At 39.1% G+C, this 72089-nt stretch overlaps 5 protein-coding genes across 9 annotated transcripts in view; 2 read left to right on the forward strand and 3 right to left on the reverse strand.

Moving 5' to 3' along the window:
* Positions 1–3649: 3649 nt before the first annotated feature.
* Positions 3650–22732, reverse strand: zbtb7a (zinc finger and BTB domain containing 7a). 5 transcript variants are annotated; one of them, XM_082139779.1, is made up of 4 exons: positions 22513–22732; positions 13680–14216; positions 12743–13596; positions 3650–10610 (listed from the first exon to the last, which is right to left on the reverse strand). In XM_082139779.1, the coding sequence occupies exons 1-4, from the start codon at positions 22519–22521 to the stop codon at positions 10163–10165; spliced, it is 1848 nt and encodes a 615-aa protein (XP_081995905.1). In that variant the 5' UTR covers positions 22522–22732; the 3' UTR covers positions 3650–10162. The 5 variants fall into 5 exon arrangements, with proteins under 5 accessions (XP_081995905.1, XP_081995906.1, XP_081995904.1 ...); XM_082139780.1 differs by lacking the exon at positions 22513–22732 and adding an exon at positions 21737–21897; XM_082139778.1 differs by lacking the exon at positions 22513–22732 and adding an exon at positions 20387–21710.
* A 153-nt stretch (positions 22733–22885) lies between these two features.
* Positions 22886–31290, reverse strand: map2k2a (mitogen-activated protein kinase kinase 2a). The gene is made up of 11 exons (XM_082139782.1): positions 30733–31290; positions 30429–30639; positions 30192–30338; positions 29845–29922; positions 27618–27669; positions 26533–26657; positions 26126–26339; positions 25866–25930; positions 25675–25736; positions 24765–24810; positions 22886–24356 (listed from the first exon to the last, which is right to left on the reverse strand). The coding sequence occupies exons 1-11, from the start codon at positions 30813–30815 to the stop codon at positions 24246–24248; spliced, it is 1194 nt and encodes a 397-aa protein (XP_081995908.1). The 5' UTR covers positions 30816–31290; the 3' UTR covers positions 22886–24245.
* Positions 31291–32902: 1612 nt separating this feature from the next.
* On the reverse strand, positions 32903–43647 carry pias4a (protein inhibitor of activated STAT, 4a). The gene is made up of 11 exons (XM_082139953.1): positions 43529–43647; positions 41701–42082; positions 41510–41594; positions 40693–40734; positions 40521–40611; positions 40258–40386; positions 40027–40132; positions 38283–38356; positions 38042–38202; positions 37814–37965; positions 32903–35692 (listed from the first exon to the last, which is right to left on the reverse strand). The coding sequence occupies exons 1-11, from the start codon at positions 43553–43555 to the stop codon at positions 35424–35426; spliced, it is 1518 nt and encodes a 505-aa protein (XP_081996079.1). The 5' UTR covers positions 43556–43647; the 3' UTR covers positions 32903–35423.
* A 467-nt stretch (positions 43648–44114) lies between these two features.
* foxq2 (forkhead box Q2) lies at positions 44115–49429 on the forward strand. Its single transcript, XM_082138673.1, has 2 exons — positions 44115–47758; positions 48541–49429. Exons 1-2 carry the CDS (start codon positions 47363–47365, stop codon positions 48895–48897), a joined length of 753 nt encoding a protein of 250 aa, XP_081994799.1. The 5' UTR covers positions 44115–47362; the 3' UTR covers positions 48898–49429.
* A 20249-nt stretch (positions 49430–69678) lies between these two features.
* onecut3a (one cut homeobox 3a) overlaps positions 69679–72089 on the forward strand; it is a 13860-nt gene continuing 11449 nt past the window's right edge. Inside the window, exon 1 of the mRNA XM_082139642.1 lies at positions 69679–70869. Within this exon, the coding sequence (XP_081995768.1) occupies positions 69810–70869 (1060 nt within the window). The 5' untranslated portion in view covers positions 69679–69809. The remainder of the gene's footprint in view (positions 70870–72089) is intronic.

Genomic DNA, 72089 nt, shown 5'->3' on the forward strand with positions numbered 1-72089 from the left:
CAGTAACAATAACAGCATGTTTGTGTGTGCCTGTGAGAGAGAGAGAGAGAGAGAGTGAGCGAGGGAGTGTGAGTGGGGGTGTTTTCGCTCGCAAAAGTGATGAAATAACATCTCCTCTCTACAACACAGCTGGTGCTGCCATGCAGACAGTCATGCTACCTGACCTCTCCGACATTCTCTCTGTCACTGTCTTTCTCAGGAACTCACCTTCACCACCATTTACCGTAAAACAAGATCTCTGTTACGAGGGTGTACAGCACAGCTTTGCAGTATCCTGTTTATTGTTTAGAAAGTCTTTCAAAGGGCCTTTGGAATGTCAGGGTTTTTGGAGACGCTCATCATTTCACCCAGGGCCAATTGTTAGCATTTCTAGCGAATGTTTGTCTCTGGTCATCGGACGACCCGTACGGGTTAAAGTGTCGTGTACATGGCTGCAGATGGCAAATGAGATCTTTGTAGCTTCCATAAGGGATTATATGATTACATATAGGAGCGACTTTTTAATATTTCCCTCTTTTTGTCTGATTCTTTCATCCTTTTCTCCTCGTTCCCCTCCCCCCTTTTTTGCAGATTAGAATTCATTAGCAATCAAAGAGCCTCCAGAGAGCTCCAGCTCTTAATTACCCACTCATTTGCATTTTTGCATATTAATGACTGCAGAGTTTTGGTGGGGATTTTTGCCGCAGTGGTTTAAAGGTACCTCGCTTCTCAGTCTCCGGGGACAGAGAGATGTCCAGAGGCGAGGCTTCGGGGCGGCGGTGCGCCCCTGAAAGCATTTTGTGAGTGGGACAGGGTTGGGGGGCACTGGCAATACGGGGATGTGAGGTTCAGGGGTTAAAGGTCAAGGTCCCTAATTAACATATCAAAGGGGGGGTTGTATTGAGTGGCACCAAATTATTGACATATGGAATAGTTACCAACAAATCCGTACTTGAAAAGAGACTAGAGTGATACAATTCCCTTTTTTCATCATTTAAATAAGCAGTGTGGTGGGGTTATTTAAGTGTACCTGACGCTTGATTTCAACCAATCCAAGTGTGATTTTAATGTCATTTGACTCTCAGAAATAATAGGCTGTCAATGAGACCGATTAAGACATATTTTTCTCTTTGAAATATACCTCCTGGAGTTCATTGTTGGGAAACCTGCAGGGGTTTTATCTAGCCCTGTCATAGCGTGAAATCTCTCTCTCACTGACTCGCACACACACTGCAAGAAAAGAGAGAGAGAATACAGAGAGTGGGCCTGCAGATATCTAAAAAAAAAACACAAAAAAAACTCAACGGGCTGCTTCAGGGTTTTCTTTGATCCCTGTGACCCTGTTTCCAAACTCAATCTGTTCGGACAGAAAAAACACCCCTGAGTGAGAAAAACAATGTAACCCCTTCGCCTGCTCTGTTCTGCTTAATTATTAATCACCCCTTAATTCTCTGTTTTCATCCTGTTTCTGTTGTGTCTGGGACATTTGGAGGAGGAGGACAATACCCATAGCCTCAAATAGAGAGGGCGAACATTTATTCACATATTTTACATACGAAAGCCCTAATAAAGTCTGGGGGAAAAATCTTTTAAGACTCGTGATTCATTCCCCCAATACTGAAGTCAATTTTTATCAATTGTTTTTAAGTGTCTTTTGAAATTATTACATCAAACTGATTTCTCTAATGTTTTAAAGTGAGACAAACCAAGTAATACCACAAAACATCACATAAATCACAGATAATACTTACTGATGTTTCTGTTGTTTTCCTGCCACAAATACACTTTTCCACACTTTGTTGAAGATGAAGTCTGAACTGGCTTTTGTTAAATGGGATATTAAAGGACAGAATGGTAAGTGAATCTGAAATGGTAAGTGACAAAGAAATACATATAAATTGATGACCAATTTAATAGTAATTCGAAGAAAGAAAATGTTTGAATAATTTCAGTTAGGCAAAAGAAATTGAGAAACATCTCAAATATTTCTTAATAAATTACCAGTTTTTAATTTTAGAAATTTGCGAATAGCACCAAGTGACGACAAAATGTCCACTCAAATCAGTGTAATGAAATTACTGAAAATGTTATTAATTTTTAATTGTGGATATTGTGATAAAAAAGTAAGATGATTTCATCTTTAAGAATTGTCAAATTTTATCCCAAATATTAAGACATATGAGGAGACATGGAAATGTGCTGTATAACAAGAATCACCCTTAGCAGGTAATAAAAGACAGTTCATAATTATAAATAAGTAAATAACTATAGATTAAAATAAATTATATTTGAAGCAACCTTATAGTAAATGACATTCACTATAGCCTACACAAAGAACAATGCAGGTCGTTTGGATATAAACCCATCACATGTGATATGTTGAAGAGTTTGTACCGGAAGAACAGTTAAGGTATAGTGACATCTTGTGGTGATGTAATGAACTGAATTAACTTGCTTTTTTAGTGGCTTTACTGCGCGCGGTCCATTGACCTGCAAGTTCACACGAAATATGCAATGGCGAAAATGTAGGCCTAAGTCTTGTTGGATAAGCTACTTGATGTCACGTAAGTGCGTATTTTCAAAGAAAATCCTACATTACAAGTATTACTAATAGTCTAAAAGTCTCAAATTATCGTTTTTTTCCACGAATTTATGTCATCATACCTCTGCCTTAATTGGCGCGAACTGACCGTTAATTTGTTTACAGTAGCAGGCGCTCACTAATTCAGTTTTGAGTTTTTTTTTGTTTGTTTTTTGTAAGCATGCAGGCCCATTCAATTGACTAAAAGGTTAGAAATAATGAATAGCTGTCACACAAGTCATGTTAGAGACGGTCTTAAACTGGTAGCTGTATTTTGGCGCTACCATTATCTGGTCTGAGTTGATAATTAAGTGGTTATTAGCTGGTTGACCAGCTACCATCTTCTAAAAACTAGCCTGACATCTTAAGCTTGTTGGATTAGCTCATACGTTGCTGGACCAAGATGGTCTACCAGTTAATGCCAACTTTAATCCAGCTACCAGCTTACATGGCTATGATTCGGCAGTAGCCAAACTGTATTCATTACAACAGCTCGTTTGCAAGTGTGATATTTCTTTTGTACAGTATTTTGAGTTCTATAAACAAGTTCTAGTGAGAAACTATACTCTGTGAAAAACATGTCTGGAAAATGTTTCAAATGATGGAGGCTCATGTGAAAAGAAAGTTTTTACTCTGCATAAACAGAAAACTTAAATTTTGTGTAGTGCTACATCCACGCCGATAGGTGTCAGTATTAAGATCAAGGCCACTGGTGCATATGTAAACATTCTAGATAAAAGGAAAAAGATAAGTACAATTTAGTTTACTCTGAAAGTGCAAACTCCTTACATTTCCTGGTGGAAAAAAAACACACAGAAAATCTTCAACGTAAACTGGTCTCTGAGCCTTTTAAGGCTGGTCTGTTGGCTGGTTTTAGAGGGGTTTTGGGCACTTTTCAGCTAGCCTCCTTGCTAAACCCCAGCTTTGGAGACCATCTTAAATCAGCAGGTTTTAAGAAGGTTTTTTTTTTTCCCCCAGCGGGATTAAAACAGCTTTCTTTTCATTTCATTCATACATATTAATAGATACAGACATGCCTGTATTACACACTTGTAATTTTTAAAATTATAACATACACAAAGACAGGGAGATCGTAAACATTCTGTTTTTAATAGAAATGTCTTATTTCTTAAACGTCAGACATTTTTGGATATATTTTGTAAAAATAAAACAAAAGAAAAAAAATTTAATAAAATGAAAAAGGAAAACAACATGGAATTGTTTGATTTAGACGATGTAGATTTAGTGGTCTCATATACAATACAAATTCTTTTCACCGCCAAAAGTGCAAATTCTCCCAAAATTCTCCTGTACATCTCAATAGCTTCAACACACACTGACAGACAATGGAAAGGAACAGGACTTGAATTAACAAAAATAAAAAATAAAAAAAGGGTTTCTGCTGTCCAAGCCTGAGACACTGGGAATTTTCTGCCGCCCCAAAGTCAACATAAGTGTTAAAAAGTGCCCCCAAAGCATGAAAATGAATTATTGTTTTCTGTGCAGAGCTTGCGTCCGTTCAGCTGATTACCCACATGATGAATTACGTGTACAGATTTGATACGAGAAATTTGAAACATACAAGAGATGTTAGCTTGGAATATAGTATAGGAGTCCCTTATAAACTCTTAAACTTTATGCAAAAACATTGTGGAAAATATATTTTACAATCTAACAACATAGAAGGAATGCAATAAAGAAATATCACATGTTTTCCATATGCAGGAAAGTTTATGTATAATGCATAAGTATAATGGTCCAAACCTGACTGCCTAGGACAGGGTGGATTGCAAGTTGAGTATTTGCAGCCTTTTAATGGACATTGTCGGGGATAGTTACACCCCAACAATACCAATAATCTACATCTATTATCTTATAAATTCTGTATTTGTCTATGAAGCATCTTGCAGAACAATGGAAACCCAGGAAGAAATGTCCTTTAAGCAAACGTAAAGTCCTTTGTGATGAGTTGAGTTCATAGGTGCAAAACTGTTAAAAGAAAACATGTACAACAACTTGAACATACGCCATTCTTTGTTTTGTGTGTATCTCCAGAGATGTGTGTGTGGTACGGGGCGGCAGTTCAAATGGACTTCAACCCAAATATATCGCATATTCAAGTTTCTTTTCTTTTCATGTAGTTTTTGCATTTAAATAAATCATTACATCCACAATGAGAAAAAAAAAAAAAAAACGCATCAACAAGATGGAAAAAATAATAACAACAACAGTAATAATCAAAGGAGACAGCACACAATATTCTGGATGGCCTTTTGCAAAGTGCTTTTTTGTTACAATCACAGAACTGCTATCATCTCGATGGCTTTGTGAAGCCCAACACGCTCCTTTTCCCTGCACATTCTGGGTAGAGGAACAGAGAAACAAACTTTTAAGAAAGTCATTTAAGACTTAAGAACCACCTCTTTTCCATTTACCTGCATCTGTTCGTTCAAACAATATTAAAAGAAACTTATGGAATGCATCCTTGACTTGTTGAAGACCTCAGATTTGATGTCTCCATCCCAAAATTCCCTGCTGTCTTGGTCTTATTCAGAGACAATACACCATTCTAGAATATTAGGACGTGTGAAAAAAAGAGATTAAAAAAATCTGACTTTTTGCCATTGTTTTTCTACACTAGAAAAGAACGTACAGTTATTAGGCAAAACAAAAATGAGGGTGTTGTGGTCACATGGGTAGTTGGCTTTTCGATATCATCTTCAAAACTCATAATATATATTCGGTTGGTGTACTTTCAGTACGATAAAGCTTTGATTACACAGAAGGCAAAATTTGAGCTTAAACCGAACAAAATGGACTGCTGTATTTATTTAACCTGAGAAGCATAGACAATGGCCCATAATCCCAAAACCCCCACCTCCCACCACAACCTCTGACATCTGCTCTCCAGAACATCTCCTTGATCAGTAAAACATAACCAGCTGAGGCAGTCAAAGACGTAGATGGCTATAAATTCCTTAGGTACACAGAATGGCACAGCAATACCTGACAAGGCTCTCCAAAGCCCCCTTATAAGACACAGTTCCCCTGCCCGACCTGCACAAAAATGCTACCCACCCTCCCCAATCTGTGCAAACTAGTACCCACCGCCCATGAGCCGCTCCTTGTGCAACGCGCCCTCTCCTCTGGGCATCAAACAGCAGTGGATCAGGTGAGAACAACTGTGCAAATCAAGCCATACATTATGTCATCCTCAGCTAGTTGTGCTTTGACCCAGCCAGAACATCTAAAATTGTAATAAGATTATCCTCCATGATTATTACGGTTATCACTGTCATTGTAATCTTTAATGCTTTTTTGACATTCTCTCCAATAAATTAAACTGATAAAGACACAAAATAGATAAAGATTTGGATATTACATGGTGCTTCTAAAGTCATGGAAATGTGTGTTGTTGGTTTTTTTACAGTTTCTCACTGTAGTGTCTGTCAGTGGAGTCACGATTGGGGGAGAAGCAATAAACAGCGCTAAATGGAAGTAAAGATGACAATCTCCTCACTGCAATCAACTTTTTCCCAGGAGACAATTTTAACTAGTTGTATTTACAAGTTGAGGTGTATTAGACAATCTCTGGACAAACAACCTTTTGGTTCTTAGAAATGTCCACAATAAAACATTGATGTCAACCGACAAGTATTCAAGAATCGTTTAGGAAACTGGAATGGAAGCCATCTTTTGAAGAATCCTCCCAATCTTCTTTTAAGTTAAGGCACATTCTCTCTGCAATCCTTCTCCACTTGTCAAGATTCAATACACTGCCCCTGACTCCTTTAGGACCCACTGAACAAGGCTTACGCCCCCCTCCAGATCAAGCCAATGAGTCTGTGTGAACTCACAAAGACCTCTAATAACTCCACCAAACTGCTACGTAGACACAGATGCTTAGGGTTTGATCCTGTTAACCATTGGAAATAAGCCATTCCATGAATACTGTGTCTTTCCTCAAGCTGCTTATTTCTGTTGGAGTTGCTTTGGACTCTTGACCTACAGTCATCTAGGAAATGGTTTTGTTTACACATGTTTATGTAAGATTCACCTCTTTTAATGGCTAAGAATCGTCTTAAGAATTGTCATCCTAGTCTTTCCCTACTTTGGTTTACAAAGAGTTAATTGCAGATGCAAGCATAGGGAAGTGGAGATTAAACAGACTCTGTATTCTCAGAAACTCAAAGGCCTTGCCTTTTGCCGGTTCCCCAGTCCTCTTCCTCCAAGGACAAGGACATGAGTGACTTTTAGTGCAAAAACTCTTTCTCAGCTAAAGCACGATTTTCCAGTGCTATCAGGCTTTGTACCTCCCTTCCCCTCCCACCCACCCACCCACCCATCCATTTAACCCTAAACCCCACAAACACAACTAACATTATCTTCGCTAGAAATACAAACAAGCCGCAACACATTTTACAATAAAAAAAAAAAGAAGCATAGCAAGTTTTAAATTCTCACACTCAATAATCACAGAAAAAAATAGACAGAAAGGGAACTCAAGTAGGCCTTTTCCACAACAATTCCACTCCAACTTCTGCAACGAGGGAGGATAGATTTGGGTGGTGGCATAGGTACAAAAAAATCCCGAAAACAAATCTAAAAGCTACTGTGAACTTCATATTGGAGGATCACAAGCAATGAGTGAAACAGTTGATAAGAGATGGTCTAGGTCAATGTGTTACCACACAGACCCTTACAGGCATGTGATGTATTATTAACTGGGTGTTTTGGGGTGTGAAAACAAGCTCACACACTGGAATTTCCAGAAGGATTAATTCTGCCATGGCGGCCAGTCACACAAAAACGTACTTCGTAACTTACAGTAGTGTGATGCTTAGGGTGTGGCCTTCAACAACAAATTTAAAGTGAACACGACACTTGACCAGCGTAATTTAGCATATTGCAATGCATTGACAGAAACTAAACGGTTTAAATGGAGTATGTAGTTATAGATCATCGTCATAAATCCCTGCAGATGCTGCCACATCTTTAGACTCCTCTGTATTAAGACAAAATAGAGAACTTTTTAATTAACTTCAAGTGCAAATAATCTACTCATGTCCTTGATATATATATATATCCTTTATTATCCTGTTACTCTTTTCTGTTAACGTCATATCAATCAAAAATTTCAACACGAAATCACCCTGTCCTTTCTCTTGAGTGACTGTGCACTTTTTTGGCAGCTTGGTGTCAAGACTTATAAGCAATACATACGTACAAGCCAAAATAATAATAATTACTATTAAAAAATGTTTTTAAAGCCAAGTGTCCCCACTTGGATGGGCCTTTTTATTTTTAGCACATTTGCTCTTTTGTTTTAAAGTACCCGTTTCTTTTGACTAAAAAGTGCCCTTCTCAGTAACAAAGTGCATTCAAATCTTGCTTCTTTCTTATTAAGGTGCAAAAGGCAGATAAACATGGTACAGCACTGCAGAAGGAATGATGCCACAAAATTATATCCTCTAATTCACACCAGAACAAAACTGCATCCATGGCTGTAACCACAGGCATTGTATACAATGAGATCCACTTGAAAGATATAGCAAGGATCACAAACTGCTTTTAGGATGCATGCTCCTGGAAAGTTTCTTTCAAATCTGCCACTTCATCATCTATAAAAGGCTCTGCCTTAGTCAAGTCTTGTTCTCATACATGCCTTATTTAAACGAGAGGCCTAACTCAACCAAATAACCCACTCTGCTGGATTTTGGGGGGAGCCCGTCTCAACGTGCCCACAAAGTGCCTGCTGACGCTCTAGGCCCCTCTCAATGAGTCATCCTGCTCTGATGTGGCCATAGGACGGTGCTGCACCCGCTCTCACCAATGCAAGCAAGCACATATTACTTTAAAATAAAGGTCTCAGTTTCAGGACACTTTCTTTCAAAACTTCGGCCAATCACTTGCATTGTGAAAAAGTCTTAATTGCTCTAATCTTTTAACTATATACATTGCATTAATGAGAATGTTCACGTTTCAAATAATAAAAACTGGACCCTCCCTCTTACTCGGCTACAGTTGTGTGCTTATTTGGACTTGGACATTAATTTATTGCTCACCTTATCGCTCAGGTTGTTTCAGGTTTTTTTTTTTTTCTGTGGTCCCTTGGGCAAAGAAATTGAATAAGCACTTTGTATCTCCCTAACCCAAACTGCCTTAAATAGGTATTTCTCTATCTCTGTTGGATATCTTTAGTAAAGCTGTGCAAATGCATAAAAAAGGTGCTCAACTCTTTATCTCTCCTTCTGTCGCTGAAACAAACAAACAAACAAACAAATAAAAGATTCCCTGCTTAAGTTGTCCACTATCCATTTGCATAACAGTGGTGCCCTCACTCAATCGTTTGCGTACAGTTTCACTCTCCTGCAGAAAGACTCAAAATGAAGCACATTTATCACAATTCATACTTTGGGCAGAAACTTCTGGGTTCCATTAAGTGCAGTTTAGGAAAAAAATGGGTTTCTCAATTATAATGCTTTACAACATCAAACAGCATATTCCCCCCTGCAAACTTAACGCAGTGAGAAACCTGGAGTGAAGCTTAAGAAAGATGTAACCCTATCTATCTGCAATATCCCTCTTGTAAAGGGTCTCATAAGATTACAACCTAATATATACACACGTAGACAAATGTAAAGTGTCAAGTACCCAAAATAGTCAACTCAAAGGTCAAAAAGAAATCAAATGACAAAATATTAAGACAATCCCAAAAATAAGAAAGAATATAATGCAAGTAAGACAGCCAAAAAGGAAAAGCAGGCCTGTGAGAGGTAAGATTTAACATGATTGTGCCCAGTGGCGATCAGATGAAGGTAGTGCTTTAGAAACACAGGACCTCATCCCTTGTCTTACCCTCTCCCTGCCAGAAACAAATTAATGAGATCTCCCCATGTGTATTCAACTCAAAAAGGTAACCTGTTAAACCATGAAAAGATAACCTATTTAAAAAAACAACAAAAAAAAAACATATTTTATAGAGAAAGTAACACTTTAAATCAAACCCCTGTCCGATTTTTTTCTGGAACATTTAGAAAAAAGGTGCTGCATCAGAATATTGCATATATTGCAATCTGAGACAATATAATTTTTTTTATAGTGTATGTACATGTTGCTCATTGCATTAGAAAAAGAGATCTATTGGTTGCCTTGATCACATCTTAGACCATTCATAGCTAACCTGTTGAAGCAGCAGTCAGCCCGGTGTTTGACACCTTACTTTTTAAGACAAGGCCCTGTTGATGCAACCCAGAGATGAGGAACTTGTTTAAACTGCATAGTAGCTTTTTCTCGTACTCACATGGCTATGCCATTATGTTACAAAAACACCAACAAAAAGACCCAGAAAGATGGTGACAGCATGGGTGAGTGATTTGAAGTGCTCTTCGCTCTTCCAATAGACCAGTAACTTGGTGGTTAAGTCTCTATGCGGAATGCAGAAGCTAAAAAAAAAGGAGGAAAAAGAAACCAGAAGATTAGATTTGTGACACCCTGATTTGTTTTTTGTTTTTTTTAGAGGACCATGTAGTTTAAAGTTTCTTAATTTTTTTTCATTCTTCCTCTCATTTTTGAGTAAAGCCCTCTCTGACAAAGACGGATTCACGTAGTCGCAGAGTCCCTTTGTCCCGAGGTCAAATCTTCACTACCTTCCCCATCGGCAACCGGGCTGTGCGTGTGACTACCGTGATTTTCCTCCATGACTGATGTTCCTGTGCCCCTGTCCGGATGCCGTCGACCTCTATCGATGTCTGCGTCTGGGCCTTGAAGTTCCAAAGGACCATCTAGGAGCTCAGAATCTCGTATGCGTGGCTTGCGGCCTCGACGGGAAGGGATGCCGTTGCAGCCGTCCTTCTTGAGGTGACGGTGGAGGTGGTCTGAGCGCACAAAGGTTTTAAAACAGCTGGAGCACTGGTAGGGGCGCAAGCCTGTATGCACACGCATGTGATTCTTCAGGTCGTAGTTGTGGGCAAAGGCGGCGCCACACTGAGTACACAGGTAAGGCTTCTCTCCAGTATGCTTGCGCATGTGAACCTTTAGCTTGTCCTGCCTGGAAAAGACCATACAAAAACTTCAAATGAGCCACTACCCATGGGTTTGTGTGTATTAAGCAAATTAACAATGACAGACTCAACAGCAATTTAAGGTTAGAAAATTAACAAAACAATACCATGATATACAATACGCTTTTTAATGCCTTTAATGTCCTTAAAATGCCCACTCCCACATGACTTGATGTCCCAGAAAAACCACTGATGATATTGGGGTGAGTCACTAACTACAACTTGATGACAAGACACACCGGTAAGGTTAGAAAAGTCAAATAGGCACACATATATTACAAAATACATAAAAGCAAACATCTAAGGAGGCAAATATATAAATCTGTTTGTTTGCAACATCAAAGACAACATATATCCTCAAAAAGAGTCTGACCTCCTTATCTTCACTCTCAAGAGTAAAGTCAAGTTTATTTATCATTCTTTTGTGCTGAAGGCACCCAAGGTCATATGAGGAAAAGAGCCATAAAGCTCACAGCTTTATCGCCATAATTTCTTTTTAGGCCAATGAGGCACTGAAGGGCTCAATGTTCAGATCAGAGTCATAGTGGGCCCTGAGTTTCCCAAAAGAGCCATTTCAAAATGGTGAATGTGTTAAAGAGCACAATTGCTTGTTTTACAAGCAAAATTTTAAATCTTCAAAGGCAGCTGAGTTCAGCTGAGGAACGCTTTTAGTTTATGGGAAAAAAACAATGTTAGACTGAAAAGGTGTGCTGGGTTGAGAAACAGGTTTGGAAGAATGTGGTTTAACCTTTAATGTCTTTCCTCAAGTGTAAAAGCACAATAAAAACTATATAAAATATATTATTGTTGGAAAGTTTTATATTTTTAAAATATGAATCCAAGCAAAACTTTTTCATCTTGGTCATTTTTTAAGCATTTCTGACTTGACACCCCACCCGAAGCAAACTGGTCCCAATGACTAAAGAGTAGGTTCTTTTCAACAATAGACAACATACTGTCAAAGTATATTGTTTTGCACCAATAAGGAAGCTATAGTGTGGTGTCAAATACAAAGCCTTATGTTGTAAGACTCTGCTCTCAGCTTACCCCTCACTGTCCCTTCCCCTAAGCTTGTGACCAGGGCAGAGTACAGCTAAACAAACTAGGGTAGTTGACCCGTCCAGAACATTGGAGGCTTACCGAACACACAAACGCGCTCACACTCTTCCATGGACAGAAACACACCCGAGTATGTAAACACAGACATGTGCACACACTGATGCCTGCTTGTGTATTTAGACGTTTTAATGCATCTGGAGATTCTCTCACTCATAATTTCTCACCTTTCCTTCACTTTTCACATACATTCTCCATAATGTGGGTAATATATACATACATGCTTGTGAGGAAACACGTTCACACACATACGCACAGTGCAACAGAGTGGGGCACAGACAGATGAATTATTTAGAAGTTAGGATTGATTTATTGCAGTGTGAGTGAAGTGCACTCTTAACCCTGATAAAACGGGATTAAGATTACAGTACCCCTTCCCAATAGGTGGAGTATTTAGGTGGCAAACTTAGATCAATCCCTACGCAAATAAGGTACTGGTTATTTTTGGTGCAGTGTCTATATCCAATGCGTGTCTTCTGATTAATTCATTAAGGTGATGGTTTCATGGAAGAGGTGATGCCCTTAAGTGCAGGGTAAGCCATGCTAGCAGCTTTCTAAATGAGATTCAGTCTTGTAGCACACTATATTTTTCATCAGCCGTTTGTCTGAAAGAGGGGCTGTATATGCCAGGGGCAATAATCAACATAACACCCAGGGTCACAAGTTCAGCTGACTCACTGGCGTAGATAGACCGTGCTGTAATCCCTTTCAATATCGGCATGGAGAGTTTTATAACGGCCTCATCCCTGATAACAGTAGACCAGGTTGTGCTACCACAACCCACTTTTATTGGACCCCCTTGTTAAAATTCCAGGACTTTGTCATGCAACCTTTCTGTCAACATAAAACACAACTTTATGGCTGACTGTGTTAGTGTACTGAATACTTTACCATTTAAATTTGATAGCACACAATATGCTAAAGTGTATGAAAAAATACAAACCAAGCTCAATTTTCCATAAGATAAAAAAACAAACTGACAAAAATAGCAAAAATGTCAAACCTGGTAAATCGCACTTTGCAGATGGTGCATTCATAGGGCTTTTCTCCTGTGTGTGTACGAATGTGGCGTGGAAGCTTGCCTGCACCTTGGATGACCTTGGAACAGATGGGGCACTTCTGGAAGGCTTTAGAGCGCATCTTCCTTTCACCGCTGTTACCCCCTCCAGTCGCTTGGTTTCCACCTCCGTTGCCCCTCACTGACCACAGTGGTAGCAGACTTGGAGACATGGAGGGAGTGGTGGCCTCCTCGTGCGGTGCACTATTAAAGTACTTCAAGTAAAATTCCACATCTTGCTCTTCGCCCTCAGGCCCATCCTCCTCACCCCCACCACCTGTCGTGGCCTGTTCCCTTTTCTGCTCCAAGGAGTCCATCATCTGTTGTAGCAAAGCACTAGCAGGGCCTTGTTCGTGCTCCCGCTCACCTGTCACCTCCACCTCCCTCTCTGATTTAAGCTCTGCCTGACGGAGGTAGTAATGTCCATTCTGAGTGGGAGCATAAAAGGGTATCAGGGCCTCTGGACCTTTCCCTCGAGCCAGAGCTGAAGCTCCATCCTGGCACTCCTCATCCACGTTATCATCTTCAGGGTCACGAGGCGGCTGTGATAGGGCCTGGGCCAGCGGGGAGTAGTAGTCAGCAAGGCCGATGGGCGTGCCATTGCTGTCAGCGCCATTGCGTTGGCTAAAGTGCAGGTGTGCGGGAAGGTCCCTGAGCTCTGGCGTGCTGCAGCTGCTACCCCAATGCGCCCCCCTCTGGAAGAACTCCAAGTACTCACGGGCACGCAGCCGGATGCCCAGCTCTTTTCCATTCTTTCCTCGCTCCTCTTCTTCCTCTTCTTCATCTTGCTCACTGCCCGCCTGCAAAAAGAAATGGAACTACATCATCATACTGCTCCAAAACATTAATCAGTCGAGTTGTAAAAAAAACACAGGTCACCCACCGGCGGGGAGAGCACTTTGGTGTCCAGCAGGTGTGTGCAGACATCTTGGACGGGTGAGATCTCCAGCACACGGGCAGCGCTTAGGATGTCAACCACACTGTTGCGGCTGACTGTGAGTGTGGCTGTGTATGCAAAGTCCAAGAGGGCGGCCAGCGCCTCAGGCCGCACAAAGTCCAGCGCATAGACTTTCTGGCGGTCAGCAGCCAGGCCAGAGGTGAAAAGCTTATGGAAGTAGGTACTGCAGGAGGCCAACACGGAGCGGTGGGCAGGGAATTCTCTCTCTTGGGCAACTAGCAGTACATCACACAGCAGCCCACTTAGCCGTTGCCGGTTGAGACTGCCCAGCAGGTCAGCACTGTGCTCAGGAAAGGGGATGCCCACTGGTCCTTCCTCTATCTCGCCTGCACCCCCACAGGCCCTCCCCTCACGTCTTCCCCGCCCACCTGCTCCCGACGACATTTTCCACCAGCCTGCCGCCGAGCCGCCAATCGCAGCCGCCACCCGTCCGTCCGTCCTGCCGTCTGTCCGTCTGCCTGTCTGTGAATGTTGAGGAACAGTAACAGTTAATCAAAGTGACTGGCAGATATTAAAACAATTGTTATTATTATTAAATTAAGGCAAAGTATTTTATATAAAACTACAACAGAGTGGGGAAAACATTTTAAAAGTATTTTCAAACACTCCAAATAATTTTCAGCAATGATCTATAGTTTTAGAAGTTCAAGCTGAACAACTCATGCTGCTAACACTGACACTGTGTTTGGACCATATTTATGCTGTTCCTTCTCTCTGCGCTCTATTACCATCCAGGGTTGGATTTCCAAGGCTTGTATGCAAATGAAGCAGAGAGGCTAATAGATAGTGGCCAAATGGTTGCTACTATACAAAAGACCACTGGTCAAGAATATCCGAACCACAAATGCGTATATATATTTTAAAAAGTATTAATTAATTAATTAATTTTCAGTTCCCCTTCTCAGTTTCTTTCTCACTTTTATATGCTGTGTAATTATGGTGCAAAATTTCACTTAAAAGTAGTCTTTATAAGCATCAAATGATCTACCGGTTATGTACAACATCTCTTATGATGTTGTCAATAAGCTACTGTTTGACGTCAACTTGTGGCAGTTAAGAATTTACCATGTCTTGAAATGCATTCTAAATAGCCTTCTAGTTTACAGCAATCAGTTCAGGGTGTTAACTGAATTCAAATGTAGCAGCATGTTAGAGAGTGGCAAGCCTGCTGTCATAATGGCAGTGGGAAAAGAGAATCTGTACCGTGCCACTTTGCTGGGGGAGTGCATGGCACATACTATAGACCTGGGCACCATGTGCACTGAATTGCGTGTCAGTTGGCTTCTGGGGAAGGGGGTGGGGGCAGGGGTTTGCCGGCTAAAGGCTTGAGTGGAAAAAAACCCACTAGAGGAGGAAGAGTAGGAGGACACACGCAGGGCTGCAAGGGAACAGTATTAAATAGGGAGGTTGTCAATCCGGTCTGAGCCGGTTACCCCACCCTGCACTGTGTGCCAAGTTTCAGGAAAGGCCTGTCCCCTTGATCACGTGTGGGGGAGATTAAAATGATCGACCGCAGTACAGGCGAGGGTAGAGGGAGGGGGGGCTATGAAAGGCAACCTTCCTTGATTTGTCCATTGGAAAACACACACTCACACGTGAAAGCCAAACAGCCTAACTACCCCCCGCCCCTCCATCTGCCAAAGTGACCCAGCAGGGGGTGAGGCCACTGAGGATTATACCCAATAAGAGCAATGCATTCAAATGACATTCCTTCAGATCAAGCCCCTTGGTATGTATGTAAGACCTGCTCAACCTGGCTGCTTGCTCTCTCTCTCTCTCACAAAACTGCCTTCCTCCACACCTAGAGATCTGGCACTAAGTCAGGTCACTATTGGTGTAGCACTAGAGGTAGTGGGAAGGTAAAACTCAGCAGCAAATCCAACCCCCACTACTTGTCTTACTTGCGTTATTAATGTGGGTGACATTCAGGCTCACCTTATGTGCACCGTTTTTACACGCCATCTGACTCTAGCACAAACAGTAAAGAAGTTCAGTGTCAGAATATGATGAAATTGGCATAATCTAGGGCACATATGCACTACACATTTCTATATAGCACACTTCAGTGAAGCCATTCCAATAATAGTCCCCCACTGGACCATGTCTTGACTTGTTAAAGTTTGATGGTAATGCCCATAAGCCAATGGTTGAAGCAATTTTCTCTCCCTTTACTTTTTAGCAAAATGATGGGCATCTGTAGGGGAAGGTTTGATACAACTCCTATCCACTTGACTAACAGGTGCAATCTATCTCATTGTTTTATTGCAGATCATTTGAATAAGTCAAGGTAGAGGACAGGCTGGAGGTTGGGTTTGACTACGTTTTTCCAAGTATGGCACAGGTTCCACATGAATCGATTTAAATGGTCAATTTAAAAATAGTGCTTATCTAAAAGGGATAGTTCAGCCAAAAATTTTAATTCATCATCATTTACCCACACCTTGTCATTCCGTACTAACTTTTCAACTGTTTTTGCCCACACCATGAATTTCATAGGGTGTGATGTTGTTTTGGATCTGATTGACAGTCATTGTAAAGACGAGAGAAAAAAAAAGTCTGTGTTTAAGGTATTGTGTCCCACAGAAAAAAGGTTTAGAACATTTTAAGGTGAGTAAATGATAGAATGTTTCAATTCTGGTCTCCTTAAACACTAAAATAAACAATTTCAAATCAGACAAATTGACCTCAATTCACAAGGAACCTGTGCCATACCTTGAAAAACCCTTCAAATCAGAAAAAACCCCCATGAATTTCAGAGAAATATGGCAAGAGCTGTTCTGCTGAAGGGAGTTCTTAGAAGGGAGACTCAAAAGTCATCTCTCTGTACTTCAGCTTGTGGGTGATACAATAAACTAGTTGAGCAGCATCCCTGTCCCTGAATAAACCCAGGGCAAAGCTGAAAGAAAGAGGAAACAGTGCAAACAAACCTGATCCTGACACCTTCTCAGGGCTCCCAACATTCTTCATCACTTATTCATGGATATGGGTGACAGGGGCCATGCAACGGCCCCAACGTCTCATTTCCAGACCTCTTCTGCCGGCCGCACGCACAGGCCTCAACTACTTTGCAAGTCAAACCACAAGTTACTGCGAATACTCATCCCACCTCAGCCCCCACCCTCCCCTGACAACCCCTCCCAGCCAATGTGAAGAGCTGCTTTCGAAAATAGACTTCAGAGACTGTCAAACTGTCTTAACGAGTATCTGCATATTTTTATACTGGGCAAGTGTAAACAAAACCAGATTAGAAATTCTTAGTTACCTTTAGATAGGTATGAAAAGTATATCATAGTTGCACTTTTTGTATCAAACTCCAATATAACTGTTGATCAGAAATAGTTCAGCATCATGTAACCAGTTGGAAATAACACCACTAACACAGTAAAATCTTTTTACAAGAACCAGGTAACTACCGTCAATCAAATTGAATCATGGTTATTTAATTTGTTTGGTGATTAAGTTCTTAGAATGCAGCTGCTGCTCTCCTCAACTAACTCTAATACAAAGCTAATCCAGCGAAGGACAGCAAACGGCAAATCTACTTGCTCATTATATGAACCGAAAACTGACACCTCAGAATGAAACATCTTAGGCAAGCACATGCCACGCATTCCAGGAAAACACATTGACTTATGACATGAACCAAAACAAGCAGTAGGGTTTCACAAAACACTTCAATCTCTTTCTATTAATTTTCTCTTTTCGTCAATATAGCCTCACACCTTTAAATGTGTATTTCATGAGAGCTTGGGAATCCTTAGAAAGGATCAGTTGAGAGGATTAATGACAAACATGTGAGTTATGTACACAGGGCATCTCTGCGACATGAATGTATACTCAGTATGTATGTGGAAGCAAATGGGTGTGTGTGTGAGATTAGCTCCTCCTGCCTCTTAAGGGAGGGAAGGGGAGTCACTAGACTAGGTTGACAGGGTTCAAGGTCAAGGCAGAGAGGATATTACCGGATAATCGTAAACAGTATGGAGAGGGGCTGACTTGTTCCAAGAAGAACAGGATTTTGAGCAAGGCCCTGCAAATGAGTCACTCCTGCCAGCGTTGGTTAGGGAAGCATGATTGGTCGCAAAAAGAGCAAGGAGGAAGTGGGCGAACAACTGATAAAACTAGTGCTGTAGTGCTGGGTCGTTTCACTGGAGATATGTCAGAAGGCTGCCAAAAATCCAGACTTGTATGCACAATGCCCCCCCAAAAGGTAGTGGGTGAGACTGCTTGGAGCACGTGCACACAAACTTTTGAGCTAGTGCAACTCTCGATTTTACTTCGCTTTAGTCGCTAGAAACCTTTATAGACACAAAATTACCTCCCTCTTTTCAAAACCAATCATGAGATCAATAAAAGTTTTGGTACGGGCAAACTATGTTCTTTTTATAGTGTGAAATTAAAGGTCTTAGTTGTAGACATATATCAAATAGAATGAGAGCACACAGCAAAAGGTAGAGCAGATATGGCAAGAGACCCAACTTTGAATGCAACAACGTGCCTACGATCTTTCTAGACCAGCAGCAGCTTTGTTAGAAGATCAAGCCCATGTGTGAAAATGCCACGACGCCCCCTCAGTTTGACCAAACTTTTCCAGGCCTTACTCCCTGCATCTGTCTCTGAGCTGCCCACAACTTCAGAGTCTTTTGGACAATCTGTGGCCGAGCCAGGAAACAAGGAAAGAGCATGCAAACCAACACGTGAAACAGAAACTAAATTGACTAATGGCGGCAGCACTACTCCAGCCCTTCCAGTGCCCTTGCGCTGAGGCCGTAGCTCGTGTCTCAAGCTCTCTGCTGCTGCGGCAGCCTGACCGGTTGGGCGGAAGAAGACTTCCTGCGTGACTCTGGTGATGGTGTAACAGAACCCGCTCTGTTATCAGATGACCAGCTCTCCCAGACACTGCACTGCACTCTCCACCACCAGTCTACCACAGCTTCCACTTCCCTCTTCTGCCTCTGCTGAGAAGGCAAAAAGAAATGACAACCCACCCAGGATTTCTTTTTCAGCTCTACATCACAGCATATCTCTGAACAATACCACTAAGGTAAGTATGTCAAGGACTCCTCCATCTGCTGGAGGTCGATCTCCACAATAGAGAATGGGGGCGAGAGCATAAACTTACAGCAATTGGATTCCACTTTACTGTCAAGAAAACCAAGAAGGCCTCACTCATTGTGTCGACAGACTCTCAGCAGATAAGGACAAGTGGAAGAAGGCCCTTTAAAGAGCGCAATGAGAGAATAATGAGATGAGCTCTCTGATTACCGATAGTAATGCTAGCTTGCATCAGCCCATCTCCCAGCATCAGTCTTTAATTCGATCACTTCAAAAATGCTTTACAAATGTACACTGTACCCCAAACGTAATAAAACTGAACCTTATCCAGAAAGCCAATTCAAAGTGTCTTCAAAATGCTGAAGGATTACTTCAGCATGAACTATACTTTTAGGTCAAACAGTAGTTGCTGGTAACTTCTACCGCCTTTCAGCCCTCAGTCCTGCACTGCTCAAGGACACAGAAACAGATGCTTTATGTCCTCACAACAGACCACAATTTTACTTAACTTTTCTAGAGGATTGTGTAAATAAAATTTGTATTTCATAAGCATTCAAAAGCTAGTCAAATGTTACATACAAGCAAGTGCATAAAATCTTAACATTTGATGAGAGTCTAGGAATTGAAACTTTAAATGCACACAAAAGTAAAACAAAACTAATATTTAGTCAGTTACTTAGAAAAAAATAACTTCCACATATATTAAAAAGACATACGGAAATGAACACAGCAACACATTAAGTTAAATCAAAAAAGAAAATACTGCTTGATGTGGGTTGCATGAAGTTCACACATGCCTTACTTGTCATAAATGCTGACCTGAAACGACCCTGTCAGGTAATTTAACTATATGCAGTGCTAACTGGATTATGGTGGGTTAGAATCTCTTTGCCTCTTAAACAGGCAAAAGACAATAAAGAACAGCCTCACCCCTGTGAGACAAGGAGCCTTGTCTGTGCATTATTCAGGCACTGGGCGTCATCTGTGAATAAAAATACCCCTTGTGTCCTCCCTGTACCCGCACTAGTGAAAACAAGTTGAGCAAGTATGGGATGGAAATGATCTGCATACATCTTTGAATAAAAAAAGAGAGCGAAAGAGACTGCAGCTTCCTGCAACGCCTTTGAGTCCAGGAGAAACATGCAGTCTACTGAATGGACAAGTCATGAGACCCTGCTAAAGACCCTTACCAAGGGAGTAGATGTTGATGTGCATTATGGCACAGTTATAAAAAGAATAAGGGAGCAGAGAAGCCTACAAGGGATCTGCCAAGAGGAGATACAAAACTTTCCAAGGTTCTTAGAGATCTCATTGAGCAGGATGTCTTTGGTGGATTGTGAAAACTATTTTAAATAAACTTAAATTCACATCAGAGATGCCATTGTCAAACCCACAGTCATCAACCATTGGTGACCAAAACGTAAATAAAGCCAATTTGCATCTGCTAGAAAATATTTTCTATATTAAATTACAATTTGTAACCGTCAGATAAAAAGATAAGAATCAAAACAAAGGCAGTTCAGTCAGAAAGTACTTGGAAAGTGAAACTCGCAGCACAGAAGCTTACCAAGTCATACCTTAACACAGAAGGCCTCCATTTTTCATCTCTATGCCATCTGCAAGTGGGTCAAGCGCTCTGAACTTAATCAAGCCAAGTCCCTTCTCTTTCCCCTTTTAAGATTCCATTATTTCTCTTCTAGCTTGCCTTTCCCGTCTCAGACACCAGAGAGAGTGAGAGTGCATTTGGAGCTCTTACCGGCCGGCAGGAATTGTTTCCCTGTGGGTCAGCTCCGTCTCCCTCTGCCTGCCTGCCTGCCTCTGTGCCTGGGCAGGGCTCTGCTCTGGAGAAACTGCAGACAGGAAACTTCCGAGTGGCCCTAGTTACATAGGCAAGCCCTTGCCTGATCCCACACAGTCAGACACCTACTAACTCCCCCACTCTATTTTCAGCCCACTGCTCTAGCTTCACTTCCCCCTCTGTGATTGGCTTGCCTGCTTCTCAATCACCACACCTCCCCACTAGGATAGGCTACTGGCTGTTCCCTTTCCTGTATGGCCAAAGGCAAGGCACTCTGGGAAGCACAGTCCTTAAGTATGACTTCACCTGCTTCTAGGCCAGTGCTACGAACTACAAGTCCCAAACAGTCTGCTCTTGCCACCCCCACATCTCAGAGCTTGCTTCAACGTAAGCATTCAGAGCTGAATTATACACTACCGTGTGTTGCTAGCAGGATGCCAGGTATTAAAAGTACAGACCAGCCAACAAGCAGTGCCAAGCTCTGTACATATGAAAAAAGACAAAGGGATCCAGACACAATTCAGTGGAACTTCAACACAATAAACTGATATTGTCACACTACACCATCCAAAATATTTTGTATTCTTAACCCAGTGGAGACTTTTTTAAACCTAAAATATTATATCACAGCTATAACCAGTGAAAACCGAATTCAAGGCTGAAAGATAAATTCCAAAGGTGTATGCACAAGTTATCAGAATTTGTTTCTGAATGAATGACAAGGAGGATAAAAAAAATTGGACCCTAGTACGTAACACCGTACCTTGTCCTATGGAATTATTTTTGGTTCCTTCCTACAACCTTCTCTGCTCGTCTAACCTCCGACAAACACACCCCTTAAGTGCTGCCTCAAACAACAACAAAAAAAGTTAACAACTGTGAGAATAGAAAAAAAGTTTATTAAAGCAACGCCAGTGAACTGAAGGTGTACTAAAGCAGTTATTTTGAAGACCAAAGAAAAAGGATAAATAATTCCTCACTGGCACAGGAGCCCCCTCCTACCCCCCACACACATACTCTCTCTCCTCTCGGTCCCCCTCCCTCATTCCTTCCTCCTCAGCCTTGCTCCCTTCGGTCGATAGGCCCTGGGCAGACGACGGGGGGGACAAGCAGGGGGAAACAAGCTCACCTGTGATGGCCGTGGCGGTGCTTGTTATGGGTTAGCTCTTCCCTCCTCTGTGGAGCTCTCTCTCTCTTAGCTGTCCCTGCCGTTTAAAGCTCTGTATGCGCTAACCAAGCACCAGCAGATCAACTCAATTCCCTTCCTGGTTTCTGGAGGGCAAAAAGGTCCCTCCCTTTCTCTCTCTCTCTCGCTCTCCCTCTCTCTTAAAGAAACAGCATTCCCCCATGCTGCTCTCCTCTGCTACTCTCTGGGGAATACAGTAAAAGGCTGTTATCATGCCATAGTGGCCACCATCACTCATGACATTAACACACCGGTAGAGTTCACAAGGATGTCACTGGTAAAACCGGCCTGTATTTGTACAAAGTTGTTTGCTGGGGTGTTGCACATGTACTTTGGATGAGTGTGCGCGCCAAAATAATGAGAGTTAACCGTCCTTTTTTCTCCCCTGTGTGTGTGAATGCAGTCGCACCCACCCATCCCGTTGCCTGAGGTCATAGCGTCCCACCCCAGAACAAGCCATGGCACATTCCAGGACACTCAGGGTCTGCCAGCAGTTCCCCCCCGCAACACATATACACACACCCTCCACTGTTTCAAACTAATACAGCTCACAGAGTGTACCTACTCTCAAGGGGTCGTCGGATTGAAGTGAGACTTCGCTGCTACACCTTTTTGACACCTCTTCTCCCATTATATTTAACAACCGAACTTTTCAATTTGAACAGTAATTTAAAAAAAGTAATCAAACACCTAAACGCGCACTGCGATTCCATACTTACCAAAATCATGCTGAGAGAAGCGATAAGTGCAGTCGACCAGCGGGACAGACATGGATTATCCTCCACCACTTAGAGACTCGTTCGCTGGTTTACCTGCTGCTGGACTGAGTTACTCAAAAACAGGAGGAGTAGTATATGACCTCTCTGAGAGTGACTGTACAATTGAGGACTCTCCCGTGAAACAGGGAGTGGACGCAGAAGAGTGTAATTGTGTATGACACCGAGTTGCTTAAATGCTGGAGTATTAAGTAGGAGACGAGCATGATGAACTAACACACACCAGCCATAGAGGGCAGTGTAATAGGGACACTTAAAACTTGATTCAATGTTAAAAAAGAAACAACGAAGAAGACTGACAACAACTACAACAGGATAATCATTCACAAATAAGTTTTATTTTTATATTAGAACTGTATTCAACACTTTCCAAATGGTAATAAAATGACTTATATACTCTTCTTTAAACTAGTCAAAAAAAAATATTATTTTTAAGACTGAAATCAGTACCATTTGTACTGTACATATATTTTTATACACGCAAGCGTGGTGGTGCATTCACTTGGTCTGAGCTAAATGCCAGTGTGTGAATAATACAGTTTCAATGTTACTGAAAAGTACTAGAGAGAGAAACACAGAAACACAAAGCTATTTAGAGCAAGTGGGCTTTAGCCACACTTCACAATGCCCATCTGTAACACCCGTGTATTATAAGACCTACTAATACGGCAATATCTGCTGAGGATCATTTGATCTGCATAGCACTGTACATGGTGGCCTGAGACTTTACTTTGCACTTTATATACCACTGAAGAACAGACTATGTGTACCTGTTGTGGTCTTAGTTGGAGTAGGGCTCATGGAAAAGCACTGTAAAGTTAGGTGCAACCCTAGTTGTACTCAAAACTTTAAATCAAAAGATAATTTTTTTAAGTTTTATATAAAAAACATTGAAGCATAAGTTATAAACAATAAATCTTCCCAAATATACCCTTCTGAAGATCATTTTAAGTTGAAAAATAAAGCAAGATTTGAGAAAACCGTTCAAGCACTGGTGACAAAGATGAGTCAAACAAGACTTAAACTTACTGTAGAAAGACATGATGAAACCATTTTAAGGGCCAATGTGGAGCAGATTAAAAAGCACTGCTGCCTGCAATGCACGAGATAAACACCTGTACAAATGCGCTTGGGCATCTTGCATTTTTAATAATCCCCTTTGTATTAAACCAACCTGTAAGATCCACAGTAGCCCTATTTTCTTTCTTTAGATGCAAACAGCAGTTGATTCATAATTTATTTTTTTGCCATTGAACCATGCTATCAATTTTAACAGTGTAACACAAACTGTCAATGAATATCACTTGAGCAACAAAATAATATAATGACTTAAACAGTCCATGAAAAGAAAAGAAAAAACAAAAATAATGAAATTGCTGTTGATTTTGACCATTTTGGAAACATTCCTGAATAATCTGGTCGTTAAAAATACAGCCACTCTACTTAAGTGACTCTAATCTCCATATTCATTCAAATGACTAAGTGTTCCAACACCAGAGGCTCTTAAAAAACAATGTCCCCAGAACACACTGCAGCGGAAGGGAAGAGCAAGCAGAGAAAGAGTGCACAAAATAGTGTGTCGGAGGCTTACAAGCATACAGGCCTGTGAGGGCAGAGAGGAAAGAAGTAAAGCGGAGGATGAGGATGGCATGGGAGCCTACGCTGTGAGCCAGCGTTCATTCAGCGCTATGAGTAGGTGTGCTGGGCTGGTGAAGGCCCATGGTTTTACACAACCATCCAGCAAAATCCACCTCCTCAACCTCGGCCCGCTTGATGAATGTGTGGCCCTGCAATTGAACATCACATGATCAATTACACCATAAGCAGTTTCTGGTGCCAAGCATTTGATTTTCAATAGATCCTGCCTCAGTATACTTCTACAAGTACTGTTTTCTGTAATGCAGTCTTTGGCAAAACATCATGATATTGATGTTACGAGTACCAACAGGCAATACGGTAATGAGTGGGAGGGGGGAACATTTCAAATTCATGTCGTAACTAGTGCTAATCGCCAACATGGCCAAAAATTGACAAACACACATTACTGGATGTGTGTCCGGTCACTCCAAAGAGCTCTCAAGTCCTTCTCAAACCATGTTATTGCACTTTACAAATGATAAAAACCAAAATGTATAATTAATATACTTCTGAATCTGTCTTAATTTTACGGCTACCATATAGGCAAATGTACGTACCATTAGCATCTTGAGGTCAGCTCTGTCAGCAGGGTTCTTAATGAGGCTGTGAAATACACAAAACAAATAAATAAGATAAAACTAAAAATCCCAAATCAACAAAACATTAAACCAGAAATCTGTAGAGGTGTTAGGGTTTTTAAGTGAAAAACAAGTCTCCTCTTGTTTGCGTCTTTTTGCCTTTCTTTGATAGGACAGTAAGTAGTTTTACAATTACCATTTCTAATCCACAGATTTTTTTGCATTGTCAAGCTACCATCTTAACCTGCCAGTGCGAGTAATCTAATTTTTGAAGGACTAAATAGACTAAATAGCCAACTCTTTGTTTTGGAGCAAGAGCAAAACACTGGGGTAAATTGCTGTCAGATAAACGTACATGCTTGACGAAGCTAAGGTAAAATTACATTATCTAGATATGTTTGTCCGACTTCGCGAAAACTAAATGATTTCAGCTACGGTTTCAGTCGGACTAAAGTGTTTGCATGACATGAGGAAAAATCATTGCTTCAATCCAACTGAACTTTTAAAGTAAATGCATCAAGATTGACAAGAAATTATTGGAGGAAGTAGGTGTGGGATTGGGAACAATGCAGTCCAGGTTCAAACTTGCATTGTACAATGGCAGGGGTTACCAATCCTGCTCCTGGAGGTCCACTATCCTGCAGAGTTTCTCTCCAATCCTAATTAAACACACCTAAACCAGCTAATAAATGTCTTCAGAATTACTAGAAGGTTCCAGGCAAGTGTGTTAGGGAAGGTTGGAGCTAAACTCTGCAGGAAATTGGACACACCTGTACTACGGCCCTTTTAATGTTTTGCAACCGTGCCATAGTTTAGATGCCACTTTGTTCAACAATGATGACAAATTAGTCTTTGCGGGTTTGTACAATAAAACCACACAGGAGCTCACCATTTTGTCACAAACTCCTCAAAGTCCATGGTGAAGACGCCATGGGGCAGCTTGGGTGGTGGCTGCAGATGAAGAGACAGGTGGGGAGCAGAAAATTGTTGATATTGAAGTGAAACTGCTACATAAAAATACTATAAAAGGCAAAAATAAGCACAAAGGAAGCAAGTTGCATGCTAAGCAAATCCTCTGACCTCATTGACAATGTAGTCCAGTAGCTCAAATATAGCCATGGCTGGCCTGCTGTCCAATCCGTGTCCTGGGGGAAAACAATTTGCATGGCTTGACTAAAACACGTTTATTACGCAGACTTTGGCAACCCAAAAATGTCATGTTAGGCGACTAAAACATTTATTTAATTATCCAATGGATAGTAAATTGTATCTGATAGTATGGATCTACCTCACTTTCCTAAATTTTCAAAAATGTTCTGAGAAATTAAAAACAGTCTTACCGCTAACCGGTCGTCCTGGAGGCCTGGGTCTCGGGGACATGCTGTGGCCTTCTGCCCCACCTGCGTCCAGCACTGGCCGGCCAAATATGGCCTCCAGTTCCTTGGCATCGGGAGGGGGGATGGGGTAGCGTCCAATAGCCAGCTCAACCAGCGATAGGCCCATGCTCCACACGTCTGACTGAACCGAATAGTGCGTGCCCTGGAGTCTCTCCGGCTGTCAAGGCAGAGAGCAGAGCAAGTCAAGGCTCTACTAGGGTGGGGCACCACACCCTGCAGGTGGCCAGGAGGAGTGGGCTAAAACCTGGCAGCAACTTCCTCCTCTCCACATGGAAGAATCCTGGGCACCGGCTCAGGGCTTGGAATGAGAAGGGCTGGGGGTTGGGGAGGGAAGAGGGAGGGTGACTCACCGACATGTAGGACCGTGTTCCAACGAAGGAGTTGGCCATGGAGTCGATGAGCTGGCCACTCACGCCAAAGTCGCACAGTTTGATCTCACCGCGCGAGTTCACCAGGATGTTGGAGGGCTTAACGTCTGTAGGGACCAGAGAGAGAGACCAAGTAAGATGGAGGGCTGGGGTCCAAATCCCAGCGGCACCACCTGGCTTTTCATCCCCGTTCAAACACCCTTTCTCCAGCACGCCCAGCAAAAACATTTTGCAAGATGCTCTGCATACTGCAAAGCAAACTCTGACAACACAGTCACAGCAGAAAGGACAGGCATGAAAGCCACTTTCTACCTCCCTCCTCTTAAACACAGGGCAAGAGGAGCAAATAACAGTGTGGACATGCAACGATTCCGCACATGACGGGCCCTCCTTCAGCCCTAACACCCACTAGGAGTGGAAAGAGGGGTGAGAGGGGGAGAGGAAAAAGAAGGGAGGGGGGTGCAGGGTGCGGCTGCCATGTAATCACATCCGAGAGGCTGTAATTACCGGCTGGGCTCCGCGACAGCTCCTTGCAAGCAGGCAAACGCTCTCTGCCACAACAGCACAACTATAGGCCTGACCCTCCATCTAACCCTTCAAACCCAGTGTGGCTCCTCCAGACCCTCATACAACCTGATAGAGAAACTGATACTTTGCATCTTCAGACATAGTATTATTGTTCAAATGTTGGTTGCGCCACACTTGGGAGACATTGACTATATTTCTATGCTAACTGGTGATCTACTTGGAATAAAATGTGCCTATGTAGTGATAAAAAATTTAAAAAAATTAGAAGACTGACATTTAGCTCATAAAAGAGAATTTTATACATTTTTTGCAATAATTTTGCTTTGTTTAATCTCATTTTAGCAGTTGGGTGAAGGTCTCTGGTTAGAGTTTTAGTAAATACCTTTGAGAAAAAGTGAGGCCTAATCTCTCTCTAGAATAATCATTTTTAAGCTTCTTATGCAATTTCAATAGCTGCATTAGGGGGCTACTTCCTGCCGCCATCCAGTGCGTGTACGCACAGGTACTTTTTCTAAGATATTATTAAGGAATGCGTGTACCTCTGTGCATTATTTGGTGCTTCTCCCGAAGATATGCCAGACCTCTGAGTACCTGTGGATTGAGAGTTAAAGATAACATCAATGGGGTTTCTCTCTCAACGGTCAATGTGCTATCCAGCTTCCTGAATTTACAGAACATGTTACATAGTCTAATCTTTACAAAACAACTTCTGCTTTGTGATTACCGAAAGCTGAGATGCATTCGCTCACGCGTGCAATAAACAGTATGGACACACACGTAAATAGATCTCTACACCTTTGTTTGGTCTTCAAGCTAAAGTGTTTGTTTTTTGTCATGATCAAATTTGAAACAGAAGTTTAACCCTATTCATTTGGATGAAAAAAAAAAGAGCTAAATGTGTGTTGAAAAACGTGCACGCTTTGCTGACTCTGACTTGAAAGGGAGTTTGCAAATCCGTGGGTGTGGTCACAGCTTTATTATATTGCGGTTCGGCGCGTAATAGTGGCAGACATGTTACGATGGAGGTTGTGTACCAATTTTTGGATTCTGCTTTTAGACAATAACAAGAAGAGCAGGTTGCCCTCTGCACTTCTCAGTTCAGGGATTCCTACAGCCGTTTCACAACCTGATTATTTTAAATGTGTATTGCCTATATACATACTGCAATTACTTTGCATATATGCAAAAATAAAAACACAGTTACCATAAAAAAAATATAAAAAAGTAAAATTGCCAATAGTGCCAATATTAAAATGATCCCTGATAATAAGACGGTAATTATTTTCACATTATGGTAGATAACCAATAAATGACAGGTATTAAAGTACAATACTATGCATCTAAATAAGATTAAAGATTTCACAAAAAAAAAAAAAAAAAAAATTCTACCAATTGTAAACTCTATAGCCAAACGGCACAAAGCTATTGTAGTTTCAAACAAATTAAAACCTACAGTACAGACTATGCATAATAACAAGAACATTGCTCACAGCAGATTTGATCTGAACAGCAACTGTATCTGTAATTTTTTATTAAAAGTGGCAAATTCGGGGAACATATCTAATGATAAAACGCATACCTAAAAACACCTTAAAAGCTGGCTAAAAAAAGTTTGCCAACATGTTACAGCCCTCAACAAGAAGTTGGGTTCCTAAATTTATCCCATTTAAAGAAAAAATATTAAAGTAGGCTTAAACATCTAGGGCTGCCCTCGACTAGAGATTTTTCTAGTCGACTATTAGTCGTTCATTTAAGCTTTTAGTCGACTAATTGCTCATGTATATTAATAAGCCATATAAATCAAAACAATGAACCTTTAATTGCCTATAATACATAGCCTAATCAGCGATTGCATAAAGCTTGCCACAGCACACCGGCAAAAGTAATTATGAATGTGTTGTGAAGCAGCAAGGAGTATGTCTAAACATCTTAACAATTTATTGATAATGTTTTCTGTGTTTTTTTGGCTGCAGAGATTGGATGCGCCTATATGCACATTTCATATGGATTACATAATCTGACAATATTTGTTTTCCACTTGAATTGGTTGACAATCACTTGACATTTCTATAGAGCTTCAGTTTCAGTTAATTTATGTGACACGCTGCTGTTCAGGGAGACAGAGACAGGAGAAAGATCATCCTGTTTGTTTTCTGTATTTCACAAAAGCACAACTTTTTGTTGTTATTCTGAGTGTACAAAAATAAAAGTAGACAGACACTTTGTATTACTCTTATCTGTATTTTATGTTGTTTCTGCTGTTATCAGGAAAAAAATGCAAGTGATCGCGCCGGCACATTCATGTCATGCAGAAAGCGCGCTATAGTTTAGCTTCCACACGCCACACAAACACTTGGATATGCGCCTAATTATAGTATACATTTATTTAGGTTAATGTTAGAGCGAGCGGCCATTTAAAGTTTCAATTGACATGTTTCAAATGATAAGCCATATTTGAGGTTGATGGATGATAGGTGAACGTTTGGATTCCCTGCCAGACCTACTGTAATTACCACAAGAACCCGCCGTTAACTCACGGACTTCGTGACTTGACAATTCCTGTGGAGTTTTTGTTTTTCTGCAACTAACCAATAATAAAATCTTGGTCGACTAAGCCTCTTCTAGTCGACTATTAGGGGGCAGCCCTAAAAAATTTTTTAATAAACTAGTCAACTTCAATAACTAACTATTCATTGTTGTATTTGTATGGTTGATTTGTAATCAGCATTATCTGTAGATACAACAGAGGTGGACAGTAATACTTACAGCTATGCTAACTTTGCCCAAAATTTCTTCAGGGATTCTTCTGGCTTCCTTCAGCACTTGATCCAAAGAACCACCATCCTGCGGACAAATACATGTCAGTGTGCTTAAACACTTTTGCTATAAACCAGTGGTTCTCAAACCTGTGGACCCCCCACCACTGCACATTTTGTATGTCTCCATCATCTAACACACCTGATTCAACTCATCAGCTCAACAATAGAGAGACTGCAAACCATGAATTTGGTGTGTCTGACGAAGGAAACATCCAAAATGTGCAATGGTGGGGGAACCCCAGGACATGTTTGAGAAGCACTACTATAAACCATAAACAACAACACTGGCCCCACCATGTGCTCCATGCAGATGCTGATTTCTCCATCACTGTAGAAGGCGCCGTAAAACCCTACAATGTACGGCGAGTTACACTCATGTAGAACTTGCAGCTCTCGTATAATCTGGTTCCTGATGGCTGGTTTGATTTCCAAATGAATAAGCTGAAGAAAAAGACATAAAGTTTAGGCTTTGCATTAAATGCCGTGAGCAAGCTAGCAGCAGCAGGTGCATAAAGTCTGTAGATGGCTTACCTTCCTGGCCATGACCAGTCTTGAGGGTTTGTGACGGACTTTGTGAACCACTCCACCATTTCCTGCGCCAAGTTCACATATGGGTTCAAAATCTTCATCTTTGAGCTCGCCCACCTGGGCTTTCTGGGTGAGGAAAGCTTCGAGACGCTTCCTCTGCTGTTCATCCAAATCCAACTCCCCTAACTTCCTCTGTAAAGCCTCTAGGTTGGCCCTAAAGACAGAAAATCAGGACCAGGTGAGACATACTGAAGTAAGCAGGAAGGTAAACCAAACAAGTGTCAGGCATAGCAGATTATATACTTACTCTGCCGCTGCATCTATGTTGGTTGACTGTCCTTCTCCTGTGGGGGTTATAATCAAGGGCACCGGTCTTCTTTTTGGTGCCATAGTTGTCTGAGTAGAGAACAAGTTTGTTTCTGCTTACATCAAATCCTTCAAATTGCTACACAAACCCTGGCAGTCGCTATAGAAGTTTCTGAGATTCGTAAGACCCTATTTCAACACCCTGTCATGCCTCCAGAAGCTGTGCCAAGTAATATGAAGGTGACAAGTCAAAGAGCGACTTCCATAGGCGCAAAAGTACACGAAATGCAGTTTATTTTAGCGAGTGCATCGCTGGAATGTCTCTTCGCTACGGCCTCTGACTCGCGAGCGCTCCCACAGACAAAAGGCGGCAAAAAACAAGTCAGGCCTGACGTTCACATTCACAGGACCCACCGCGAAATGCTGTCCGAAATTGTTTTGACGGAGGACCCGCGAAAACACAAGTTGAAATTTCCCCCAAGAAAAAAAAGGAGGAGGAGGAGGAGAAGGGGGGGATAAAGTCCGGCCAGGAAGCCGCTATCCAACCAAGAGGAAGCGTTCACAAGATCTCGCGAGAACTGTCGTCAGAACACTTGACTTATCTCGAGCTTTGACAGAAGGAGTGATTATATGAGTAAGAACGACATCTGGTGGTGAACTGAAGAACTGTAACGTTCTGGGGTACTAAAATTCTTTATTATCCAGTTATCGCCAAAAACATGAGGCGAAACACTACAGGCAAAAAACACAGTTTTTTCACGCATCTGTCAATTCTGAGATTTGTGCTTTTTATATTTTCTTAAAGTGTTTTTTCAGACCAGTGGAAAGAAAAGAATTCAAAATGCACTTTTAAGTGTATCTTTTATAGCACTTTATCTATTTGCGTCTGTAGATTTCAATTACTGTACATCTCTTGAACGGCCGTTTCCTGAAAATTTTTATTTCTCCTACTCCTAGTGACCTAGTCAGAACCCTCCACTTCCGCAACACTTACATACACCAAACTTTACAGTTTTAGTCCTATTTATATTCTGATTCTTTTTACAGAGGTATTACTTTGTTTGTATATAATTTGCCTAATTTTTTTCTGGCTGTTGACAGTATTTTCTGATTTATTCATGGAGTGATAAAAAGAGATAGCCTATCCAAAATCACCTCTGTACAACCTTTAAGTCTTATGCAGAAAAACAAATTTAAACAAGTACCAAATTTCATCCAAAGTTCAGATTTTTGTTCTCCAAATGTATGCAAAGTAGTGCATATTTAATTAGATACTGCCTCATTTGCACATTTAAACATTTCAGAAAAAATCAACCAACTGTGGAAGTAAGGTGATCAAGTAGGTTTTTTTTTTTTACCCTATTTACCTCGAGTGTCTTGATGTAAATAAGTAAGTTTCTTAAATATTTTAGCCCGTAATGTCACATTTATTGCAAAATAAAATTTAGGATAACTTATCAATAAGCTATGACAACCTGTTTTTACATTTCTTTAACTCTTCAAAATAATTGTAGCAATTGTTTTTTTAAAGTTATGCAAGATTCAACTAAGTTTAGCAATTTAAGTTGAAATTACTTAAACATCCAGGTTGATTTTACTCAATTTAAGGCAGCCCCCTTTTTCTTTTTCTTTTTTTTTAACAGTGTACTATTAATTTTCTGCATTCTGAGCTTGGTCTGTAAACCCTGTTGAAACCAATAGACAAATAACTTGAAAACATACTATAATTACTACAGTAAAATATATTCATATGGAATAGGCGGCATAAGAATTATTTTCAGTCAGTGTTTTGTGTCATACACTAATGTGGTATCAAAGTCATCAAACCAACTGTTATTATGGAAGAAAATGTATTATTGTGCTTTTTAATGAATAGTTCAATATATTCTTTAAGCAATCAATGGAGTTAAATCCAAGATTTAAAATCACTGGAAAGACAAAATTTAGATTTATTTTAAATCAGTTTAATTAATTGCACACATAATTGACAGGTGTTAGAGCTTTTACAGTTTGATTTCAGTTCAGACAGGGACAACTGATTCGCTCGTCAAATCCCACGTTGAGAACATCGTAGAGGAGGTCACTGATTTACATTTTCCTCCGATTTTTAGAGTAGCCAATAACAAGGTACTTTTGCCCGCCCACTGGAGCAACTGGACGCAATTCAAAACTTGATAAAATATTATTGTTTTTTATTGGCTTTTAATATGAACATATAAAAAGACACAAACAAATCAGTTACATCAAGAACTGCAAGCCACTGCCCATGCTGTCTTAAGCACTGTAACAAGAGGGGATGCCTCCATTCCCCTCAAAAAAACATTTCAACCTCACTTGGCTACACAGAGGACGTCTTCACCTCTGAGCTGGAAATATATTTTGTCATCAATCACCATCCATTTATATCTTAATTATAAGCAAATGTACATTTATCCACATTTCTCTAATAGATTGATCTAGGTCTCTAAAAATGGAAGTCTATTCAAGAGGTTCCTTACCTTAAAAGTGTGGTCAAATTTAGGGGAACATACTACATTAGAGTCTTATTATGTGAAACTGTCAACTGCAGCACTGACTAATCTTTTTCTTTTTTTTTTATCTAAAGAAAAGGGAAAAAAGTTGGGCGTATCATGAAAAGATGAAGGAAGACCATGTCGACTCAAAGGCGAACCTAAAATTACGAGCAATTTGAACCTTCCTGGCAATATTCTTCTGTTGAGACATTCCCAAGCACAGATAGGATACAGTACTGAGTATTCAAGTCAGAATTCAGGATTAGTTGGAAACAAAAACCTTTAAAATGGCCACTACTGAGCTTAGTGCAGTGATTTTCTCTGGAATCTTTCACTATTTATCAATATTCGTACATGTAATGAAAGTACATCTGAATTTCCAGATCAGAGATCTGACTGCTTTACATGACCTGAAGGTAATGCTGGAACCTGGTTCGAGAGTCAAGTCAAGACTGAGAAGAAAATGTAAAGACAAGTAGAACTAACACGTCATCCCTGAGTCCTCCTCAACAGATCAGCCGCCTGGATGTGCCATTTGTTTGGTCGTTTAGCGCAAGTTCTCTTTCTTTCGAGGTTTAGGTCAAGTCTGTATAGTCCAGACTAAGTGCCCTTATGTTCGGCAAGTGGCTAATATTGCGCATACACCAGCAGGCCGTGAGAGGACACAGCGTTATAAGCAACATGCTGGAAACGTGTGAAATTGCTGCGAAATGTCTCAAAATGCACAAACGCAATTCAAATAAAAGAGGCAAAAACTGTTAAATCAATAAATACTCATTCTGACAACAAATGAAGGAACATTTAAGAACCGAGCATGTCTCCAAGTCCACAAAACGCTACGCAAATTTGAACACCTCCACAGCCGGTTGAAATGAACACACACACAACCTCCATACAATGGGCTCAAACAAATCAGCCATTAGTTTAAAATGAAAAAAAGGGAAAACTGTAAAAGTGGTGTGACCTGAAAACATCAGGTTTTAAAATAAATTTAAGGTATCATGCCAATAACATCTGCTCCCCTGCTAGATAAACCTAGTATACTACAGTCATGTCTAGAAGAAAAAGAAAACAACGTATTGTCGTCTCCTCAACCTGATTTATCAGTCTGCCTTTCCTGTGTAGAATTTCTCAAGTCGTGACATTAGCAGCCATGTGCGGACCAAAACAACTGAAAGAAACCAATAAAATGACATCTAGACCTGCAATTTTTCTATTAAATGATCAGAAATAATACATTGTCATTATTACATTAGATATCATACAATATTTACTCGCTGACTAGCATCTCAAAAGGACAGTTGTCGTCAAACCTTCATTCCCTCTGAATGAAGTGTCGATTTGCGCACCGCATTCAGTTTAGTTCACGCTAGTTGACTGACAGACTTGACCGGAAACTCGTTGCTAGAGTCAGAATCATTTTTAATATGATGCCTAAATGGGCAAGCACAAAATAATAATTAATGTTTGATGCCTCTCCAGTGTTGCTGTACAAGAAAAACAAAAGGGATTGAAAACAAAACTAGAAGAAAAAAATAAATTCATTCAACACCCTTTCCATAACCCTCTGGTCAAGCCCGCTGTTAGACTGAGGTAGGTTGTCAACTTCTGTGGACAAATTAAAAACAAAAATGAGAGAAATTTGAGGAAATTCTTCAGTAATGTCTCCAAATCACATTGAAACGAACAGCTAATATATAAACATCTTATGTAGAGGACTAACAGAAAACACCTCTGAATAGATTGCAAATGGTTGTATGATCTCGACCAAAGGAATGAACTTTTTTGAGATACGGTGGCTTTTCTCATATTTTGAAAAAAACAGGCAAGATCTTACATTTCCCAGGATGTTTAAACCTGTCAGAACACAAAGTGGAGAGGAAATCGAGGACAATAGAGCAGAATTGAAGGTGGTGTTACTCTTCCATGGTCTTTAAAGGGAGAATCGATATTAGGATGCAGTGAATGACTGGGAATGGCTTTACGGGGCATCTACGAGTTTGTCACACCTGACTGCTCCAGAAGTCAGCAGCGCATGAGTTTGCGTGTCTGTGTGCGTGCATGAGTGTGTATGCATTCGGGAGAGGATACAGGGACACGTTTCTTGAATTTCCAAGGCTTAGATCCCATCTACACACCCCCACCCCCACCCCCCACAAGTCTAAGTGTCCAGCCGGTCTCAGTATGCGGTGACCAGGTCTTTGTCATAATCGTATCTGCCTCGTTTGGGGGCGGGGCTGTCCTGGCTGTCGTCCGTGTCCTCGCTGTCCTCGGCCCCACCCCCTCCTTCTTCCTCTGACGAGTCGTCCAGAGTCAGGTCCACCACGGCTCCGCCTCCCGACCCGGCACTGGTGCCGCCGGTTCCTGCCGACGCGCCTCCCGATCCAGACTTCCCAGACTGGTTTGTGCTGCTATGTGCTGGAGAGTGGCCGTTCGCCTCAGGAACACCTTAGACGAGAGTTAAGTCCCATTAGATATTTAGCTTTGCTCAAAAATGCACCATACGCAAGTTAAATGTATGGACCCTTTTCACAGTCTGATGTTATTAACATCAAAGTTTTTTTATGCAAGGTTTTTTGTTTTGTTTTTAAGTACATTTACAACACTTTGTTATATTCTTTCAGCATTAAATTACAGAAAACTAGTTAATGTCCCCCGTAATCAATTTTATCCCTTAAAACTCATCACCAAAATGAAGTTTTTTTCCTTGAAAAAAAATGTATGCCTTTATAAATAGCTTAAATGTAACTCTACACCCTTGCCTCATTTAATATACGTGGTTCTATAAATATGCTAATTAGCCCCGTCTCCACTCACTCACACCAGCTCAGAGATCCACTTGTTGATGATCACACGTTGACCTGATTTGTTACAAGGTAGTTTGTGACATCAGAAACACCAGCGATTTCAAACCGCGTTTTTGAGACTGTCTTTGGTTCACTGCAGTTTGGTTCACTGAAGTTTTAAGGAGAAAATACTCAGCAATGACATTGACTTATGACTTTGCACATGGTTTGTCTTAAAGAATATTAAAAATACCACATAGACATATAAACAACATTAAAAGCTTGATTTTCACCACAGGGGGACTTTAAGGGTGTTGCATGGATGTTTCTATTCAGGTGCTAAAAAAACATATATAATATTAACTCATCTATATATAGATTAGATATACCGGCATAGATATAGATATATATACACAGACCCTTTCCAAAAAATTAGAATATCATGGAAAAGTTTATTTCCATAATTCCATTCAAAACGTTAAACTTCCATAGATTATAGATTCAGGGCCCACAACTTAAACGATTTCAAGTATTTAGTTGTTTATTTGTACATAATTTGGGCTTATAATTTGGGCTCATAAAACCCACGAAAACAGGATTTAAAAAAATTTGAATATTACATGAAATCACACAGTAATTACACAGTGATTTCATGTAATATTCAAATTTTTTGAATAGGTTGTGTTTTGTGTATATATATATATATATATATATATATATTATATATATATATATATATATATATATATATATATATATATATATATATATATATATATATATATATATATATATATATATATATATACACACACACATCTATATATATAGGGCTTGACATTAACACCTGCCAACCAACCAAATGCGTTTGTATTTCAGCAGTGGCGTGTAACAGTCACTCCTACTAGCCACTTTGGCAGGTTGAATTTTACATAATATATGCATTTTTCAATTGTAGTCTTTTAAAAAGGCATCTGAAATGATAAAGTGCAATGTAGTGTTGTCAAAAATATAGATTTTTTGAGTTGACACACACAAAACCGCCTCCCCTCACACTTGTTTCATTTGCTCTGGATGTATATTGTTGGTGTTACAGGGCTTTAATTTCGGCATGGGATTGCACATAATTTTACTTATTCTCACAGATTTTGTGCTCACACCCAAAGTGTGCGGACATAAAGACGCCTCTCAGTGCTTAAACAGTCAAATACACACAAAATAATGTCAAAATGCAGGTCATGGCGAGTATTCACGTAAATGCAGTCTTTCTTTCTTTTGAGAAAGAAAACGCATGTGCAACAGTATAATGGATCCGTGCGTCAGGTCTTAAAGAGACAGCAGCCTAATATATCTGCTGCCAAATTATGAGATAATATTACAAATATCTATATGTAAGTTTTTACCCATAGTATAGATGTCATAATTGTGGCCAGTGAAAATGCTGAGTGGCTAGTAACTTTGGAAAACCACTAGCCACAGTGGCTAGTGAGCAAAAAAGTTAATGTCAAGCCCTGTGTGTATATATATGCATATGTATGTGTATTATATATCTTATAAATACCAACATAATGAAATCTCTATTTTCTTCCTTTTTTGTAAAGTCATTGGTCAGCTATAATGTTTTGTTATTTATTTTGCTATTGGAGCAAATAGGAATGCAAAAACTATATTTGTTGACCACTATTAGAAGTGTACCCAACTATGACTTCCATTTCTGAGAACACCGTAAATGTGAAAAAGGTCCATTGTAAATGCCATTTCAGAAGACAGAAAACCTTCTTACATATATCTACCACTGGATAGTCGGGCGAGCGACTGCTTTCCCGGTCTCGATCCTTCTCTTTGTCGTCTCTGATTGGCCTCCATGAGCCATCAGTCAAATACTCAATCTCCTCCACATCCTCTGGCGTCTCTTTAAGGATCTCGGACAGCAACCTGAAACGGGTCACATTAAGGTGAGTTTTACCGCCAGAACCAGGCAGAAATGAGGAGTTGGATTAAGTGTGATTACCCGTCAATAGTAAGAAGCTCAAATGGAGCAGGTTTGTCGCATACAGGGCAGGTCCATGTGGGTTTCTTTTCATTCATTTGCAGGAAGAAGACAGCGTCGAAACACTGCAGGTGGGCACAGGTGAGCACTCGACACGGCACTCCAAGTCTCATCTTCACCAGCTGCGTTAAAAAGACACTTAATAGATCTACTAACATTGGCACACAGATTGCATCTAAAAAGACACAAACAGGACACTTACAGGGCAGATGAGGGACACTCGCAGTCCTGTAGTGGCAATCTCACTCTCAGGATCAAAGCGCAGCTTGTCCTGAACTGTGTACAATCCAAACAGTTTCAATAAAATAGTGATGCCGTGTGTGTGTGTGTGTGTGTGTTTACATTTACACACACATTTAAAAACATAAAAAAAATACTATTGCGAAATATTATTTCAATTTAAAATAAGATGGTCTTATTTGAATACATTTTAAAACATGTAATTTATTCCTGTGATCAAAGCTGAATTTCCAGCATCATTACTCCAGTCTTCAGTGTCACATGATCCTTCAGAAATCATTCTAATGTTCTGATTTGATGTTACATATTTTTTTTTTATTATTATCAATGTTGAAGACAGTTTAACTGTTCAGTAGTTTTGTGGAAACCGTGATAAACAATTTATTTTATTTTATTATTTGATGAATAGAAAAGTTCAAAAGAAAAGCATTTATTTGAAATATAATTATTTTGTAATATAATAAAAGTCTTTACTATCACTTTAATGCACTTGCTGAATGATAGTATACATATTTAAAAAAAGATATTACTGACCAAAAATCAATAAAGGTTATAAATGCAATAAACTTTTTTTGTTGAGATTAATTATAATAAGTCTGATGATACATAAAAAAATTTTTTTAAAACATTTCAGAAGGTACAATAGTCCAATACAAAAAAAGAAAAAATCCAATAATCTAAAAGGTACAGGTTCAAAGTTGCAATATTTAAAGCTGCAGTCCGTAGCTTTTCCTCTGTTCGCAATCTGCAACTGCAGTTATTCGCGGAATTATCAACTTTACGTGGGATGTGCCTCGGCACGGCACAGCGCGGATGAATCCAATGTTTTGAGGAGAATGTGCGGCTGTCAGTCGCCGCGCCGGTGTGGATCCTGTCATTCGCAATCACAGATTCTACTTTTTGGAAGTATGACCAACATAAGAATTTTCACCGGAAAATGTGATCTGAACAAGTAACATCCAGTTTTGTTCTGACCAACTAAGGTGAAAAAAGCATTACAGTAAATCGCGCTGATTAAATCTAACGATTGCTTATCATATCACATCAGACCGTGCAAATTATACTTTGTTCTCAAATTGTTAATGTTAACAACATCAGCATTGCTTGACTACATTTAATGCCCTTCCGATATTATCCTTGTTTTCTCATGGCCCGGTTGCAGTCTCTTTTTTTCTGTAGCCACTCCGAAGTCCGAAGTCTTTTGCGTTTTACAACGGCTGAATCTCCAGTTGTCACTGGTGATTGTCGTTTGAACCTTTCTGGATCCGCCATCAAATTGATAAGTTTAATTATATCAAGTGCTGTGAGAAAAGGCTATAAATCTCCACCTCCAACATCCTCACACGCAACATAGCCTACTAGCCGGGACTCCTTCTTTATGTGTACAGATGTGACGAAATGACGCAAAGACATGCTTGAATTTCCCGCGGAAATCCACCAGTACCACTGGAATTAAAAACATTATTACAAGCTTACCGTTTTAAATCGAGCTAAGGCAAGGAGATATTGAACACTGGCTGGTTATGTGCTTGCTGAAACATTTATTTTGGATCATTTTTAACCCAAAAAAGTTACGGAATGCAGCTTTAAGTACAGTACAGTTTGATTTCTGTTTGATATGCGTTTTTAAAACATATTTCATGTCAGGGTTTCAAGTGTAACCTCTGATCATGATGCATATGTTTGGTCAAGGCAACGAAACTTACTGCGTTCGCGACAACGATCGGGACTCTCAACTGAGCAATGTTTCAGCTGGTTGAAGAGCTCTCCAGATGTGAACACCCTCACCAGATACACTGCCACAGAGTACCGCTGCATCCAAAACATAGCGGTTAGCAACAACACACTCAACTGTGCCTAAACCAAGCATCCTTCATCTAACATGTTCATTCACAAATATGGATAAAAGAAAACAGCTTTGTGTCAAGTCTCTGTACCTTTCCAAAGTTGCCCCATGTGATGGTGACTCTGTTAGTGACTGTGGAGAGGTGTAACCAGGGCGTGATGTTGACGGGTCGACAGGGCCGACGCGGCTCAACACCCGGTTTATTGGAGGGATAGTAACCCTGAACAAAAATAAATAAAATGTAATTTACAGCAACAAGATTTAAAGCATTCTAAGAAACAAAAATAACACACAAAAAAGTTATTTATATACAGAGGTTTAGATTTACGATCATCTTCCCTGACAAACACTTACCGGTACATGACAGTAGGACTGATTCACTTTCACAGCAATATTGGGAGGATACTGGTCCTCCTGAACACCGATTGAGTCTGTGTAGCAGATTCTAGGAGAAGAAAAGGGAATGTCAGCATGCAGAAAATGACCAAAACTTGACCAACCAACAAGATGTAGCTGAATGACGTACCTGAGAACCACCTGAACTGATTTCATCCCTGGGCGAAGTTCACTGTGCATGTGCAGGCACAAAAAAAAATTTAAGAGTAAATACAATTAAAGACATTTAATTTTCTTTAGTATTTTAAGTAAACAAGAAAATACATCAGCCATGTAGACTCATTGGCTGATATTTGGCCATTTTGAGATTATCAACATTAATCAATAATTATGGCCACTGAATAATGTATAATATTATATGATAAATGGGTGTTTAATTTCCCCAATATTGCTTGTCATTTTGTAATATTTTCTGGGGAAAATTGGTGGAATTGTGTCTGTTTAAACATTGTAAATAAATAAATAAATAAAAAACACTCCACCAGAGAGTATAAAATGCAATAAAAAAATGTTATTTATTATGATATTAATTTATATCTGTACGATTTCCATTTGTTACTGCAAATTAAATTTGACAATATTTTAATAGACATATTATAAAATATAAAAATAGACATTTTTCTTGTACAGAATTTAAAGACAAATTTAAATATTATTCTGGCGCACTAAAAATACAATTTATAATTTTTTTATCCTTATTTTTAAGCCAGGAATAACTGTAAATAAATGTAGCAAAAATAAATAAATAAAAACATGCAGGGAAGATGTGTTGAAACTTGTGAACAATGGGCGTCTGTGACAATCTGCTCTGCACACTAATAATCCACACTCATTTTCTATTCTTAAATTCCATTATGTATATACCCTAATATCCTAAACACCATCATTGTTACTGGTCATCGGTTGAGATTGCTAAATAAAGCCACCAGTTTGACTGCACTTCTTACCTGGAGTTCCGGATCTGTTCCACTTGGCTTGTTGTTAATTCAAAAACACATTGACTCTCTTGCAGCTTCTCACTGTTCTGAGCGACTGCAAAGAGTGACAAACTCAGAATTATCTCGCTGGCTGCCTTCATCATCGGCCAGGCACACCTCTTAAAATTGGCCTATTATTTATTCATGATAATGGCACTCACTTAGTTCTGTCGGTGGCAGCAGCGTTTCTAAGTTGTGGTAGAATGGCAGGGGCACCAGTTTGACTTCGGCTGCAGGAGGCGGTACCGGTTTGGGGATGCCGTTGAGGTAGTCTGTTCCCTGGGCCGTGCCTCTGGGCGAGGTGTTGAGGGCAGGGTAGGTTACGGGCACCGATTCCGGGCGTCGGGCAGCCAGCCAGGCCGAGGCTTTGGGGAAGCGCGTCTCGTAGAGCTGTCGGACGTTCTTTAGCAGCTCTGGACTGTACTCTGTTTGCACAAGCCTAAGAGCTCTTCCCACTAAATCCTGCTTCAAACCGCTTTTACTGCGGCCCATGGAGGCCAGCAGTGTCTGCAGATCAGACACCCGGAAACTCTTCACCATGTTCTGGCGAGAATGAGAAAGGATAAAAAAAAAAAACACACTGTTGTTAGTGAGGTGTGCGGCATATAGTTCAATATCTGTTGTAAAGGTTGTGGGTTCGATTCCCAAAAGGGAACAATGCCCTTGAGTGAAGGCCTGTCTCACACCAAGCTTCGGCCCGATTTTTGCATGCGATTTGTCCGTGGCAGACAGGCTGAATTAGCATGCAAATTCACTCTCTGACACTAGGTGGCGTTAGACAAAACAGAAATACAGTGGTTACCCTGATACACTAAGCAGTACTGAGCAACTTTCTGTTTTATGTAACAGCAGCAGCTCTTGGCATGTGACCAAAAGCTTGAATCGTATTGGTTGGTCAGTTTTCTTCGCATTGCGATGAAAAAAAAGATTAGAACACCTCTCTGTAAAAAAAAAAAAAAACCTTGCATTGACAGCATGTGAATGATAGTCTGAACAGACACGTTAACAACAATTTATCGCATCGAATTTCCGCAACAATATTAATTTTATTGTGAACGGGCCTAAAGACACGTAACCTCAGGTCAAAGTTTTTAAAGTTGCTTTAGATTAAAGCATCTACTAAAATTTCCTAAAACTTTACATTACTTTTTTATAAAGTTGTTTATAGAACATGAACATTGTTTTGACTTTTTCAATTCATTACAAAAACATTCCTTAAGCTTCTAAATGGCCTCGATCTCTAGTAATCTACCATGACTGAACCCATGCAGGCCGATGACACTCTCCATATAAACATTACACACAACTCAACTCTGAAAAACAGGTAAAACATGGGCATATTTGTAATCATCATGTAGTAATGAATATCAGCATGGATGGGAATATCTGCTGATATACAGTAGTAAAGAGATACAGCACAAATGAAAATGATACATCTTGTCAAGCTACCCACATGCATCAATTGTGCATGTGACTATACACCCATACATTAATAAGCACCACTGAAAAGTAGTTGCAAACTAATATCCACTTTTGTTGCTTTTTAAAACTACATGGCCGTATTATTTGAACCAAGAAAAGCTAGGGTCTGTTTTGTTATGTATTGTGCAGACTAATCATTCATTTCCACAAGCAGCGCGCCCCCGCGCGCGCGCACAGGAACACTAGCTGTGTCTAAAAACCTGGTGAACTGTCTACCCAGACTGCTTTTTGGGAATCAAATGAACATTCAGAACGTGCAAAAATTCGAATCGAACGTTAGAACGAGCCAAATATGCCGGCTACATAGACAGCTTACTGGGTTTTAAGACACAACCATTCACATTGCACACATACAAATTGCCAAAGCACTTTACAGACTGCCACTTGTCCTGTGTGAGCACAAAATATCATATTATAAAATTAAACTCAAGTTGTTTTAATAGGCACCGCCTCTGACTCAAATGGCTCATTTTACTAACACTATTTTTACAAATCTCATCTACTCACCATCGCTTCAACCAGTTCGGCCGCCATCTTCGCACAGCAGCCCCGCGAGAGCCTGAAGCGAAAGGCAGCAGCTGGCCAATGAGAAGCCGAGAAGGCGTTCGATGACCGCCGCCGGTGTCCAATCAGCACGGCGGACTGTCCATAAGTAGGCGGGGTCGTTTGCGAAGAGGCGTGACGGCGAGCTTTAAAAGGGACAGTGTAGTCAAAAAAAGAAAACTTGAAGCAAGGTCTACCCTTTCTGATAGGCCTCTAGTGCTTGTAAACCTACCCACCGTCGCCTGAACTTCACTGTCTGATTTGCCCACTTTAATAGTCTGGTGTTAGAGCGAAAGCACATTGCATTTTGCATTCAGATGTGATGTGAGAGGTGGGTTTCCCGAGACAAGTGGAAGAAGAGCGCATGGCTCCATCCGATCCATTCCGCATGGAAAAATCCATTTCATGAGTTTCAAAAAGCCGTGATGTTGAGGACTGAATGCTTTGTGTAATTTCAGCCATAAAATGACTATAGAAACACACTAAAACTACTCATAAATATATTCACAAGCGCATCGCGTTTACAATGTATTGTGGAATATAATACAACGAGCATACTTTGCTCATTGAGTACAATTGGGTAGACAAGTCTGGAAAATCCACACGAGACTGAATCCAGAATCCTTAGGAAACTCCATCCCGTGGTTCTCTTTATTGTATGTGGTGGGGGAGGGGAAGCATAGAATGTTTGAGAACAATTTGCTGAGGTAAATATTATGCGTGATGAGCGGAACTAGAACAAATCAGGTATGTTTACATTGTTCCTTACAGACGTAAAAAAAAAAAAAAAACGAAATACAATATACATATATTATTAGAACAAGAATACCTGTTCTCAAGTCATTCAATAATGTCATACATAAAAGGGAAAGTTCAGCCTTACTTATTCAACTTAATGATTCTCCAAACCCGTATTCTGTGGAACACAAATAAAGTTGTTAGGCAGAATACAGCCTCATTAACCTTTCACTTTCGTTGTACTGAAAACATACAAAGAAAATTAATGGTGACTGAGGCTGTCATTATCTCTTTTTTTGTGTGTTTTAATGAAGAAAAAAGTCGGGTTTTACACAACACAAAAGTGAGTAAAATGATGACGTAAATTTTATTATTGGTTAACTTTATGGTATGTTTAATCCTCTGTCCTAGCAGAGGATGGCGCTGCTGTCAATGCTTTGCCTCTTTTAAAAGTTGTCTCTTTAAATGAGTGGTTTTGAAGAACTTCAAGAACTTGCGTGTAATAAGATAAATAAATGAAACTAATTTAGGGTGACAATCAGAGTCAATTTGCGGAACCACAAGCCAGGAAAACGTGAAATAAAATCAGGTTTGGCTCAATTAATGAACCAGTTGCAAAAGTCACCCCAGGGTTATTTATTTATGACATTGATCTGCAAAGCTGACAGTGATTCGTCTAGTCCACCTGTTCTCCCACAAAATCCATGCTAAGTCACTTCCCATGAGAAGAACTTCAGAATGTTCTTTAGAAGATCTATTAAAGTTTCTTTTTGTGGCATTCAGGCAGGTAGCATTTAGTAATTATATTATTTTCAGTAAATTTTATTTTAATATAATTGTAATAACTGTTCTGTTAAATGGTTGTATGTGAATAGAAAAAATCCATTTGTTTTCTAGAACCTTGACATTAACATTCAACAGAACTGTCTTTGTGAGTTCGAATTGTCACATATTAAAAGCGTAGAAAAGACTAATTACTTAGTATAGCTCTTTGAATCTTTTCTTTTCTTTTCCTTTCCTTTTCTTTATCTGTATGTGTATTATAAGAGTCTGACATTACAGGACTGCATATAGCACATGGAAGTGTGTGTGTGTGTGTGTGTGTGTGTGTGTGTGTGTGTGTGTGTGTGTGTGTGTGTGTGTGTGTGTGTGTGTGTGTGTGTGTGTGTGTGTGTGTGTGTGTGTGTGTGTGTGTTTGCAGTTATTTTAAGTCAAATATGCACATGAGTCATAGGGATATGCTGTAGTCCACGTTCAAATGCTCCAACTCTCCTACCTTTTGAGTGAAGACATCACTCGCTCACGTCCCAGTAATATCATTGTCCACTCCAGTGTCAGGTCAACAACTGACAAACAACCACACTAACAGAGGCTTTAACAGGAACACAGTTTCACATGTAATCCAATAACTACCTTGAAAGACCTATAATGAACTAATTGACAAAGTCTTTTAGGGCACTCATTTGGATAATCTGAAACCAATACAACATGCTTGTTCACATATAGACCTCTGGTATAAAGTTTTATTATGCAAAATAAGAATCTTGTTGCAGTTGCTGACCCAGTTCAACACTTTTTATTAAATAAAATAAAACAAATAAAAATAAATGTCAGAGAAAAACGGAAAAATAAAGATTTTATTTATACTTAAACTGAAACCAATAATGAGATACTTCACAATCCCATCTCACTTCTGTTATGTGCTGCACTGTTACGCAATGTCCTGTGGACTGTGAGTCTTAAATCTCAAAATAGTTAGTAAAATTAGCACCAGGGCCTATAAGAGCCACACTTATGCATTCTATTTTAAACAATATTTACATTTGTTCATTCAGTAGGTACTTTATAATATATTTTATGTTTTCATTTATTATATTAGATTTATTTAGTAGATAAAAAGATACACTTTTATTTTTTAAATGTATTTTATGCTGCCACCAGATTTCATTTAAAGTATTTTTTTATCCATTTGAAAATCAATTTAAATTTATTTTTTAAGAAAAGTATTATTTAAAGTATTATTATTAGTATTTTCTTTACAATAGACTTGAAAGAAAAAGAAAAATGATTTCTACATTAGTACACAAGGTCATTTTAAGAATTTCTATAACTCAAACAGTAGAAAATGGTGCTAGCAACGGCAAGGTCATGGGTTCAATTCCCAGGGTAAGCGTGCGAAAATATGAAGTGCAGTGTAAGTCACTTTGGATAAAAGTGTCTACCTAAAGCATAAATGTGAATGTGAAATTTTATTGGAAATGCTCTCTTAAAATGAAACTTTAATGTATGGAATTAAATTAAAAGGTTGCATCAAATGCGTCACAGTAACTGCAGATACTGTATATTAGGCTAATTCAACTGTTAACTGTTGATTGAACACAACAACAAAAAATCATAAATAAAGATACTGTAATACAATTTTTAACATTCATATTGACATTAGTGCATGAAAGCGGATTTTAAAACTGTTTAGTTACAGTAATCAAAAATATAGAATGCTTTTGTTTTGGTCCTAAAGACTTGACCCAAACAGGATAAACACACCCAGAGGTCATGTTGTACCACTGCAGGCACCACCCGAGACAATTTGTGTACATTAATCTGTGTAATCTCTCGTAATTACAAAGATTTGCTTGGGTTAATAAAAAATAATCCCCCTCAATTAGACCCCCTGCCTCTAACACTCTTGTACCCCACATTGCTTCTAATTACGTGGTTAAATATGCAGAGCATTTAAATTAAGTGGCGTTAACTCTCTGGTCATTGTGAGAGAAGTCTATCTAGAAGGAGGCTTTCTAGGAAGATTCGGAACTGGTGTTGTTGTTCGGTCTGAACAGTTGGCTAAGCGAACAAACACGCAACTTAACGAACGTATTTACCTGTTTACTCGGTTCACGCATGCCTCGGAGACTGACGTCACATCTGTTACCGAATTAATTGTTTGTTGGACTAATCTTTAACTGCGCTTCTCGTAAAGACAGTCGAACCAGGACAAAATGTTAGTGGGTTCCAAAAATTGAATTTTCAACCACTAAGCGACAGAGATCCAACAATACAGAAATGGAGGACAACACATGCCGCAGCAATCGAGAACAACTGGGACTTCAGTTCACCATTGACTACCTATTGTACAATAAGGGACGCAACACTGAGAGAGCAGAACCAGAGCACAATGTCCCTCCATCTGAATGTCTTCAAACCACAGTCGACGAAACCGAACAAAAAACTCTCTCAGAACAGGATAGCGAAAAATCGGAGGACCAGGAAAACGAAGATAACGAATGTGAAGAGGAACACGAGAAGGCGAGTGAGAAGAGTGAAGGAACGGATGAGAAGCCAGCGCAGTCTTACATTGCCCTCATTTCCATGGCCATCTTGGATTCCGAAGAAAAGAAACTCTTGCTGTGTGATATTTACCAGTGGATCATGGATCACTATCCTTACTTCAAAAGCAAGGTAATGTACCTTTGAAAGCAACTAAGCTCCCTCAAAGAGTTTGTCTGCAAATGTTAGGCAATTTTGCTACAAATCTCTTGAAAAGTAAAAAATGTATGATCAATTACGATCAAGTTATGACATTTGTTTTTACATTGCTTTAACTCATTAAAAATAAGTTATGTAGTTTTCAACTTTTTTGATAAGTTATACAAGATTCAACTCATTTAGTTTATTGTAATTCAAGTTGAAATGACTTAAACATCCATGTTGATTTTACTTAAGAAATTTAAGGCAGCAACTTTTTTTTACACTGCAGTTCTTCACATTTGCAATCATTACCAAACAATTTTTCTAATTGGAAGTCTAAGGAAGTCTACAAAACCGTAATCCTTTACAAACTGCATTTGGCAAAACACTTCTTTAAAATACCTACTACACAAAGACAAGGATACACAAACCACAGCAAAATATTATGAACTGGGATCTGAATTGACTTTCTAACAAAGTCATTGGACCTTTATCTGTTAAACCAAGTTTGAATCCCATGATCTGACAAAGACTTGCGTTCAGATTTTTATCGTTAAAACCAAAAGATTCGACTCCAAGTGAATTTTCACGACACAATTTTGGTCAGATTTGCATGATAATATACTCAGTAATGGGTAATTCTTAAATTGTACTATCCCTCCGCAATTTCTTGATAATAATTTATACACTGACCATTTTGTTTATAGATCTTTCATACTCCAAGTATCATCTTTCATATGAGCCATAATTCACATTCTCTACTCTTTAAACAGGACAAGAACTGGAGAAACAGCGTCAGACACAACCTTTCTTTAAACGAGTGCTTCATCAAAGCCGGCCGCAGTGACAATGGCAAGGGCCATTTCTGGGCTATTCATCCAGCCAACTTTCAAGACTTCTCTAATGGGGACTACCACCGGCGTCGAGCCCGGAGAAGGATCCGCAGAGTAACGGGACAGCTGCCCTTCGCTCTACCCGCGCATTACCAAACCCTCGGCCGCCTGAAACGGACACCGTGTTGGTGTTGCCCACCATCCCATCCGTTAATGATGAGCTTCTTGCCCAGAGTCTACTGGAGCTGGGCTGCACTTCAGACACATCGCACACCATCCCTTCATGGATTGATATAACCGGATCTACCCTGAAATAATGTCTGCATGTAACAGTGTTGGAAATTAAATTGTACATATTTTCTAAACCATCTTGTATATGTGCACATTTATTTGTAAAATGAAAAAACAAATAAAATTAGATGAAAAGTATTGCATTTTCTTATTCATTGCATCCTCTTAAAGGAGTCTGTGCAAGTGGAACTTAATCACCAGCATTTGTGGCATAATGTTGATTACCACAAACAATTTTTATTTAAAAATCTCTTGTATTAAAAAATAAGCAAAATTCAAGGTTACATTGAGGCACTTACAATGGAAGTAAATGAGGCCAATTTTTACAGGATTTAAAAACAGAAATGTCAATCATCATTTTATAAAAGCACTTGTTCTGTTAAAATGTGTGTATTATTTGAGTTGTAAAGCTGTTTAAAATCAGCATTTTTACATGTAGTACATTTTAGGGTTTATGGCATTGTGAAGTAAATAACCTATAAAAAATCATTGAAATAACCTTACACAGAAAAGGTTAATATGTGATTTTCTTCACACTAAAAACATGTTAAAGCTCATTGTTTTCGTCTTGAAGCTAAACTTTTGAAACAGTGATATTGTAAGGTTTACAAAATGGCCCTATTCACTTAAGTGCCTTCCTGTAATCCCCCTTTTTTTTTTTTGTGATAACCAACATTACCTAGGCCTACTGGAATATATAAACCAAACATCCAGTAAAAAAAATTATTAAAAAAATTATATATATATATATATATATATATATATATATGAAGAGTTCAGATGCAAAAGCCTCTAAGTGCCATCTTAAATTTTCTTCTAGAATGATCATTTTTATCAAACTCGTATATTTATGTTCAATAATTTCACTTAAATGGCAATGCAAATGACCTATTAATTGTCATTTAAGTGAAATTACTGAACTTAAATATACAAGCTTTATAAAAATGATCATTCTAGAAGAAAATTGAAGATGGCACTTAGAGGCTTTTGCATCTGAACTCTTCATATATATATATATATATATATATATATATATATATATATATATATATATATATATATAACTGCATTGTGCAATTAGAGATAGAACTAATAAGGTCCATAAGGATAGTACAAAATCCTGTGCGCTTAAACAGATATAGGCAAACTGTGAAATTAGGTTAAAAAATCTTAGAGGGCAACATAACAAATGATTAAGACCAGTAATACAATAATACCATTTAATTTCTCACCAAGTGTGTTAGTGTGCGAGCATCACTTTGGGCGGACATTATGCATGGTGTAAAAAAGTGAACACATTCCTCACGGATGTGGCCACTCCAGATAATAATTAGACAGAAGAGCTCAGAAGCCAAATCTTTAGTCTAAGAGATTTCGGCAGGCTGCCCAAAGCCGACTCCGGGATAAGTACCCAGATAATCCCATAAATCGCCATGCAGTTTCGAAAAATAGGAAGCTTATCACACAGCATAATCTGGTAAGCGTTCCTCGGGTGAGGACCTACACTTCTGCTGGAGAAGAGGGAGGGAGGGATGAGTTAGCCGAGTGTGGGGCGAGATGTAGCCTCAAAACTGTATTACCGTGAACAGATCAAGAGGGTCATGAGCTAATGTTGGACATCTGGACAGAATAATTAGTGGCTAAATTATGATTTCGGCTTACATCCTGACGCCTTTAAGAGGTCTATGATTCCTACCAGCTTCAGGAAGACAGCAGTCTTGACCCACTTCACTTTTGAAAGGGTGAATTAAAGACACCATGTAGATGTCGGCAGTCATTCGCATAACCCTGACCCGCCTGGAGAAAAAGAGAACTCAAATTAGTGACCCTATTTATACATTTTTGCAGTCAAAATTCACATTTATTCCTGTAAAGACGCCACTACTTTGAAATAAAACAGTGTGCTTTCTAATTTCAATTATTTAAACTTAATATAAAGCTAACATACTTTCTGACACTTGTTCAGAGAGGTCTTAATGATAGTGCACATTCTATATAGACTCTTAATTATATATTTAAAGCTGCAGTCCGTAGTTTTTCCTCTTTGTCGCCCTCTCTGTTCGAAATCTGCAATTGCAGTTATTCGTGGAATTATCAACTTTACGTGGGATGTGCCTCGGCACGGCACAGCGCGGATGAATCCAATGTTTTGAGGAGAATGTGCGGCTGTCAGTCGCCGCGCCGGTGTGGATCCTGTCATTCGCAATCACAGATTCTACTTTTTGGAAGTATGACCAACATAAGAATTTTCACCGGAAAATGTAATCTGAACAAGTAAGTAACATCCACTTTTGTTCTGACCAACTAAAGGAAAAAAAGCATTGCAGTAAATCGCGCTGATTAAATCTAACGATCACTTATCATATCACATCAGACCGTGCAAATTTTGTTCTCAAATTGTTAACAACATCAGCATTGCGTGACTATATTTAATGCCCTTCCGATATTCGCTCCGTGCACAATATGGCGACCGTTGACGTTCGTTGTATTTCACCTGTGCGTTTCTATGCTTTCTATTTCTAGTGAGATGAGTAAAGACCATCTGTTTCATAAATCATTATCTGTCTGGTGTTTATAAGCAGCACGTACAGTATTTTACTATTTGTAAAATATACACAAACTTAGCTATATTAAATTGTTTGTTGTAACTACAGTTAAAAATGTAAATGTAAAATATGTGATGATAATATTGATCGAACAATTGAAGTAAGTGAAAATATATGCGCAGATTGAGAAAATAGTATTTATGGAGATAAATTGTAGCCTATCACAGGTCAAACGTGTGAATGTTCATGGTGCATTTTATGCAAACAACTCTAATCGCAGTTGTAACTATATTTACAGTAGGCATAATTGTCATTGAGTATGCGTATGCAGCATGAGTCAGATACAATCTTCTGTTCGTGAACAGTCGTATTTCATTCATTAATCTGACTATGCATCCGTGCATTTAATTGCCATTGGCTCGTGTGATAGTAATATGGATCTTAGTAGTATTTTAAGTGATATAATTGATTCTATTAACAACTATAAGAGATAATTTTTGGCATTTTTCCGGCTCCCTGCACCGGGCGTAATGCGAAACCGTAATGTCTACCCCCACACTCGCTGATCGGAAATCCAACATGGCGGCCACGTGCAACTAGCCTATTATCCTTGTTTTCTCATGGGCCGGTTGCAGTCTCTTTTTTTTCTGTAGCCACTCCGAAGTCCGAAGTCTTTTGCGTTTTACAACGGGTGAATCTCCAGTTGTCACTGGTGATTGTCGTTTGAACCTTTCTGGATCCGCCATCAAATTGATAAGTTTAATTATATCAAGTGCTGTGAGAAAAGGCTATAAATCTCCACCTCACACACAATATAGCCTACTAGCCGAGACACTTTCTTTATGTGTACAGATGTGACGTAATGACGCAAAGACATGCTCGAATTTCCCACGGAAATCCACCAGTACCACTGGAATTAAAAACATTATTACAAGCTTATTTACAAGCTTACCGTTTTGAATCGAGCTAAGGCAAGCAGATATTGAACACTGGCTGGTTATACTTGCTCAAAAAATTATTTTGGATCATTTTTAACCCAAAAAAGTTATGGACTGCAGCTTTAATTATAGTGTGTGCGTGTGTATGTATAAGTGCTGTCAATCGATTAAACAAATGAACTAATTAATCACAAATTTTTCTGTAATTAATCGCAATTATCACACCTAACATAAGTGCATGAAACTAATAACTAATAAGTTTTTAATATATTTTTATTGTAATATTTTCACATTTAAACTCCAAATTAATGTAGAAACAATATAAAGACAGTAGCCTATATTTTAAATATTTGTTTAATGACATCTTTTTATGAAAGAAGGCCATTATCACCAATACCAATACTGCTACTGATGTCTCTATGAAATTATTTTAGCCACTAATTATAGTCATTCAGCATTACAGAGTTGAAAGCTATACATTTGAACATTTATTAGGCTTTAAAAAAATAAACTTTTAATTTAAGTGAACTTAAAACAATTTTCTCATAAACCCATTATAATAAATGTAATCAATTACCTGATGTGCCCTTCAATTCATCAGGGCTCAAATTTTTTTCTTCTATTGGCTCAGTCAGACCAGTTCAGATTTTTACTTTTATTTTTGACCCATGTAACGTTGTAAACAGTGCTTTTCAGGTAGGTCTAACAGGTAGGATATACAGAAATTGAATACAGTTATCAAACACTTCACAGTCTTCACTGCATAAATTATAAAATAAATATAGATTAATCCTTACTAAAGCTATACAAATGTTATTCAGTCAAGAGCAGCGAGTGAGTGATTTCTTTGTTCTTTATCCTTAATGACAAACAGCAGCAGGTTTATTAGGCTGCTGTCACTTTAAGACCCGAGGCACATCAAGTGGATCTGACACACAACCCATTTCTCACAATGTTCATTTAAGACTTAATTTAACTCATTTAACTGTGCTTGTGAGGATACTTGACAAAACTGGCTTTTTTCAAAGTTTTGTGTGTTTTTTATAACATAGCTGTATATTATTGGAAAAAATATTATTAATAATTATTATTAATCATACATATTTAATTGATCAATTAAATGTGTATTTCTATCAGCCAACAAAAATAAAACGCATATTTATTTGAAGAAAAATGATATATAATTAACAATGTTCTCCTTTTTCATTGAAGGATAACTGAGACATAAATATCCACAATTATGGGAGAGAGGAGTGGGAACCTATCCAAGAAACAAGGGTTTTAAGCAATTATCACTGTTACAAAGCCATCTAATTAAATTTTCTGAACCAAATCTTTCTTTTCTTTGCATTAATTTGCTTAATTCCCATGAAAGGTCCTCGGCATTAAATCCTCTTGCCTTTGACAGCTTTAGGACGTTAATTCTCTTGCATATGCGTGCCTTATGTTTAGAAGATATAAGCTGTTGAACAGGTTGCAATTTGCACTCTCTCTCTCTCTCTCTCTCTCTCTCTTTTGAGCACAAACTCACACAGTTTTGAGTGAATCTGTTTTCATTGCTGTTGGCTATTTTTCATTGAATTTTTGGTAAAATATTACATGACTTAAGATAAAACATCACTGCTATCATGATGCGATTTCAGCAGAATGGCAAAAAAGCTCACAGTGTAAATGCTCAAGCATTTTCACTCCCATCTCAACACACCGTATCACTGGTAAAGAGACACACATGCGTGTGTTACTGACTTCTGTTCATTTTCTCGATCTAATCAAAGGCCTGTCCCCTCAGCCCCATTAAGCTGTGGAGGAGTGCTTGGTGTGTTGATCCCCTTAATCTAATTAGGTACATGGGAGGGGGCGGAGATTAACGCCGGAGACGTGGGCCTGATTAACGGACAGTGGGGTAAGAAGAGATGAGTCGTGGGGCAAAGGCCGATCAAAACATTCTGGCCCCGGTTTTAGTCCTATTCAGCATTCCAAAGCTGATTTGATCAAACGCCTTCACGGTGCCAAAGCTTTCTGCTACCTGGTGATTAACTGTGCAACGCAGGATCAGCACAGTTTGGTTAAGACAGACTTACCCCAGATCATCAGACATTTGAGGCTACCTAACAGTACAGATTTGGATTCTTAGGCGCAAAGGCTGACAAGTTATTTCTTTCTTTCTTTATTTTGTAATACTTATTACAATAGAATTTACACTAAGGTGCTTGGGGAGATTCTTTAAAAATCTAGCTTGACTAATTGCAATCAGACTGACTGCTATGGTGAAAGTATCATTATCTTTGCACGACCTTTCTGCTTTGTTTTTTAGCACTCTATACACAATCTAAACACTAGGTGGCACAATACGCTCATTGTACTCACAGGATTTATCGATTTTATTTTTAAAGAAAGAGCAGACGCAGCTATGTTTAACTTAAAAGTGCAAGACTTCTGGTGTCAGCCGCTTCTATGCTTTTTATTTAAACAGTCCGTTATGCTGCTTGACGTCGCAAACTGGTATTTGTTAACATTTTATAATATTATCATAATCATAAACACACTGGTTTGCAGCGCGAAATTCTCGCACATTCACAGGAAATAGCGTAGGCCTACATCCCCGTTTATAGTGGCATCCGCTGTAAAAAGCTATATAAAGCTCCTAGATCACTTATAATTTTCGACAGCTTATGGAGTTTTTTGTCTACTGAAATTTCTCTGTAAGATATTTTTGCAGTGTTTCGTCAGCAGAACGACCCAAAAAAACCCCCCCATTAAATAACAGAGCAACCCACTAAAGAGATGTAGGCTATGTCTATCCCTCACAGCCTCGCTTTCATTACCGTTAAAAATCGGTACCCTAACGGTCCCAAAAAAGTCAAAAATGGCGCTGCTGTGAATAAGGTCTACAACTATATGGACACAAGAACACCACATAGCCTAGTTGTAGGAGTTTAATTTCAATGAATTAGAAATTTCATTTGAATTCATTTGAATTTCATTTCAAAACCAATCCTCCACATTGTATTTAAGTCTCAGCCAAGGGAAAACTTTTGGCCATAGACTAGTGTAGCCAATTTGATGTGCTATCTGAACCTGCAACAACAACAAAAGAAGATTAAATCACTGAATGAAAACCATATGATAGAATATGCTAATATTTACAGTCTAATAATATGTGTTTAGCAAAAGAAATAGCAACCAATGACCTTCTGATTCAGTTTTCAACCTAAACCGGCTGGTTTTGTCCAGCAGGGGGATCCTAAACCCACAAAACCACTGGGCGATGAAACAAAGAGGACCTTGGAAAGCATCACGATCTCCCCTCTACCTCCCTATCTTCATCTATCTCCAGTGGTTTCCATGGTGACAACTCTTAGACCTGCCTGCCAGTGATCTTTTCTGACCCCTGACGGTAACCTTTGGCCTGAGGGGTCATGGCCAGGGACAAGAGGTCAGAGTGGCCAGAGGGCAATAAAAAGCACTTCTCTGATTGGCTCTCTTACCAGCCCACATATTTTAATTTTGAGGCTTAAGCACAGGCCTCGTCCCTCAATTCTGCAGATGAGAAGACTGTAGCTTCCCACAAATAGATGGACACCTTGCAAGAAACTCAGTCCGACATCGTGAGCATTTGATTACTCACTATGTGAGGCGTATGAATGCATCGGAACACTCTTGTGAAAACAGAAAACGTAGCATCGATCATATTCCCTCTTCGTGAATGTGTGGGTGTGTGTTTGTATGAAACTTCTTGTTAAGAGCTACGGTATCTGCTTTGCATCACCAAGCGGCCTATTCATTTCTTTCACACCTCGTTCTTTATCAGTTGAAGAGAAACGGCAATGAAGTGCTTTTAAAGACGATAATGCGTCTCCTTCCTCTGCCTTGCATTGAAAGGACTTCATTCCAAATCCCTGTGATTCCTTCTTCTTCTTCTTCTTCTTCTGTGCATAATGGCGTCAACTAAATAGCCAAAACATAATGTAAAACCTGGTGGTCACATGACCATCCACAGTCCCGTAATTCATCCTTTGGATGATGGGTCGTCAATATTGATTTATGAGCGTAATGGTCATGGACTGATAGAAGGGTAGGATGGGGGGGGGGGGGGGGGGGGGAGTTAAGAGAAGATGGAGAGAAAGAGATAGAGGAGGATAAAGGGGGTGCAAAGGTGAAGGTGGACGCAGAGTGCTTGTAGAACTGGAGAAGGAAGAAAAGGATGGCGTCTCCCTAACAAAGACACCAGGTTTCTGAGAGATGGTTATGCTGCTGTTACGGGTATTAAAGAATATTCTTTAATACTCTGCATTGCAGTGGCCTTTGTTGTTGCATCTATTACAGGTGTACAGTCAATGACAAGGTGTAGAGCAAATTGCATGTTGCCCATTGGTATTGCTTAGTATTATATATACTGCTTTTTTAAATTAATTTAATTTAATTATATTTCTACTTGAATTAAAACAGTTAATTTAGATTTGATCACATTACGTATGTGTATAGGTTAATTAACAAAACATTTTTACAGATTAATAGCCTGAGAACCTTTTGCACAGTTATGCACTATTATTACATGTTTTATGAAAATAGTTCAAATAAGGTGGTTTTCTATTGAACTTGATCACAAAGGAAAGAACTCTAACTTGACCAACACTGCCACATTCTCATTAACCTACCATAGGTCAAAATATATTCAAAGGAAGCACTCCTCATATACAGGTTAACAACCTCTGGTCAAGCTATTACATAAGATCTCTGAAGGACTCTTAAAATGTATTTTAGGAGCAGTGACCTTTCACCTTCCAGCACTGACCCTAAGCTCCTGACCCCACTTACAGACACTAGTGACACCACCATCACTTTAGTTCCTCCTGTTCATCATTCTCTCCATCTCATTAAAACTGCTGTGTTTACTGTTCCTCTAGCAAGTGTTATTATTAGGTGGTTGTCGATTATCAGAATTTCTGTTCATTTTTAATCATTTAAAATTATGTATTTTTTACACGTGAATACATATATTTTCTTTTAACATGAAAATTCACATCTTTCCCAAACAACGTTTCAATTAGCCTCCCACAAAATTTTAATTACAAGTTAGAAATGCGTTAACAGTCAAACAGCTTGAATACCGAAGAGTAGCTAGCTGTTACGGTCGATACGGAATGGGAAACAAACCACACAAAAAACGACTTTATTAAAGATTTAAACTATTGTAACTAACAAGGAATAGGCTAAACTTAAAATCTATAATAAAGTCGTTTTTAGTTTGACGGTCGACGCTGTGTGGAGGACAAAACACTATTTTGTTTTCGCGAAAGGAAGCTTTCACAGAAATTCCTTCAGTCACCCTAAACGTCTTTTGTGTAACCTAATTCACACACAAACTCACCTTTCTTTTGTCTTTGCTAAAGAGCGAATCTGTAAAGATCCTGCCTTCAAGAGCACCTGAGATTATTCTGCTTCCAAACTGGACACAGTCCTACGACACATAGACTAGCCTATGGTACGTCACGTCGTAAAAACATTACGGTCGTTTTCGGTCATAATATATTTTACATTATTTTTAACATCATTGTGATATCAATCTCTTAATTCTACATGATAGGCCTATACCAAACATTTATTTAGCATAAAGCAAGTTTGCTGCATGTTTTACACTGACACTCACTTAACTCAACGAGTTTCTCGCAACTCCGAGTTTCTCACATGTAAATACGATGTCGGAAGTCGGAAGAAGTCGGAAATAGTTAATAGGTTATAATATTTCAAACTCCATCTGAAGGCTGCAGCAAGAATATTCTGTTTCTTTGTGCATGCTCATTAAATTCAACATGTCAACTAGCTCAGGAAACAGATTTTTGGAATAAATTTAATTAAAATTAACTGAACATAACGTTTTTATAACTTTTTAAAATTACACAATGCTTTTCTCATTTGGGACAATTGCTTAGAATTTTATTTGAGCGTCATACTAACATAACATGTATTAGCCTACATTTATTTACATTTATAACATTACATTTTTACAGTATTTTCAAATACTTCTCCCTGCACAGCTGCATAAGGCAAGTTTGCAAGGAGCTGTTTGTGGGAAGAAACGTGGTTAGTGACACCATTACAATTGACAGAGGTTAAGAGATGTCAAGACTCTTGGAGAGGAAAGGAGGACGCTCTAACACTAGGACTAACACCCTACAGGACCTCTTGGCTGATTAGCTGCAGTGTCCTCCACTAAAGAGGCTCATGCAATCACACACACATTTAACACAATGACAATACAACATGTCGAGGCACACAAGAGTCCTTTTCTTGAGACGTTGCGATACGAAGCTGTGACACCTCTGGTTCCTGTTCTTGTTCTCTCACTCTTGAGAAAGCTGAGACCGTAACAGTCAATGTCCACTCTCTCACATGAGCAAGCAATATAACAGTTGAAGGTATGGATCTCATACACTATTACCAGAGGTGCGAGGAGACCAGTGGTCTCGCATAGGAAGGCCTGAGACTACAGAAATGGATTTCTCACACTTCAGATAAGTGATGGGCATATGGACAATAAGGTGTGTAAGCTCATGTACAGCTGTCTTACAACATGCGTATGACACAATATGCCTTCATCTAGCAGTTTCTTAAAATACATATTTTGAAAAAAAATAATTAAAATAGACAAACTAAGATTTTATTGCTGCCTTTTTATGCAAAGTAATTTAATTTACAATTGTTACAAATACATGAATAAATTCATTGTACTTTTTTGTACTAATAAAGAAAAGCAAGCTGAATGATCATGTATTTGCATAAAAATGACAGAAATTGTGACAGATTTTGCAACGATGAAAACTTTTTTTGTAGTGTAGTTTCTTTCAAGGTTGTGACAAATGGAAAAGCTTTGAAACCCTTTAAAACATACAGGGAATCAAGGTTTGAAATATCATTGGAGATTATGTGGCCTTCGCTGATCCACAGCTAATTATACCGAAAGGTCAACATCTATGGCCTTCCAGGTCAGTAGCTGGACCCCAACTTTTGGCAGGTTCTTCAGCAAATGCTGTTCTGGCTATCCTAGATGCCTATTTGAAGAAACATACGTCCTCAAACTGAGCTCAATTGAGCTCCAAATCTTGCAAACAAAACTTTCATATCTAGATATCTCCAGGATTTTTGATTTAATGTTCTAATCGATTAGTCCTGCAGGCCAAAACAAAAAGCGAGAGAGATTAAAGACCTGCAAAAGTAGACCCCGCAATATTTATCAATCCTTCTTCCTCTGGGCTGTGATGTAGAAAATGCGAGGATGCAGGGAATGGCTGACAGTGATAAAGAGAGGAAGGAACAGATAGGGTTGTTGGGGTGTGGATGACGGTTCTCCGCACCTTCGCTCGGTACCTTCGCTTTCCCTCTCTCGAAAATGTTTTTATTAGCCCTGTCAGGTTGCAATTTGCCTAACTGCAAATACACACAGCAGGCTTAATTAAGACTTTTTGACCAGGGAGACTGTCAAGTCCGGAAACATTAAGGAGATGAAACCAGGTGTCATAAAGATAGATGGACACAAAAATGGAAGGATGAGGGACGAGGAGAACAGAAAGAAGGGAGGGGGAGGAGTGCCCGTGGAGTACAACAACGTGGTATTCTTCTGTTGCTCTGGGCATCCAATTGAGATGGGGAGGAAAACATGGGGACAAACGATTTTTATGCATTAACAGCCTGGCGGTGGAGAGCAATAACAAGGACGAGATCGCCGCTAAAATGTTTGACATCCTGCACAGGGATCAATGCAAGTCCAGCTTCACGCATTAACACGCCATACACACGTATCACCACACATCCGCCTACGATACCGGCCCAGATAACATAGCCTGCACCCCAAACACTGCAAAGTGCAGGCCAATCGCCCTCAAGGACGGATCAATTGGAACTCCCTCTCAAATGTGGAGATAAAGGCATGATAATGATTGTAATTTAGTATTTTCTGAGAGTTTTTGTAGAGTTAATTGGTGAGGTGGACTCATTTCCTACAATGAGTCAGACTCAAAGAATATAAGGATAGTTCACCCAAAAATGAAAGGTATATACTCACCCTCATGTTGTAGGTGGACTCATTTCCTACAATGAGTCAGACTCAAAGAATATAAGGATAGTTCAGCCAAAAATGAAAGGTATTTGTTCAAAACCTGTATGAATGACTTTCTTTCTTCTGTGGCACACAAAAGAAGATATGTTGAACTGTTTCTGTCTGTACAATGAAAGTCAGTGGGGTCCAAAACAACACTGGACTCCTTAGCCCCTATTATATGAAAAAAAAAGAAAAAGAAAAAGATATTTATCCAAATATCTTCTTTTGTGTTCTACAGAAGAGAGAAAGTCATACATGTTTGGAACAGCATGAGAGTGAATAAATTAATCTTCATTTTTGGGTAAACTGTCCCTTTAATGGTGCAGAAAGAAGAACGGAGAAAAAAACAGACATCCAAGTTTTGGATTTCTTTGCAAAAATGATTTCTTACTGGTACTTTCGACATAATGACCCAACAGACACAGATTAAAGTTCACATGTTACATGTGTTTTGGCAACATAGTTTGAGGAGGCGAACTATGCCCCCGTGAGTCAGCCAATCCCACAATGCACCAGAACAGTTTCAAAACAGGCAAGTGTGAGGAGACAAACAAGATCACCTGCTTCCAGTACAAGCATTCATCTTCTAAACAGAAGATTTCAAAAACCTGCATTTCACAGTCAGCCCCCACCGCCTTTCTCTTTCTTCCTTGTTCGCTTTCTCTCAATTCCCCCAACTCCATCCAATGAAAATCAATAACCTATTGATCAGTTCCCTCCATTTCCATTATGCCCCGACGACAAAAGAGCCTGCGATTGTTGCAGCAAAATTATATGCTTTTCATCCATTTTGCAAATGACTAACTTGCAAAATTCATAGTGTACTTGAATAGGATGGTCTGTTAAAAGTTAAGCATGTCAAATCACTCCAAGGAATTGAGGACATGTTGAGGAGCAAAGTTGATGAAGATGATTGTGTGGTGTCTGGCGATTCAAGGGTTTTATTAAAAGTGGAAAACACATAGTATTTGAATGCGTTTTCTGCTTTAATGTTGGCACCCCCCTTACTTACCCCATAAAACACATCCAAAGACTCACTCACACACACAGACCATAGACAATGCTACAGGCAAAATCAATATTTCGAGAAAGAAAGGGAATATTTTTAGCAGTGTTTGATATGTTTGGATAAATCATGACTGTGGTAAACGAAGGGAATCTGTGGAAAAAAAATAAAGGATGCAAAACAAAGAGTCAGCAGGTCAACACTGAGGGTCAGTGGGACATTATGCAGGACGCAGCTTTATTATGTACAATATGTAGATGTACAGATGCTAGCCAGGGTTGACGGCCTATTTAATTCGATGTCAGTGAAAAAGACGCAAAACAAAATGCTGAAAAGCCTTCACCCAACAAAATCCTGAAAATCCATATTCCCAAGAAAATTCCAGTGGCGAAAAAACGTAACATATTAAACAGACTAGGGTCATAAAATAATAAGGGAAATTAAAGGCGTCTAAGAGCAAGACTGAGAATTTATATGAATTTATTAAATTGACGGGATGACACAGAAAATGTATCAAAAAAATATGCCATTTCTACTTTTATGTACTTAATTACAAAGGAAAGTAAAGGAAATGTCAGTCTCTGACAGCCCTGGTTCATTCACGTAACACCAAATATGGCAGCTGCATCAGGTAAATAAACTTTACATTCTTTTGTTTTCAATTTCACAGTTGTTCTTCGCAACACGTTGTAGTAGGTTACAGATTTTCTTTTCCTTTGCAGATATAGCTTGTGGCGAGAAAGACTATTTTGGGAGCTAAGTCCATACAGCTCCCTTGCCAATACCAATTTGATTGACTCCAATCATGTCAATCCACGCTCAGTCCAACTCCTATTGGCTGAAGACGTCCGTTTATCCAATGACACCTGCTCTGATTGGCCAAATAAATGGATGGGGGTGGAGGACATTGATTTATCTGTGGTATTAGGAGATCAATTAATCCCTATTGTGTGTGCCAGCACAGATAGAAACCAATGTCTTATTGCTTATGGCTTGTTTCTGCATGGCGAAGATAAGGATCCCCCATCGCTTTTTCCACAGCCAAATTTGAATCCAGTGCAGAAATTCAACTCAAACCGCGATTTCGATGTTACCACAAGAGCAACATGTAGAGTAAAAAAAATCAAGAGCTAATCAAAAACAGCCAGGAAAGAAAGAAAGAACTAAAGAAAGAAAGAAAGAAAGAAAGAAAGAAAGAAAGAAAGAAAGAAAGGAGAATGAACAGCGGGTTTGTGTATGGGGGGGGGGGGGGGGTGCTGATTCCTACTTTTCAGTTTAAATAAAGATTGGCGCTGGATAAGGGCCATTAATGGAGGAATCAGACAGGCCTTGCTATGTAGGACAAGAGCTGACTGCAGGGAGGTGAGTGGAAGGATCGATGCACAGTCGATACACTCAACACTGCTCTGTGTAGCAGAAACACACATACTGCGGGGTGAGCGCGTGCGCGTATGGGGGGTGGAAGAGGGCATCTGTTCGGATCCGTCGAATCGGGCTGTGAATTGAAGAATTTAAAAGAAAAAACAATCCTCCGTCAGTTGGGACGTATTCGAGGCAGGTGGACGGACGGTTTTGAGGTCACTCAGAAAATGGCGGCGGTAAATGTTTTAGCGGCGGCAGATGCGAGTAACGGAGACATATGGCTATACCTACTACAGAACGATGCTTTTTAACCGAGCTTAAAGACTTCAGTATGATATTGGCTGCAATAGCATTCTCCCCCTCTCTTTCTCTGGGTCACTCTCTCCTTTTTTCCCCTCACTCTCACCGGAATTGATCGAGTATGCCTTTTCAATCCATCTCTCCTTCGCTTGTCGCCTAGCAACCGGTGCTTTCTCGGCTGTGGAGGCTGGGAACTGCCCCCCTCCCCCCCCCTCCTCCCTCTCTAAAGCCTTGTATTGAAAGCTGAAGGTGCGCCGCACATACACACGTACACAGATATTGATGACTCTAAATTCACTGCTCTACCAGGAGTTATTACATACTATAAATGAAAACCTTCTGCAACATATACAGTAGGCTATATGTTGATTTTGCATAACCGTATAAATGCTGAATATGATTCTTTTAAGACCAAAAACTATTTTTGTTCACATATACGGTTTAGGACAATTAAAATAAACCGATTTAAAATTTGTTTTGGGCTTTTTTAAACTTTAAAAGTTCCAAAGTTAACCTACATTTCTAACACAGACAGGTGTATGAAGATTGCAAAATAGCCTACATTTCAAAAACATATTTTTAAATCTTCAGTTCAGACAATATAATGTGAGACCCAATAAGTTGCAAGAACAATGGGCTAAATAGACCTAAAACATCACCAATCACAGTTATCAATGCGGTTTCAATAAATTGAACTATTATGACTGATCACTAATAGACTAATATCAGTTTCATCATTATTATGTTGATAGATGTTATCGTTAACTTAGGATACTAAAACACTGAAGGGAAAAGCAATGAGCTGAGGTGTCTGACACATGTGGGGTTATGACATGCTGACATTTCAACTTTCAGTGAAATAAATAGGCTACATTTCATATGAAGAACAGATTTTCCTTAAATGCAAAATGATAACACACCTTAGCTTTAAGTCAACACACCTCACTGTGGTAAAAGTAAACAAAAATGGGTATGATTTAAGAAATGACTGGAAATAAAATGTTATTATAAATATTAATAGGCAGCTGCCCAAAGAGACATGTTGCATGATTAGCGAAGATCTCCTTTTTGCCCCGTTTTACATACTTCTAGCCTTACAGCAAAGTAAACCTCATCGTCTTCCGAAAAATTAGAGGTCAGATAAAATAGGAAAGTATGTGACATCTGTGAAACAGGCTATATAATCGATCGTTTAAATGATGATGTTGGCTATCCGACTGAGAAGGCAAATACCTTTCTGGGAGTTTTAAAGCTGTACATAGGCCTAAAGAAAAAAATATACCATATCAGAATAATATCGATACATATAGTGGGAAAAGAACACGCGATAGCCTATAAAGTCAAATAAAAAAATATATCTTTAGCATATGTCGGTCAATATGGAAAATATCAAATAAGCGCAAATGACGTAATTATTTAGAATTTTATACGACAGTAAAAGTCTTGTAACGTATACATTTTTATCTTATGATGAGCATTAGGCCTAAACATAATTTTTAAAGCTGATATTTATGAAACAACCCGTATATGATAATGTGAGTAATGGATCTAAAAATGTTTTAATATATATATAGGCTATAGGCCTATATATATTTAATATTAGCTTACTTATTTAGATTATTAGACTACAAAAAGAAAATCAGTTAAAGAACGGACATTTCTAACAAAATATTTTCTATAACTACATTTTCTAATGTTTTAAATTCCGCGTTTGGCTAAGATGGAGCATTTTCTGATGAAAAGCTTTATACCAATCGATCAGAATGCGGATATATCGATCAGCGACCAGAGCCATAGATCACACGCTCTCTTTCGCACAGCATTGTCAAATACACAGGTCTCTAAATACACTAAAAATCCTGTTCCTCCTGCAGAGCAGGGCTCAATCTGAGATTTTTTATTTATTATTTTAATAACCATAGAGATTTGGAGTTAAATAAGCAAAAACGGTTATACAGACAGGAGAATGTATTTAATGTTCATTTATAAATAAAAAAAGTATTACTTTATTTTATGGTGTCGTTGATACAGTGCAATTACAAGTACTGAGTAATAATAATTAACTACATGTACGATAGGGTTTTTGTGGTTAAGGTTTGTGCATAATTACATACAACTACTAGTGTAACGTGTAACAAGGACACTGTAAAATAAAGGGTTACAATAGTCATTTAAAACTATTACATTTCAAAACCTTTTTGCTTTGTAGAACCTATTTTTATTTGGAAAAATATATATATTCGATGTGTTCAACTTGTGAATATGTCGTGTGTCGAGTGTTCTGTAATAGTCTGCACGTGTTTCAATAATCTCTGAAGCACAGAAATTATTAATATCGCTTTAAGAATACAAACAACTTTCTAAGAAAATGTGACTTTCCATACAACTTGTTTATAATGACCGTGTAACCAAATATTTTGTCAGAAACAATCCAATATTTGTACTTTTGTGCACCACGTTTTAACTGAAGCATAACGTTGATGTGTTTGCTTAATATTCCTTCATAAAAAAAGATGAACAATAAGTTATGACAACATATGTTTTACATTGCTTTTACTCATCAAAATAAGTTAAGCAATTGTAACTTTTATATAAGTTATACAAGTTTCAACTTTTTTAAAAGTCAGTTTAATGTAATTTAAGTTTAAATTACTTAAACATCCGAATTGATTGTACTTAAAAAATTAAGGCAGCAACTTTTGTTTTACAGTGTATAATATCAAAACATGGATGGAATATTTTAAGTTGTTACAGAGCCAAATCTTGAAGACTTCATTGTCTGAAGAGAAAATAAATTTCAACGCCTCGCCTAACTCTGCTGCAATGGTCAGTTCAACAGGACTGCTTGACTTCTGCCAATAAACCGATTCAAGTAAATTTACTTTAGGGTGTGATCGATCAGCCAAGTGATACCACTAATGCAGTCAAGCATATTTGTGTCTATCTTTGTCACACTATGTGATAGAAACAAATCAAACCCACAGAAAGAATATCTGGACCTTTAAAGCACACCATATAAAGCACTCATTTAATCAGCTTCGCATATCCGAATGACAGGTATGCAACGACAAAATACATTATATTATTAAATATATAATAATAAATAAGAAGGAAAACACAACTAGAAAAAAATTAAATGAGTTTGAGTTCAGAAAAAAAAGTTGAGTTCACTTATTCAAAAAAACTTAAACGGATTTGTTTGAAGTTAAGCGAAATAAAATGAATTGTTCATTTACTGTTTATTTTGCTCTTTGAATATTTCAGGGTAATTGGTTTGCACACAAATATTGACAAATACTGATTATTGATTATTGGAAGGCCTAATTGCAAATTTAAATTTAAAATGAAATCCCAGTCATTTGTCATAACGACTGCGACAACTAATTTTCAAGAGATTTTTGACAACATTTTCTATCTTAAATTTAATGTGTAAATAACTATTAAATATAATGCATTACAATGCAACCAGTGGACACACTTCTTAAGCAATTGTGTTTGTAGACTTACACCCCCTTAGAAATGCAAAATAAAATATTGAGTATCTATGGCTTTCCTAGTCTCTATTTGGATATCGACAGCTTTAATATTTCATATGAGAGCCACAGGGTACGTCTAGCTCATTTGAATATTCGAGCGAAAATTAAATCAGGGTCTGCTCTCTAATAATGTATGCAGCAAGTACAATGTTACACTATAAGCTCCAAGACATTATTCAGAGAAACAAAACAATATAGTACAAAACTTTACCCCCTAAAGAATTCAAATTCTGTTGGGTGGATTAAATATGCAAAAGAAACAACCTCTCAACCCACACAGGCCCACACAAATAATTACAATTAGAAAAACAGTATTAAAATATATCATTTCAAAACAAAGGAGAATGTGTTTCTTGGTGCAGCATTTAGTCAAAGCAATTTTACAATTTATATAGGCCACTTCCTAAAATCTCTCCAAAATACAAGAAATATTCATATATTTACACAGAAAAAGTTTCAATCATAATTATCATATAAATTATCAAAAGTATGCACACTCATGTGTATGTTACGTCATTAATCAGTAAAACCTGATTATTTGTCACCCTTATGTTTACCTTAAGCAAATCTAATAATTAGTTTAAAAAAATAAAATTAAAATAAAAAACATAAAAAAAAACCTGTATAGGCTGCAATATAAGGTGCCAATGTCATAAATGTAACATTATAAATATATCTATACTAACTGTACGATCTTCTCACCAGCAAACGCATCAGCTGTTGTGCATCTCTACATTAAACCGCTTTCAATTATCCTGTCATAGCCGAGCATGATTTTGTAAATAGCAAGGAACAAATCAATGCAATAATCAATTGTGGTTGTGTCCAGATATATGAACCAGAAATATCTGAACCCTTTTTGTCGTGTAGCCATAGCATACGGCCGCCTCATAAGAGTCATAACATCGTATCACTAACCCCTTAGTTCATTTAGGCTAGATGCTTGCAATTAATATACTCTACAATAATAGACTACTATAAACATGGGAATTAATTAAGGCTTTAGTTGCACATGGTCAAATAACAAACAGTTATTTAACTTAAAAATTATCTATAGATATACGTACAATCACACTTTATGAGAGTATGAAAATAGAAATAGTGAAAGGACCGTGAATAGAATTCTGCAAAGCTGCAGCAAAGATTTGTGAGCGGCCTAATTTATTTTCAATAACACTGATTGCAAGGATCAATAAAGAAACAGCAATCCCAACGGACAAGGATGTTTTTCCTAATGTCATAGTCCTATTCATCATTATAATAAAATTGTAATTTCCTATCCTGAACATTTGCAGTGAAGCTAAATGGTGAAGTTAAGCTTTAAACTAAAGGTCGTTATTTTTCTTGTTGTGTTGCTGACTATTTTGTGGCTCGTCCAGCGATTAAGATCCAAGGAAATTCGACCAAAAAGAAATGGTCTTTTTTTTTTGGTAGGCTAAATACATGTTTTTCTTCCGTTATTTTTTAATGACTGCAAATAAATGAGTGGGCCTATGATAGTCAATGACGATGGGAATTCGCCCTTAGAGAGAGAAAACAAATATATTCAATTCATTACCCATCCCATTCTGAATGATCAATTTATTGATCAGCGACTGAGGCATTAATAATAGGCGTGAACCGGAAGTGATCTGGAGAGAAGAAGAAAATACTGTATGCTTTTTCATATTTATTTCATAAAATGTTAGCAGTGTCAACTATTATTTTGAAAATATAAAAAGTTCAAATATAAAGGCTATATACCGCTACCTTTTCACTAAGACGTTAGTTGTTTAATTTTTTTTATTTTTTATAAATAGGCCTACATTGCTTATACTAACAATTCAGTGGTCATGTCAAAAGACAGATGCTCATGTCTATAGTGAATTACAAATGGCAGGCCTGTATGTAAATGGGACAACAAAGTAAAGAAATGAATGTGACACATTTGCATATTATCCATGCAACAAAGCATCATACAAAACAGAAATAGTCTTCCTTCAACCTTGTCTAATGAAACTGTTTATTGTACCTAAAAAACAGTGAACATGAAGTGTACGTCATTTTCTTTTCTTTGATTTTTTGGCTCACCTTCTTTCTCTTTTAATGTGTTTTTTTCTTCTTCTGATGTTCAAAGCGTTGCGTTAATTATATCACGTCAGTTTCTGCCTCAACATAAAGCCTTATACAACTGCAAATAGCCCATTTGGTTGATAATGAAATTTCTTTAAACTTTCAAGCGTTTAACACAAATATGATATGATTAACCATGTGATCTCGTGTCATTCAAAAGGAATTTGACTATCTTATCTACTTGGGGTTTGGGAAATCCATTAATATTTAACCATTAAGATGTCGCGCACTGGCGCCAAGTTAAGCAACTTTATCAGGAGAAACCGATGAATCATGTCCATAAGGAATCCCCAATAATTCACAACAACACTGCTGGTGTCAAAGTGTGCAGAAGTATCCCACATAAGTGGGGGAAAAAACTCGATTTCGGTCTCTTAAAGACAGTGGAGGGACGAATTGTGAGAGTAAGTGAATCACCTATATTAGGTGTCTCTAGACAGTATTGATGACGTCAGCCCTAGTCTGAAAACTGTGTGAGTGTACACCATTTAAAAGGCTTTTGCATCTTGATTAAGTTTCACAAAGATATTTTTACTCTCTAGTTCTTTAGAAAACACATAGCCTTATATAGCTTACTGGTGGTTCAAACAAATCAGAAACCATTAGGCTGAAAAACCTGAATAATGAAACATCAAAATTAACTTAAGATCCCTACATAACAAAAACTGGTTCTGGAAAGGAAAACGGCTTTTTGCTGAATCTAAGAATCACCGAAGAACCTTTATTTTGTGGGTTGCGCGCGCCCGTGCAAACACATCTTAATATATTGCGCGGTCACGAGACAGACACTCTCACTCGGTCAGCTTCGACTGTCAGTAGTAAGACGCGCGCCACGGCGATAGATACAAGCGTTTAGACACCAGGCGTACGTACATGTGCGTGGTGAAATGCTGGATTGACTAACATTGAAGATCTCGGGGATCAATGGCGCGCGGCTTTGAGATCGTTTAAAATTTATTGGAAGGGAGAGTGTGAGAGAGAAAGGAAAGAGAGAGAGAGGGAAAACAGTGTCTTTCAACAATGGAACTTACAATGGAAAACATTGGGAATCTGCACGCCGTGTCACACTCCCATCAAACGGGGGACTTGATGAACTCTCCTCACGCGCGACAGTCAACGACCCATAGGAACTTGGTATCATCGCACGGCAGGTCAGCGATGGTGTCCAGCATGGCCTCGATACTGGACGGTGCCGGGGAGTATCGCACGGACCATTCGCTGTCCGGTCCTCTCCATCCAGCGATGACCATGTCGTGCGATTCGAGCATGAGTCTGAGCAGCACTTACACCACCCTGACGCCGCTACAGCACCATTTGCCTCCCATATCCAACGTCTCAGAGAAATTTCACCATCACCCGCACCCTCACGCTCATCACCATCCCGCGCACCAGCGTCTCGCCGCCGGGAATGTCAGCGGCAGCTTCACGCTGATGCGGGATGACCGGGGCCTCGCGTCCATGAGCAACCTATACGGCCACTACTCCAAAGACTTGTCCGGGATGGGACAACCTTTATCGCCTCTTTCCAATGGCCTTGGGTCTTTGCACAACTCCCAGCAGACTCTGAGCGCGTACGGTCCGAGTGCTCACCTGGGGAACGACAAGATGATTTCCACGGGAGGCTTCGAGTCTCATGCTGCGATGCTCGGCCGGGGCGAGGAGCACCTGGCGCGGGGTTTGGGCGGGCATGGGGCAGGCATCATGTCTTCTCTCAACGGCATCAACCACCACCACCACCACCACCACAATCACACGCACTCTCAGGCGAACGGGTCGGTGCTCTCGGAGCGGGATAGGCAGGCAGCAGGAGCCGGCGTACAGGGTGGTGGGTCAGGACAGGTGGAGGAGATCAACACCAAGGAGGTGGCTCAGCGAATAACGGCGGAGTTAAAGAGGTACAGCATTCCACAGGCCATCTTTGCCCAGAGGATCTTGTGTCGCTCTCAAGGAACTCTCTCGGACCTCCTGAGAAATCCCAAACCCTGGAGTAAACTCAAGTCAGGTCGGGAGACGTTCAGACGGATGTGGAAGTGGCTGCAGGAACCCGAGTTCCAGCGCATGTCAGCCCTTAGGCTTGCAGGTGAGTAAAGGTCACTGAAGTTTCCTCGTGAAAAAAAAAAAGAAAAAAAAAAGAAGGAAATAAGACCAGTCACACAAAATCTATGTCTATATATATTACTTTTATTTGCTTGCATTATCTTCAATAATGTAATCAATATATTGTGCATGGACCTAATATTCTTTGTTCTTATTATTTGTGCTTGGTTTCTCACGGTTCATCTGAAGGCATCTAAGAAAGATAAAAATGCAGACGACATGAATAAAACAACAAAGGCAGTGTATCCTTAAATGAACTACAAGTATTTCAGAGGCATCTAAAATTATTCCATTGAATATATTTGTTAATAACCTGAGCAAATATAGATACATAAACATTATTTCAAATTATTAGAATGTTTTAAATGAAGGTGAAATCAATTAGTGTGTGTGAATTACATACAAGTACACACACTCCATCAGCTGCCTGTTGCAGGTGTTCAGGCCTGTGATAAGACCATTGCAGGTCAACACTGAAAGTAAAAACTGATGTTTATTTTTTAAAATAATTATTTCTAAATAATTTGGTTCCACTGATTTCAAGACATTAACAAGCATTAGTTTTGCACCAACATGTCATCAATAGTTCCTCAGCTTAATTTCTTTTCATAAATGTCCCCTTTTCATTTTACTTCAAACTAAAAACAATGTAGATAAATGTGTAATCTCGACCTTAAAATGTGCCCACAGGAGATGTATAAAATTAAATAAATAAAAACAGTGTGTGTACTGAACATTACCTTTGATAATGGTTGGAATAGAGGCCGCTGACCCGTCAAAACCTATCGCCTCACGTCGTATTTCAGTTGTGGGTTCAATTAACCAGGATATAGTGGCATATTTTAGTTCCAGTCAATGCCCCGTTGAAAAGCACTTAATGGAATGTAAATTGTTCCTTTGCGCATTTAAAGTTGTTCTGGTAAATAAAGATTTAGACGCTATTCAATTGTCCTCTTAAGTGCCGTTGCTGTTAAAGCTAATTGGGCATCAGATTTTTTTTTTTCCACACCCTATTAAAAGGGAGTTATCCTAAACGGAAGACGAACTCTCCACTTCTACAGGTAGTAACTTAAAGGTATGGTAACTCAATGTCTTTGGGGTAAACTTTAGTCTTTAGTTTCACAGGCCCTATACACTTTACAATGCGTCCATATTACAACAATCCATGATGCTTTAATTAATTACACGAACACTGTAAAGTGC

Source organism: Leuciscus leuciscus (genome assembly GCF_965113295.1).
Source record: "Leuciscus leuciscus genome assembly, chromosome: 15".
NCBI lineage: Eukaryota > Metazoa > Chordata > Actinopteri > Cypriniformes > Leuciscidae > Leuciscus > Leuciscus leuciscus.

Excerpts from the sequence above, each read along its gene's own strand:
- zbtb7a (XM_082139777.1), bottom strand. The coding sequence starts at position 16,714 with ATGTTGGGAGCCCTGAGAAGGTGTCAGGATCAG. Across the intron at positions 14,217-16,681 it reads TGAGAAGGTGTCAGGATCAG|ACAGGCAGACGGACAGACGG; the intron begins GTTTGTTTGCAC and ends CAACATTCACAG. Across the intron at positions 10,611-12,742 it reads TGCAAAGTGCGATTTACCAG|GCAGGACAAGCTAAAGGTTC; the intron begins GTTTGACATTTT and ends GGTCTTTTCCAG.
- map2k2a (XM_082139782.1), bottom strand. The coding sequence starts at position 30,815 with ATGGCACCAAAAAGAAGACCGGTGCCCTTGATTATAACCCCCACAGGA. Across the intron at positions 26,658-27,617 it reads GCACCAAATAATGCACAGAG|ACGTTAAGCCCTCCAACATC; the intron begins GTACACGCATTC and ends TGGTCCCTACAG. Across the intron at positions 24,811-25,674 it reads GAGGAGTTTGTGACAAAATG|CCTCATTAAGAACCCTGCTG; the intron begins GTGAGCTCCTGT and ends TGTATTTCACAG.
- pias4a (XM_082139953.1), bottom strand. The coding sequence starts at position 43,555 with ATGGCGGCCGAACTGGTTGAAGCGATG. Across the intron at positions 42,083-43,528 it reads CCGAACTGGTTGAAGCGATG|AACATGGTGAAGAGTTTCCG; the intron begins GTGAGTAGATGA and ends CATTCTCGCCAG. Across the intron at positions 38,203-38,282 it reads GAGTGTCCCTCATCTGCCCT|CTGGTGAAGATGAGACTTGG; the intron begins GTAAGTGTCCTG and ends TTTTTAACGCAG.
- foxq2 (XM_082138673.1), top strand. The coding sequence starts at position 47,363 with ATGGAGGACAACACATGCCGCAGCAATCGAGAACAACTGGGACTTCAG. Across the intron at positions 47,759-48,540 it reads ATCCTTACTTCAAAAGCAAG|GACAAGAACTGGAGAAACAG; the intron begins GTAATGTACCTT and ends CTCTTTAAACAG.